The sequence below is a fragment of the Apium graveolens genome, chromosome 4 (genome assembly GCF_009905375.1).
Source record: "Apium graveolens cultivar Ventura chromosome 4, ASM990537v1, whole genome shotgun sequence".
NCBI classification, from domain to species: domain Eukaryota; kingdom Viridiplantae; phylum Streptophyta; class Magnoliopsida; order Apiales; family Apiaceae; genus Apium; species Apium graveolens.
In genome coordinates this window covers 72,285,014-72,357,102 of record NC_133650.1, presented here as the reverse complement: position 1 = coordinate 72,357,102, position 72,089 = coordinate 72,285,014, and positions in this window count along the sequence as shown.

The window sequence follows — 72,089 nt, the reverse complement described above, 5'->3', positions numbered from 1 at the left end:
TAACATGTCTTCAATTGTTTTGATCGTCCTTTCACTTTGTCCGTCTGTTTGTGGATGGTAAGCAGTACTTATATTTAATTTTGTACCAAGGCATTCCTAAAACTGTCTCTAAAATCTTGAATTGATACGTGGATCTTGATCAGATATAATAGATACAGGAACTCCATGTTGCATTACGATTTCTTTGAGATATAAGTGCACTAAGTTATCGAGCGAAAATCTTTCATTGATTGGAAGAAAATGTGTTGACTTGGTTAGTCTGTCGATGATCACCCAAATTGCGTCATGATTTGCTTTGGTTCTTGGAAGTCCCACCACAAAATCCATTGCTAAATGTTCCCATTTCCATTCTGGAATGTCTAGTGGTTGTAGTAATCCGCTTGGATGTTGATGTTCTGCTTTGACTCGTTGGCACATATAGCATTTCCTTACCCACTCTGCTATTTCTTTCTTCATGTTTGGCCACCAAAAGTTTTCTTTCAAATCTCGATACATTTTTGTACTTCCTGGATGTATGGAATATCTTGAATTGTGAACGTCTCGTAATATTTCTTCTTTCAATTCCGGCACATTATGTATCCAAATTCTTGACGAAAATTGTAGAATTCCTTTATCATCTTTTTGACTTGTGATTTCTTCTCCGGTTAAATTGTCGTCCTCTTGACTCATTACTTCTTCTTGACATCTTCGAATCTTTTCCAACAGTTTTGGATGAAAGGTCATTGCATAGATCACTTCAGTGGATTCTTCTGGAATACGAACATCAATTTCCAATTTCTCAAATTCTCTGACTAGCTCTTCTGAAGAAATCAACATATTCAATCTCTCTTTCCAGCTTAATGCATCTGCTACGATATTCACTTTTCCTGGATGATAGCTGATTGTAACATCGTAATCCTTGATTAATTCTAGCCATCGTCGATGTCTCATATTGAGTTCTTTTTGCGTAAAGATATACTTTAGACTTTTATGATCCGTGTAAATTTCACACTTCTCACCGTAAAGATAATATCTCCAAAGTTTCAGTGCGAACACGATTGCTGCTAGTTCAGATCATGCGTATGATATTTTTGTTCATGAGGTTTCAGTTGTCTAGAAGCATATACAATTACATTACCATGCTGTATCAATACGCATCCTAGTCCTCGATATGAAGCATCACTGTATATGATAAAATTTACTTGTTCATCTGGTAGCACAAGTACAGGTGTAGCCACCAATCGATTCTTCAATTCTTGAAAACTTTCTTCACAGTTGTCATTCCATACAAACTTTCCATTCTTTTGATTTAACTTAGTTAATGGAGTAGCTATCTTTGCAAAATTCTTGACAAATCTTCTGTAATAACCTGCCAATCCCAAGAAACTTCTGACTTATGTCGGTGTCTTTAGTCTCTCCCAATTCAATATGGCTTCAATCTTTGCTGGATCAACTTTAATTCCTTCAATGCTGATAACATGGCCCTGAAATTGTACTTCTCTTAACTAGAATTCGCATTTCAAGAACTTTGCGTAAATTAGTTCATTTCTTAAGATTTCCAAAGCAATCCTCAAATGCTCAATAAGTTCTTCTTCAGTCTTTAAATAAATCAAGATGTCATCAATAAATACAATTACAAATTTATCCAAGTACTTCTTGAATATCCTGTTCATCAAATCCATGAATGCAGCTGGTGCGTTAGTCAAACCAAATGCCATTACGAGAAATTCATAATGTCCATATCTGGTACGAAAAGCAGTCTTGAGAATATCTTCAGCCTTGATCTTCAATTGATGGTATCCCGACCTCAAGTCTATCTTAGAAAACCATGCGGCTCTTTTTAATTAATCAAACAAATCATCGATCCGGGATAAAGGATACTTATTCTTAATAGTCAACTTGTTCAATTCACGATAATCGATACATAGTCGCATACTGCCATCCTTCTTCTTAACAAATAATATCGGAGCACCCCATGGGAATATACTGGGTCTTATAATTCTTCTATCCAGAAGATTTTGCAATTGTGTTGCCAACTCCTTCATTTCAACTAGTGTCATTCGATACGAAGCTTTCGAAACTAGCTCTGTACCTGGTGCTAAATTAATGTTAAACTCGATTTCTCGATCCAGCGGTAATCTTGGAAGTTCATCTGGAAAAACATCAGGAAATTCACACACCACAGGAATATCTTCTATCCTTGGATTTTCTTTGTCAATATCTAACACATAAACTAAATAAACTTTGCATCCTTATCGTAACAATCGTTTAGTTTGCATCATCGTCGGGAACTTCTTTCACTGTTTCTCACCCCTAAATATTACCGTTGCATTATCTGCAATTCACAATTTCACTTTCTTGTTCACACAATCGATCTGATTATTACTACAAGCTAACTAATCCATCCCTAGAATAACATTAAACTCTCCTAACTTGAAAGGTATCAAGTCAACTGAGAAATGATGTCCAGCTATATCAATATCATATTCGGGATATACTCGATCTACAGGAACTTGGTCGTCATTCGTTAATGTTATAATTAACGTCTCGCACAACCGTTGAATTTCATAATATATCTCCAGAAATAAAAGATCTAGTAGCTCCCGAATCAATCAATACTTTTGCATCTACCGAATTCACAGAAACACTAGGACTCTACACAGCTTCCTTCATAGTCATATTAAAAGTTCTTGCTCTAGGTTGATTGTGCTGTGGTGGTGGAGGTAATGCTAATACTTTCGGAACACTAGCTGCCATTACTGGTCCTCTACAATCTCTGGCAACATGCCCATTCCTCCCGCAGTGGAAGCAGGTAACTTTTGTTCTCCTCGCTGGGCATTCATTAGAATAATGTCCTTTCTGTTTGCACTTGAAGCATGTCACATTCGCCTTGTTGTAGACGCTCATATGTTTTTGACCACATGTCCTGTAGTATGGCAATGGTGGCCTGATGATTCCCTGTTGGTTGGGAGCCTATAAACGATTACCCGCTCTCTGATTGCCTTGTCCTATCCTCTTAAAATTCATATTTGTTCGGGCTTGAAATCCCGGCTTTCTGTTGAAACGGTTCTGAAAATTTCCTTATCCCTTTTCCCTTTGGGACATCTCACTTTTCCCTCAATGATCATGGATTTCTGAACCACGGTGGTATAAGTCGTCAATTCAAATACTGGCACTCTGCTACGAATCCACGACTTCAACCCCTGTTAGAATCTCTTAGCCCGTTTCTCCTCAGTATCAATCTGCTCCGGAACAAACCTAGCCAATTCAGTAAACTTGGTTTCATAATTTGGTTTCATATTCACTCACTGACATATTCCCTTGCTTCAGCTCCAAGAACTTGATCTCCATCTGGTTCTTCATGTAGCGAGGAAAATACTTTTCCAGAAACAACTTTTTAAACCTATCCCAAGTTATGATATCTTCTCCTTCTAAAGCTTTCTTGGATTCCCACCAATAATTGCTTCTCCTTTCAGGAAATAGCTACCGAAATCAATCTTCTGATCCTCTTCAACTTTCACAAGCGCAAACGCTTTCTCCATTTCTTTCAACCAAGCCCTAGCCTTAGTAGGATATGCCGTGCTCTCAAACTCTGGAGACTTAACTGACTGAAACTACTTAAAGGTAACAACATGCACAACCGGTGGTATCTGAGGTTCAGGACGGGGTGGCTGTTGTAACATCTGATGCTGAAATTTTTGTTGTTGTTGCTGCATCATTACCATTTGTTGTTGCATTAAATGGAACATTTGGTTCATGGGGTTATTATTCTGTTCTTCAGAGTTGCTATTGGAGGTTTCAGTTCCGGTCTTTCATTTTGGTGCCATTTTTCTGATAATAAAACAAATAGTTCTTTTAATAATTTATTAAACAATTGATAGTAGATAAAGAAATAATTTGACTGATATTAAAACAAGAAATGTAACCAATTCAGAACTTAAGCAAATCATTTGATATAATTTTAAAATTTAAATAAATAAATTGAACAACATTATTTTGAGTAAAACAAAATTTAAGATATGGAAAAAGTGTAAAGCAGTAAAGTAAATATAAATACTGTAAAGACTGAAATTTAAAGAAAAGATTGAAAAAGGTTTATTTTATATAACAGACACCAACATCAGGTGTTAATGCTTGATACAAAAGGTCTAACATCAGGTCTATCATAACTACTGCCAATACATGTCAAAAATGAGTACACACATACATATCTGGTCTCACTATACTATAGCTGCCTCTATCTACATATGTCATATATAATACAACAATTGATCCATCTGTCGTGTCTCAAAACCTTGGCGGAATGCACCTCAACTCCTCACGAAGCATCTTAATAACTGACTGTGCGAGATGGGTGGCTCTATGAAACTTTACATAAGTATGCTGCCCATCATATATCAAGGCATCTAACTCAAGAGTAGCATTATACACTGTCTGCTGTAGTCTCTGCCTCATTATATAATCTGGCTAAAGTGCGGCTAACGGTCCTTTATCCCGCTGATCAAACAATCCCATGATCTCTCTGCACTGTGATCTCCAATACTGTACATCCTCTCTCACAATACTATACTCATAATACGGTACCATGTGTGGCTCTGCGACCTGTCCAACAAACTCCTAGGATGGAACCCTAGGTATCCCTGCAACACCCTGACGTAGCAACCCTAACTGTAATCCCATATCATGCTCATCCATCCCCTCGACCGCGGCCAACTGAAATACCTCTGGGACTGGAGCATATACTGGCATATGAGGTAACACTGCGGCTGGTGGGAACTCTGCCTCAACCTCTGGTATAAACTGATACTCTACAGGTAGTGGAGGTGGAAGCAATTGCTCAAAGAATTCTAGGAGATCAAACATCTCCATTGGATCTGGTAGCTGCTCAGGAGCTGGTAGTGCTGGCTCGTGTGGCTCAGGGGGTATCGGTGCTGGTATCTCAGCTGGCACTGGTGGTATCACTGGTGCAATTGGCCCGGTAACAGTCCTCTCAGACGATGCAGATGATGCCATCTAATAATCAAAGCAAGATAAAGGGTCACTCAGCATTTCCTAGAACTTATAAATTCCTAAGCTAAAACTATCTAACCCTAACATTCCTATTCATATCTTATGTGATCTTCCTATCTTATCTTAATCCTAATGTTCTTGTTTTAGGAACCAAAACCTACAGCTCTGATGCCAAACCTGTAACGCCCTCCAAACCTGGGTTATAGATCTGGGGGTTTGCTAATTACCAAACCTGTATTATGATCATGCAAAATATATCTAACCCGTTTACACAACTAACCAGGATATTTTAGCTTAAAGTATGAAAACAAGAACAACACTCTAGCTTTTATTACAAACCAAATTTAAAATCTCACAAAACTCTCTTTATTACAAACCATTATCTAAACAAATTTTAAACTAACTTCATTTTTCATTCAGACACACACCACATCTATATATACTACACCTGCTCAGGTAACTCAAAGCTTTCTTCCTGAATTGGGCTCAGCACTTTTGGTATTAGAGGGTCCCACTGCTTGACTCGTTACTTTACCACATGAATCTTGATATGTTTCATTTTCCTTCTTAACTGAAAATAATAAGGTGAATAACAACAAAAAGAGGGTGAGCCATAAGTTTCTCAACAAGTCCACAATATATAAATAGTGTTATAATAAGTTAAGTGAAACAGTAATTTGGTTACATCTGCAGAGATATAACCTCGCAAGAAATGAGCAAAGGCCACTATCGGCGAGTAACAATAAGCTAGACTGGACACAAGTTCGCACCTATATCCTGCTGATTAGCTAGGATATAGTATAGATCCATACCTCAATGTATAGATCCATTCGGGTACCCAGGCTCTACGGCCCAACACAAGAATCCGGTTAATTCCCGGTCCTTAGGATCATGTGTAAACCTGATCCTAATCGTCACCATCCAGTCCACATGTGAGCAACCGGAATGATCGGTATGCTTTGATGTATCCCAATATCGGAATATATCAAGATATATGTATATATATAAACTATTAGAATATGAATAGAGGATTTATTGAATTGGAAGAAATCATGAATTGAAACGAAATATGAATAAAGGGATAATACTTGTGTATCATGTTAGGTCATACAACACTATAGAAGGGGGTTGAATATAGTGTTTATAAAATCAAATCGATTTCAACACAAGTATGTAACAAAGATCAAGTATATTTAAATAAACTCTGTTACAATAGAACTGTTGTCCTCTCTCAGTGATGAATTATATCACTAAGAGCTGCTAGGTTACAATGAATAATGTTCTCGTTAATGATAACACTTATAGTGTAAACCTAAGCTGTGTTTATATAGTACACAGTTACAAGATATCTTCTAATTGATATGGAATATAATTCTATCTCCTAAAATATATCAATCAAATATCTTCTACAAGTCATCCAGTCCTCTAACTCTTCATACATATCTTCTTTTGTTTTAGTTCAGATCTTCTCCTATAAATCAGCCGCATTCCTTATCTGAAGTCTTCTCGCACTTAAGTCCTGATATATATCTTCTGACGCCTTAAGTTCTGATATTATGTTCTTACTTCAGTAAGTTCTGATTTCAGTAAGTACTGATAAGTCCTGTTGTCAAGTTCTGAAAACTAAACACAAATCAGATTAGACATGACATCTCAAATATACCTAACAATCTCCCCCAACTTGTAAATTATGCAAAATATACAAGTTAATAGATTTAATGATGTCAAAAATAGTTAAGTACAAATGTAATAAGAGTTTAATTAGACAATTAACTACAACTTACAGTCCTTATAGCTTTAACCAATCAACTGAGTCATTCTGAATCCAAAGTGATTCTTGACAAAGTTTGATATAAGCTTTTCTTCTTTATTCCGCAGGACTTTAGCTATTGTAGCTTTGACTTGCTTCATCTCTTCATCCTGACTTCCAATCTGATATATTGCAGTCCTAAGTGCTGAGATATGGTTTCTTTTTAAACCATCACCAAGTCTGATCACCCTTGAATGAGAAGAGTCTTCATTGTAACACAGACATTTCTCTTTCAGAACCACTTCAAGTTTATCCTTCTTCATTGGAATTTCACTTCCATCATCTTCAGCTATATTAGGAATGAATTATGTAACCCTTGAACCATAAATTCTTGCTTTATCCCTTATGGTCTTCATTATGAAATTTGACCATCTCCTGGTAATCTCAGACTTTATCTCTAAAAGATAATGAAAGAATTGAAGTTCTTTCAGATATTTGTTCAACACATCTTATTCTGACATTTGATATGTTCTTTCATCTTCAAGAAATAAAATCATATTTTCTTTTACATTATGCTTATAATGAGAATACAGTACCACTTGAACAGATATAACCTTATCCAGGTGTTTCTGTGTAACTTCTTCAAGAGGTTTGTCAGTCAATAAAAATGGATCTCTTGTAAGCACTTTAACTCCTGTCTTAATTTTGGCTTCTTCAGAACCTAATCCAGCTCTGTCTCTTGCTTCTCTGGCTTTCAATCCAACAGTCATGAAATCAGATAGCAGCTGGCTTTTCTTAGGATCTAATGGATTAACATTCTTCTATAGGATTTTTCTCTTATCAGTAAATGTCAATTTACTCAAATCAACTTGAGCACTGTTAGAGGTTGATATCTTGATGACTTGATCAGAATTTGTTGTTTCTTCTGTAGCTTGCTGTCCTTCATTCTGAACAACTTGAACTGTGTCAGAGGTTGTTTTAGATTCTTCAGTTATCTTCCTTCTCTTTAGAGTTTGAACAGTTTCATCTACTGCAGCAGCAACATCAAATACTTGAACCAGTTTGCATACAAGTTTCATCAGGATTTGAGGAATCTTTATCTCATGTGGCTTTGTTGGTTCATCAATCTATCCTTTCCCTTTATCTTTGAGATCATTTTCAACTTATGATCTTGTCTTGGGCTTAGGTGCCTCAGAAATTGACTTCTCCTTCATCACAATGCCTTTTGCCTTAGGCCTTGGAGGTTTCTTTGCATCAGAAGCTTTAGACTTAAGATTTGTCTTCTCAGCTGCAAATCTAGCTTCTTCCTTCTTTAAATTCTCTGAATCCATTCCGGGATTATGTTTGAGAAATAATTTTCTAGCAATTTCCTCATCAAGTGTCTGAATTTTAGGATCTTTGTAGTAGACAGTAGTCTACTTTCCCTTTAGCTTCAGAGTTTGTAAGAACTTCTGAGAGTCTTGAATTTCAGCTTGAACCAGAACATCAAAACTTGATATCAGATTTTGATTAGAAGAAATTGCTATCAGATTTTGAGTTTGAGCAGCTTCAGAACTTGTCTTCTTCTGTGTAGAAGATTTGCTAGCATCAGAAATTAGTTTCCTTGAAGAAACTTTGCTGCTTTGTCCTTGACCTTGACCCTTGCCCTTGCTAGGGTTTCCCTGGTCATCACCTTTATCATCTTTCTTCTTCAGTATTTGAGTAGGTGAGCATTTGGACTTAACTACCTTCTCCCCCTTTTTGGCATCATCTGGTAGTAGGAGAGAGAGAAAAAGTTCTACTGAAGATTGAATTTCACTCAGTTGAGCTTGTTGAGAGGCTTGATTCTGCAGGACCTCAGTAATTTGGGCCTATTGCTTTTCTTGAACCTTCTCAATAGCTTCAACTTTCTCATGTACAGGTCTGATAAACCTCTTTTTATCTAGCTTGATCTCCATATCCATCTTTTCAGCTTTTTCCAGAAGTTTGTCAACTTTTTCATGAGTTTGAGAGTGTAGACCTTGAAGAGATTTGGTACTTAGAGCAGTGACTTTGAGTTGGTGCTTGAAATTAGAATTTGTCATCAGCTCATCAGCTTTGGCAATGTGCTCTGTCAGAACTTTTGAGCTTGGAATGAAATCAGATTCATTCCACTTCTTGGTTCACTCAACCCCTCTGTGAGTTTCTTCCCAAGGAACAGGAGCAGCTTGTTCAACAAACTTTTCAATCAGTACCTCCTTTCCAAGAATGGGAGCTGGAGTATTAACTGGAGCTGACTCTCCAGAACTTGCAGAAAACTCATCATCTTCTGATAGTACTAAAGTGTGTGTCAGTGAAGGTGATTCTGGTACAACTTCAACTTTGTCCACATCCAGAATAGGTGTGGTAGGAATATCAGCATGTAATGGAGAAACTAGAGAAGTTGTCACTTGTACTGTAGCAATTTCCAGGTATAACACAGTTGGAATTATAAGCCTATGAAGGTCAATTTCAGGACTTAATCCTGAATCTTCAACTGTTGTTCCTTTAACTGGAGAGATAGGAGGTGTAATCACTATTTCTGGAATAGTGTCTTTAGCTTGAGGTGGGGATGGCAAAGCTTTAATTACAACAGGTTCTGATGAGATAAGAGATTCCTGATCCCCTTCCTCAACTTCTTGAGTATCCTCAGAATGAGGTTATGCCAAATGTCTTCCTGCTCTCTGTTTCTTTGATCTCCTGGATGGTGTAGGAGTTGTTTGAGTAGCATCAGAACTTATAGTTCTTTTCCTCTTCAAAATATCAGAACCCTCAACTTTAGTCTTTTTCTGATGGGTTGACCCTTCAGCTTCTACTGTTACAGGTTTTGATGCATGAACATGTGCTTCTTCTTCATCTGATTCATCCCTAAGGATCATCCTTCTTCTCCTTGGTGGAGATTTAGGAACATATTTTGTTCTTAAAGGTTTAGATCTTGATGTTGCAGCAGATTGTTGGAGTGCTGGCTGGAAATATGTTCAGATGGTAGGTTGAGTTGGTTGAGGTTGAGAAGTGGTAGGTTGTGTAGTGGTTGTAGGTGTTGATGGAGATTGGGATGGCTGTACATCAGGATATATGGCAGTATAGGTGTTTAGATCAGAGTTTACCAAGACCTGTTTGACTGATTGAGGAATTTGGAGGGGTCTTAGTACAGTGTTCTTATTATCAGTAGATAATAAGTCAGTGAAGGCCCTTTTAGCAAGTTTAAAGGGTTGGATCAACTCATTAGCTAGTTGGGGCTTATCAAAATTACAAAAACTGTAAATAAGTTGACAGAATCTAGCAAAATATACAGTATTTTTGTCCCCTTGCATCCTATCCCCAATAAATCCTAGCACAGCACTAGCATAATCAAAATGAGATTGAGTAATAAAAGCATACCCAATTTGCTGACTAAGGATTGGAATTGCATCAAAGTTAGAGCACTTATTTGCAAAGGCCTTGGTGATGCAGTCGAAAAAGAAACTCCACTCCCTCCTTATATGGGGCCTCTTCAATTTTCCCATCTTGGACAAAGATTTTTCATAACCAAGGTTTTCCATCATCTGTTGAAGAGCTGGCTCCTCAATTGTTCAACTATAAACACAGTTTTCTAGAAGATGTAAAGCTTGTCGAACATTTGATAATGGAACTAAGTGTTCATCTTCCCCTGTTGTAAATATGATGCTTGCGGGCCCATTTGCACCACCATCATCATAAACACCACTCCTCTAAAACTCCAGTACTTGAGTTCCTGAGAGTGCTTCTGGTTGGGTCAATGCATACCCAATCTCACTGTTACCAAGAAAGTCCTGAACGAACTGAAGATCTGATGGAGCTTCGTCCTTGCTCAGAATAGCCATGTAGTTGTTGGGAACAAATTTGGCTCCATTGCAAATGATGTCCTTTGGTGCCATTTATGTGAGAAATAAGTGAGAAAGTTGTGTGTATAGAAGGTGTTTGATAAAATGCCTGTAAGAAAATAGCTTCAGAGAATATTAGAGGGTGAGAGAAAATAAGAGAGATTAGTGAATGAGAAAAGTAGGTAAAAGATTAGAAAATCTTTTAACTCTCTTATTTATACACCCCATGTGACAACATCTATATTAGTGAAGCATGGAAGACAATTTAGACTTGGCAGCATGTGAACAGTCAAAAAATTGTTAGTGGGCACGTCAAACGTGCAGTAATTAATGCGCACATGCAGTTACCAAAACAAACACACAACCAAGTGATTATTACTGTTTTATCTCACCTAATTATTTTCTGATAATTAATACCATCAATGCACCGGGGTCTTCCCTTTCACATATATTACTCTAGATCTCAAAGGAGTACCTGACTTTAATTTTCTTTTCTTTTCTTTTCTTCAGATAAGTGAGGCTTATCCAGCATGTAGTTCATCCTTAAGATTTACTGACATCAGAATTTGACAGATAAGAAGCAAGAATCTAGTTTGTGACTTAGTAATAAGATACACAAAGTAAATTTGACTAAGCTCAAAATCAGAATTTGCGTGTGTTAATGAATTTCCACATAAACCATTAATTCAAACATGGGATTTCTAGTATGTTAAAGACTACTAGGTCAGCATCTAGCACAGTAATCCTCATTGGAATGAATAGTCACAGAACATTCAAAACACTATCAGGGTATATAGAATCACATCAGATAATAATTAGTATTTAATATATAACAATTTAAGCACAGATTACGTGGAGATAAGATAATCTGTAAACACTGATCATAAAGTCTGATGCATGAGAACAAAAACTAAGCAGGTTTTGAGAAAGAACCTGAAACCATTCCAAGTACATTTACCAGTCTTGTAAAAGTAGCTTCACATAGTGGTTTGGTGAAGATATCTGCTAGTTGTTGATCTGTTGGAACAAAATGCAATTCCACTGTACCTTCCATCACATGTTCCCTTATGAAATGGTACCTAATGCTGATGTGCTTTGTCATTGAGTGTTGAACTAGATTACCTGTCATAGCAATAGCACTTTGATTATCACAGTAAATGGGTATTTTAGAAAATTCTAACCCATAGTCCAGTAACTGATTCTTCATCCAAAGAATCTGTGCACAACAGCTTCCTGTAGGAATATATTATGCTTCTGCAGTTGATGTGGAAATTGATTTCTCTTTCTTGCTAAACCAAGAAACTAATCTGCCTCCAAAGAATTAGCAACTTCCACTAGTGCTTTCCCTGTCTATTTTGCATCCTGCAAAATCTGCATCTGGGTAACCTATTAGCTTAAAATCTAATTCTCTAGGATACCGCAATCCTAGATCAGCTGTATCCTTGAGGTACTTGAAAATTCTTTTCACAGCTATTAGATGAGGTTCTCTTGGATCAGTCTGAAATCTTGCACAAAGACAAGTAGCATACATGATATCAGGTCTACTTGCAATTAAATAGAGTAAAGAGCCAATCATACCTATGTAGTTAGTAATATCTATTGGTGCTCCAGTATCTTTATCTAACTTGGTTGCAGTGACCATGGGAGTGGATGTAGTTGAACAGTCTTGCATTCCAAATTTTTTGAGTAAATTTCTGGTGTACTTGGATTGATTTATGAAATTACCTTCTTCATTTTGTTTGACTTGAAGTCCCAGAAAATAGCTAAGTTCTCCCATCATACTCATTTAATACCTTGACTGCATTAGCTTTGCAAACTTTGCACAGAGTTTGGCATTTGTAGAACCAAAGATGATATCATCAACATATCTGTACCAAAAGTAAGTCCTTTCCACGGTTGAGGTAGAACATTGTTTTATCAATTGTGCCTCTTTTAAATCCACTTTCCAGAAGGAATTGAGCTAAAGTATCATACCATGCTCTTGGAGCTTGCTTAAGGCCATAAAGTTGTTTATCAAGTCTGTAGACATGATTAGGAAATTTTGGATCTACAAATCCTGGAGGTTGTTCAACATATACCTCTTCTTCCAATTCTCCATTGACAAAAGCACTTTTCACATCCATTTGAAAGACTTTAAACTTCTTGTGAGCAGCATAAGCCAAAAATATTCTTATGGCTTCCAATCTAGCAACTGGTGCAAATATTTCATCATAATCAATACCCTCCTATTGAGAGTAACCTTTAGCAACCAACCTTGCTTTGTTTCTTGTAATTATGCCATCACTGTCAGTTTTATTTCCGAACACCCATTTTGTGCCAACAATGGATCTATTCTTTGGTCTTGGCACTAGGGTCCAAACTCTATTTCTTTCATATTCATTTAACTCTTCCTGCATTGCTTGCACCCAATCTGTAATATCTGGGATATGCCGTATAATTATTTTTATTAATAAATAAATATAATGTGATTATTATATAAATTTTGGTGAATTATTTGTGAAGTGGTATCTGTGTTTGGATATGTAAATATGATATAATTTGAGTATTTTAATTTTTATAAGTCCAAAATAAAGTATAGATAATTGTGATATTTTTCTATCAATTTTTATATTGATTTATGATTTTATAAATGATTTATGGATTTAATAAATTATTTTTCCGAGAATTTATAAACTATTTTGTATAATCGGGAACCAACCGACTTCAACCGTTTTTATGTTTTTACAACCCGAAATTCTTCCGAAAACTCCTTCATATCCTAATTGCAATATTCCGAGCATTTTCCATGTTTTGACTTTTTCGATCCGGCGTACGGTTTTCCCCGTGCGGGTCCCGGCGCAATATTTTCGATACAAAATTTGTTTCGGTAAATCGATAAAACCCGTATTTTCGATAAACAGGATCTTTTATTAAACTATTATAATTATCACCTCGTAATACGTGTAACCAGGCGCTGAGACCAAGACCGTAGTACAAATTATACAGATTTGGATAATTTTCCCGAAAATTGGTACTGTTTGGATCTGTTTTTTAAAAAAAACGTAATATTTTATATCCGGTATGATCCAAACGGGTACCAATATTCCGTAATTATAAATAGCCCTTACCGTATTTTATTTTGTACAGAAAAATCATTGGCAGCCAATAATTATATAATTTTACAGAGAAAATCTATATATTCATATAAACTTTCTAGAATCAAACAAGCTTTTGGAGATGTTATCGAAATCCGTTTGGAAAGCTCGAGTACTCAAAACGAACCTCTTGAAACATGCTATCGGATTCCAGAACTGGTTTTTGTGCAGAATCAAAGGTTATTTTTCTATATTTTTATTTATTTTCGAATTAATTTGATTTAAGTTATGAATTTTTGTTCGAGAGATTGTTTATATGATTTGATGACTGCATGTTGTAGAGCTTTTCTTCCTGATGATTTTGATATATTATAGGCCTGATTTGGAGTTCAATAACATGCTCAAAATTGTGTTTGATTCTCGTATTACTGAAATTAGAGTTTTAATGTTCTTGATTGTTCTTGAATAAGATTTGGGCATATTTAACCCAGGGGTTATTAGTTTAATTAGTTGTTGTCGTTAAATAGATCATTGAAAGAGCAATTGAATGAGCTAAGTCTGGAGAACGGAGGATAACGGGAAGACGATGGTCGGTGTTTGAAGGTCCGCCGGCGGCGGAACTTCGATCGGTTTTTCCGGTTAAAAACCGTGTTGTTTGACAATTGTAACCTTACAGATGTGTTTGCGGATCGATAAGCATCCTTTCCTGTTATTTTGGTGTGGTTCTGGGTAGTTATCTGGTCCCCGAAAAAGCTTATGGCCAGCAACCATGGCTTCCTGGCGACAGGGGGGAGACTGTAAAAATTACAGCTTGGCCCCCGAGGTTTTGCAAAGATTACATTCCTGATATCCTAGTTTTAAAACTTTGCAAAAATCGTACTCCTGTTTAGATTATTTACAAAAATGATATTTTCTTTTTATAAATATTTTCAGAAAATGGTTTATATATTTCGAAATTCAAAATATCAAAATTTTTAATTTCTGAAACTTATTTTTAATTTTAAAATAAATCTTAATTGTTTAATTAATTAATTTTAGTTGATAATTAATTATTTAATTAGTCAGTTAATTTAAATATTAATTGATTAATTAATTTAATTAGTTATTAATTAATTTTAATTAATTAAATAATTAGATTTAATTATTTATTTTTGGATTAAAAATCCTGAAAAATAGTTTTGAGATTTAAAATATTATTTTAAATTATTTTCAAGGCTCAATAATTGTTATAAAATTATTTCAAAGTCAAATTCGGGTATTCGAACCCTATTATTTAATTATAAAATGATTCGGAGTCCCATTTTAACTCTGAAAAATGTTCAAAAATTCGTATTATATACTTGGAAAATCATTTTGACCCCGAATCTTCTTTGAAAAATTATTTAAATTGAATATATTGCGTGTTATGTGCTACATGCTATCTGATCGATGTGTTATATGCCAATGTGTTTATTGTTGGGCTCTTTTAGCCATAACTTACAAACCGTAAATTAGATTTGGGTGAAACGAAGGGTAGATAAAACCTTATGACGTCAATATGACGAGTAGAATAATGTGAGATGAATATTGATAGATTTTTATGATACCTAGCAGAGTAAGAGAGGCATAGAAAAGGGAAACAGGTGATCGTAAAATGGAATCGATGCGTAAAAAATACAACAAGTAATCAGTGAAAAGAAGCAAGACATAGAAAAGTAGACGAGTGGTTGTTGAATAAAATCATTAGACAAGTACAAGTAAAGTTGGAATCGATTGTGATAAGGCAAGTACTTCTAAACCTTTTTCGAGATATAATGCAAATATTTCTAAATTCTCTCGTGACATATTGTTAAGTATTCAAAATAGCTCTGTTTTATATTATAAGTACTTTGAATCCTTCAGCCTTGAACTTGAGCCACATCATTTGATCATTGAGCCGTAAGCCTTATTCTTTGTGAACCATTTCTTGTTGATTTACCAGATACTAAACCACAAAAATACGATACTACTCCACAAATATATACCCATCATATACCAAACACTAGAACAGAATTGTTTAAACATACAGAAACATTTATACTCCACCATACCTTGTGACATCAAAGAACTAAACCTTGTAAGATCATTGTTCATATAATACCCAATTCTCCTACAGGCTAAAGACCATTTCTTATATATACTTTGATACACCCTTGTGATACTCATGAAATGCATCATGCCTTTATACAAATGTTTCATTTTATGATCTTGTTTTATTAAGTTATATTGTTATTCATATTGAATTGCTTGAGAATTTGATAGTTTTCTTTATATGGACCAGATTCGTGGTCAGACCAGATTCGTGATCTAATTAGGCCAATGTGTTTCTTGGATCCAGTTTATAGAGCAGAGTCGTGTGCCTTGATCGGGGTTAGTGCGTGACTAATCAACAGCCTAACCTTGGTTTTAAAATTTAAAATGAATATCCAATTCTAGTGATTGTTTAACAAGAAACTTGATTCCTCTGAATCATCTCGTTTGATCATTGTTTAACCTCAGTTATTGTTATTGTGAGTTGCTGAGCTAGTTAGCTAACTCTTGCGAATCTTTTTATGTATTCTACAGGTAAGAAGGATACAGTTGATAGTAAAGGTTCCCAATTCAATATACGAGCTAGGATTCCATATTGAGTTGGATCGAGCTAGCAGGAGCTTACTACGGTAGTGAGATAGTAAGATTGTAAGAATAATTTCATTATCAGTTGTAAGTTAAATTAGTTGGTATTTGGTATGTTGTAATAAAAGTTAAGGTTGTGGCTTGTTTTCATACTTTAACCTGTTGCGATCCGTGTTTATGTAAAGCAGGGTCATTAGAAATAATATTTCATATACAGGTTTAAATTTTGTGTATGTGTTGTGGACCCCAAACTTCTTACCCGGGTTTGGAGGGCACCTCAGGTTGGTATCAGAGCTACATGTTATAAGTCACTGAAACAAGCCTAGATTGTCGGGATTGGGTAGAGGGTTAGGACTAGGAATAAGAAATAAAAAGATAAGACGTCGTGAGGTTGAGTGTAACTGTATAGTAGGTCTCCGACACGGTTCGTGTCGCGATTCAGGATTCTTAGCTTGTGACGTGATTTCCAGACAATGATAATAGAAGATCCTGATTTCCCTGTATTATCTGATCGTTTGGAGCCTTCCGTTCGAGGATCGTCATATTTTTCTCAGATTTGAATTGCACCTTGTTCTTTCATCAGTATTAATGGTATTACCTTCTGTTATAACAGTTGCACCTCTTCCAGCTATTCTACGCTATTTTACCACCTCTTGATATGAGACTACCTATTCAAGAACCTCCATCTGCTTATTCCTGTTCTACTGTACATTCAACTATGAATGTATCTTTTCAGTTTACTCTATACCATGTTCTATACCCTCAGTTTAAAACCTGTCTTATGGAACAACAGTATTTACGAGGATGGATTCAATAGCTATAGTAAATGGTAAGTACATGAGATATTAATAAATGTGAGAAGGAGTTTAGAAAGAAGATTCACGTGTTTCGGAGGATGGCTGCTACCAGATTAAATGGGGCCACTAGTGAATAGATCACCTGTGATTAGCTTGTAGGGTGGACTAGAGGAATTTTAAAAGAGTTAGAGAGAAAAGTATAGATCTGGAATTTTCGTAGAATTAGATGATGGTGCTATGATAAATGTGATATATAAAGTAGTGATGTGACGTGAGATAAGCAAACTTTATTCTATAAAATAGACTTGTTGGCTGTTGGATAGACCTGATCCACTTAATGACTGCAAAGATGATGATAGGAGTACTACCAGTATGGAACCTTTGAAATGAAGCTATGAATAAGATAATATGCAATGACACCAGAAGTTTTCGTTGATTAAGGAAAGTAATAGACCCAATGAAGGAGAGAAGATAAATGGAAGTGAATGGACCTTTGTGTGATCATTTCTTTAACTTGGTATCTTGTTATAAAAGGACAACAACCAACTCATATAGTAAGGACAACCAGATGTGTGATTTTCAAAATTTTTAAACAAGTTTTCGAAAAAAAAGATTTTGCCTTACAAAAACTTCTAAAAGCCTTTTTGGAATAAAATAAGTTTTAAACATTGGTTGTCAAGTTACTACTTGAGTTTCTTGTTTGTTAAAAGACCTGGATTACCTGGAAGGATGCTTGTTTCAGACTTAGTATTGCTAATTCAGAGAACAAAGTAACTTGTGATTATGAAGAAGTTGATTATTCCTAACAGTAAGGTGCAAATATTGTTTGATAAGATCAACAACAGAATCAGCGCACGGAGTAACTATTCATCCAATTACTAGGACTATCAGAGTTCAAAGAATTCATTGATTTAACATAAGCCTAAGCATAACCGAAGAAGATTGGGAAGATTTCCAGACTTTTCTAAAAGAAGAATATTATTAACAAAAGGATCGTTATGTTGAATGATTCATGGTTATTCTAAATTAAAAAGAGGAAACTTGATGGTATCTGATAAGAACGCCATTATGATCGAATTATTAAAGTATTATACATGTAGATATAATGTTATAGACGCAAGACTTAACAAGTAAGAATCTAACATAATGCTTAGTTTGTGAAGGCATTTCAGCATACTTTCTAAAGTTGTTATATGACACAATTGGGATATGATCGAACAAGCTAGAAAGATGAATACAAGTGAAATGTGGATGGTGACCAATGGTATCATTCTTGTCCTCAATATTACAGCGTATATTCCTTTTTAATTCCTAAAAATGTATGAACTTATTTTCTTAATATATTCTTTATGATGATATCAAAAAGGAGGATGTTGCATTCCTTTCAAATTAAATTGTTCCCCTCAAGTTTTGCTCTCTGATTGGGACAAACAGTGTTATGATGAGACGCTTGGTCGGAATGACGAAGAGTCAGGTGGGATGCCACCTAATCATATGTTGTATTCCATATGGTACGAAAGACTGGCCATCTTAAGTATCAATGTGATTGTCTCATTCATATTCAAATCATTACTTCTTCTTTCTTTTCCACTCCAAGTTTATTAAAAATTGTGAATCCTTCTAGTTTTCATCGTATTTTCCTTCTTTGCAAGCGTTTTTCAAACAAAAGTCAATGGATTATGAACCAAGCGGGCAAAGTTCCATTTACCTCTCATGCCTGAAAAAGAAACAAGGGGCGAGGATTACAAATCACTAGCCCTAGCCAGGAATGCACTAAGAGTCAATGGAATCTACTCCAATAAGGAATACGTCTCCGAGAACGAGAATTTGCGATTTTCCCAGTGAAATATGTTATTTAGAATACGGATGTGATGACGTGAATGATTATTGTGGATATCTTATGCGTTAAAGTATTGAAAGATGTGGGAGCAACTTGATCGTTTATCTCTCAAGGTTTTATTGATAAGATAAATTACCCTGTTGAATTGATAAGATTATGACTAAAGGACTAGCAAGTCAATAACGTTTAATTGTTAAATAAGTACGTTCCAATGGTGGAATTGAGATTTCTGGCAATAAGTTGTGAAGAATTGATATCATTTAAGATATGAGAATTTGACATTATTATAAGGAATGGACTAACTATTTAAGCGTGATGCCCGGATATATCGTCGTGATGAAAAGATAGTTCTGAAGACGCCAAATGAGAATGTGATGAGGTTTAGAAGATGAAGAAAGGTAAAGAATTGTTAACGATGATTTAAGTTAAGAAGTTACGGTAATCAAGATATAAGCACTATGGTGATTATGAATAGAAATCAGGAGTAAAACAGAATTTGAAGATTTTATAGTAATTAATGAGTTTCAAGATATGTATCTAGATGAGTTAGCAATATTTCCTTCAAATAGAGAAATTAAGTTCGCGATTGACTTAGCACCTGAAATGAAGCCAGTGTCCAAGGCCCCGCACAGCACAACGCCAGTTAAAATGAAGGAGTCAGCAAGGCAAATGCAAGACATGTTAGAAGAAGGAGCGATTAGATTTAGTGTACCCCATAAGGTGCACTGGTATTAATTGTTAATAAGAAAGATGGAAGTATGGGATTATGCGTCAACTAGCGAAAGTTCAACAAGTTTACTATCAAGAGCAAGTATCTGTTACCTCGAACCAATGATTTGTTTGATCAAATGAAAGAAGCTAAGTATTTTTATAAGATTTATTGAAGACTGGGTATATTACCAATTGAAGATTGAACCTATGGACATATCAAAGATAATTTTCAGAAATAAGTATTGTTGTTATAAGATTCTAGTAATGTTATTTGGATGAACTGATATACCAGTAATATTTAAATTTGATGAACAGAATCGTGAAGGAGGATCTGGATAAGTTGTATTTGTGTTATTTAAAGTCAAAGGAGAACCATGCAAATTATTTAATGATAGCTGGGAAGTCAAAGAAGAAAGAAGTTATATGAAAAGTTTGCAAGGTGAAAGCTTTAATGGCAGGGAGTATAATTATTAGCATAAATTGTCAGTGAGAAGGAGACCAAAGGGAATCTAGTAGAAATTAAAGTTATTTTGAATAAAGAAAGACCAAAAGCACCAACAAAAGTAAGAAGTTTTATTATTGGCCGGATATTATCGGAAATTTGTTCAAGGGTTCTTGAAGATTGCAAAACCTTTGATGAATTTTACTGGGAATATCGAGAAGTTTATATGAAATGGTAAAGTGTGAAGAAAGTTTTGCAGAGTTAAAGGAGAGAATGGTCACAGCACCAGTTTTATCACTTTGAGAGGATCAAGGAGATTTCATAGTCTATAGTGATACTTCTCTTAAGGGAATAGGATGTGTGTTTATGCAGTACAATAAAGTTATTGCATATGCATCTAGAAAACCGAAACCTTATGAGCAGAAGTACCCTACTTATAATTGGGAATTAGCAGTAATAATAATAATCGCTTTGAAAGATTGGGAAAAATTATATATATGGAGAAAAATGTGAGATACATACGGACCATAAGAGTTTGAAGTGTGTATTCACGAGGAAGAGCAAATGTAGTGGCAAGCGATAAGCAAAAAAGAGAGAACGAACATGGAGACTGCACCTGAAGGATTATATATGGAATTTCAGAAGTTGGAGTGGGAAGTCAGATATAATCCAAAGGAAGAAGGATGGGTAGTATGACCTTTCAGTCAGAATTGTTAAGAAAAGATAAAGAGACGTGAAGGGAAGATAATGGATTACAATATTAGCAGTTAGTAAGAGGAAATTTATGCACTCAGAAGAACAATCACGGTATTCTCAGATTTTCTTCTAGCACTTGGATGCTACAAGTAACAGAATTAGGGAATGAAATTCTAAAGGGAACTCACAATATTAAGTATTTGATCTATTCAAAAATACCAAATTATACAAAAGTTTAAAGAAGAATATTGATAGCCGAATACGAAAAGGAAATTTCATAACGGATCAGGAGGTTTTAGGCATATTAAATAAATAAGGCAAGTGTTAGAGGCCTAGTGGATTATGGCAACCATTAGAAATAAAGAATAGAAATAGGAGTATATTACTCTAGATTTTATAGTCAGATTACCAAGAACGAAAACAAACCACGATGTTAATTAAGTTATGGTGAACGAGTTGGCTAAATCAGCTCATTTCTTGCCCATTAATGAAAGATATTCACTGGATAAGTTGATTCGCATGTATTTGAAGGAAATAGTAATTTATCATGGGGTCCCTGCGTCTATTGTATAAAGTCAGGATTCACGATTCAATTCAGGATTTTGCAAAGGTTTTCCAGAATGTTTGGCACCAAGTCAAATATGAGTACAACTTATCGTCCGCAGACTGACGGCCAAGAGCGAGAAAATGATCCAACCAATTGAAGACATGTTACGTGTTTATGCAATTGATTTTAAAGGAAATTAAGGCGAGCATTTGCCCTTAGTAGAATTTGCTTACAACAACAGCCATCGTGCCAGTATTGGGATGCCGCCATACGAAGCTCTTTATGAACGTAAATGTCGATCACCAGTATATTGAGATGAAGTTGGCAAACGTGAAATATTTGGACTAGAGTTGCTACAACCGAAAAAGGAAACTGTCGAAATTATTTAGAAAAGGATAAGAGCCACGCAGGATTGTTAAAGGAAATGTGTAGATCAAGCTAAAAAGAGTACAGAATTTAAAGAAGAAGATTTAATATTGTTAGCAGTGTTACCATGAAAAGGGATCATCCAGGATCGAAAAAGAAAAAAAAGTTGAGTCCGAGATACGTTGGACCTTTTGAAATTTCGAAATGTATCGGTGAAATAGCATACGAATTAGCGTTACCCAGCATGGGTAGCATATTCATAAGGTTTCTATGTGACAAGGTTAGAAAAGTACGGTATAGAATTTTAGATATGCGATAGGATATGAGCCGATAGAACTTCAGGCAGAATTGTCCTATATTGAAAATCCAATAGAGACTGTAGAAAAGAAAGAGAAAGTGTTAAAAAAGAAAGTTATAAAGTTAGTAAGCTTATTGTGGAAACCCAAGGGTTGAAAGGATAACCCAAGGTTCAGAAAGTGATATGGGTGAAATAGTGCCTTGAGTTATTGCTTAAATGATTCTGATGACAGAATCCTTTTAAGGGGGGAGGATGTAATATTCGGGATATGACGTGTAATTATTTTTGTTAATAAATAAATATTTTGTGATTATTATATAAATTTTAGTGAATTATTTGTGAAGTGGTATATGTGTTTGGATATGTAAATATGATATAATTTGAGTACTTTAATTTTTATAAGTCCAAAATAAAGTATAGATAATTGTGATATTTTTCTATCAATTTTTATATTGATTTATGATTTTATAAATGATTTATGGATTTAATAAATTATTTTTCCGAGTATTTATAAACTATTTTGTATAAATCGGGAATCAACCGAATTCAACCGAATTTACGTTTTTACAACACAAAATTTTTCCGAAAACTCCTTCCTAACCTAATTGCAATATTCCGAGCATTTTCCATGTTTTGACTTTTTCGATCCGACGTACAGTTTTCCCCATGGGGGTCCCGGCGTAATATTTTCGATACAAAATTTGTTTCTGTAAATCGATAAAACCCGTATTTTCAATAAACGAGATCTTTTTATTAAACTATTATAATTATCACCTCGTAATACGTGTAACCAGGCGCTGAGACCAAGACCGCAGTACAAATTGTACAGATTTGGATAATTATCCCGAAAACCTGTATCCTTTGGAAATGTTTTTATAAATAAACGTTATATTTTATATCCGGTAAGATCCAACGGGGTACCAGTATTCCGTAATTATAAATAGCCCTTACCGTATTTTATTTCATACAGAAAAATGATTTGCAGCCAGTAATTATATAATTTTACAGAAAAAATCTATATATTCATATAAACTTTCAAGAATCAAACAAGCTTTTGGAGATGTTATCGGAATCCGTTTGGAAAGCTCGAGTACTCAAAACGAAGCTCTTGAAACATACTATCGGATTCCAGAACTGGTTTTTGTGCAGAATCAAAGGTTATTTTTCTATATTTTTATTTATTTTCGAATTAATTTGATTTAAATTATATATTTTTGTTTGCATGTTGTAGAGATTTTCTTCCTGGTGATTTTGATATATTATATGCTTGATTTGGAGTTCAATAACATGCTCAAAATTGTGTTTGATTCTCGGATTACTGAAATTAGGGTTTGAATGTTCTTGAATAAGATTTGGGCGTATTTAACTCAGGGGTTATTAGTTTAATTAGTTGTTGTCGTTAAATAGATCTTTGAAAGAGCAATTGAATGAGCTAAGTCTGGAGAACGGAGGATAACTGGAAGACGATGGTCGGAGTTTGAAGGTCCGCCAGCGGCGGAACTTCGATCGGTTTTTCCGGTTAAAAACCGTGTTGTTTGACAATTGTAACCTTACAGATGTGCTTGGGGATCGATAAACATCCTTTCCTGTTATTTTGGAGTGGTTCTGGGCAGTTATCAGGTCACCAGAAAAGCTTATGGCCAGCAAACATGGCTTCCCGACAAACATGGCTTTCCTGTTTAAAAATTACAGTTTGGCCCCCGAGGTTTTGCACAAATTACATTCCTGATATCCTAGTTTTAAAACTTTGCAAAAATCGTACTCCAGTTTAGATTATTTACAAAAATGATATTTTCTTTTTATAAATATTTTCAGAAAATATTTTATCTATTTTGAAATTCCAAATATCAAAATTTTTAATTTCTGAAAATTATTTTTAATTTAAAAGTAAATCTTAATTATTTAATTAATTAATTTTAGTTGATAATTTATTATTTAATTAGTCAATTAATTTGCATATTAATTGATTAATTAGTTATTAATTAATTCTAATTGATTTAATAATTAGATTTAATTATTTATTTTTGATTTAAAAATCCTGAAAAATAGTTTCGAGCTTTAAAATATTATTTTAAATTATTTTCAAGGCTCAATAATTATTATCAATTTATTTCAAAGTCAAATTTAGGTATTCAAACTCTATTATTTAATTATAAAATGATTCAGAGTCCCGTTTTAATTCTGAAAAATGTTCAAAAATTCGTATTAAATACCTGAAAAATCATTTTGACCCCGGATCTTCTTTGAAAAATTATTTAAATTGAATATCTTGCATGTTATATGATACATGCTATCTGATCGATGTGTTATATGCCTATGTGTTTATTGTTGGACTGTTTTAGCCATAACTTTCAAACCGTAAATCAGATTTGGGTGAAATGAAGGGTAGATAAAACCTTATGACCTCTACATGATGATTAGAATAATGTGAGATGAATATTGATAGATGTTTATGATACCTAGCAGAGTAAGCGAGGCGTAGAAAAGGGAAACAGGAGATCATAAAATGGAATTGATGCATATAAAATACTGCAAGTAATCAGTAAATAGAAGCAATGCATAGAAAAGTAGACGAGTGGTTGTTGAATAAAGTCATTAGACAAGTGCAAGTGAAGTTGGAATAGATTGTGATAAGGCAAGTACTTCTAAACCTTTTTCCAGATATAATGCAAATATTTCTAAATTCTCTCGTGACATATTGTTAAGTATTCAAAATAGCTCTATTTTATATTGTAAGTACTTTGAATCCTTCAGCCTTGAACCTGAGCCACATCATTTGATCTTTGAGCCGTAAGCCTTATTCTTTGTGAACCATTTTTTTGTTGGTTTACCAGATACTAAACCACACAAATACGATACTACTCCACAAATATATACCCATCATATACCAAACACTGGAACAGAATTGTTTAAACATATATAAACTTTTATACTCCACCATACCTTGTGACATCAAAGAACTAAACCTTGTAAGATCATTGTTCATCTAATACCCGATTCTCCTACAGGCTGAAGGCCATTTCTTATACTTACTTTGATACACCCTTGTAATACTCATGAAATGCATCATGCCTTTATACAAATATTTCATCACTTTTGATTATGATCTTGTTTTATTAAGTTATATTGTTATTCATATTGAATTGCTTTAGAATTGGATAGTTTTCTTTATGTGGACCAGATTCGTGGTCAGACCAAATTCGTGGTCGAATTAGGCCAATGTGTGCCTTGGATCCAGTTTATAGAGCAGATCCGTATGCCTTGCTCGGGGTTAGTGTGTTACTGATCAGCAGCCTAACCTTGGTTTTAAAATTTAAAATTAATATCCAATTCTAATGATTATTTAACAAGAAACTTGATTCCTCTGAATCATCTCATTTGATCATTGTTTAACCTCAGTTATTGTTATTGTGACTTGCTGAGCTAGTTAGCTCACTCTTGCGAATCTATTTATGTATTCTACAGTTAAGAAGGATACGGTTGATAGCAAGGGTTCCCAGTTCAATGTACGAGCTAGGATTCCAGATTGAGTTGGATCGAGCTAGCAGGAGCTTACTACGGTAGTGAGATAGTAAGATTGTAAGAATAATTTCATTATCAGTTGTAAGTTAAATGTAAGATTGTAAGAATAATTTCATTATCAGTTGTAAGTTAAATTAGTTGGGATTTGGTACGTTGTAATAAAAGTTAAGGTTGTGGCTTGTTTTATACTTTAACCTGTTACGATCCGTGGTTATGTAAAGCAGGGTCATTACAAATAATATTTCATATACAGGTTTATATTTTGTGTATGTGTTGTGGACCCCAAACTTTTGACCCGGGTTTGGAGGGCGCCACACAATCAGCATCTTGAAGAGCTTCTTCCATTTTCTTTGGTTCAGTCTGAGATAGAAAGGAATGATAGAGACATTCATTTGATATTGCAGTTCTATTTCTAACACCTTCTTCAGGATTTCCAATTATTAAGTCAGGTGTATGTGCTTTAGTCCACTTCCTTGCAGATGGAAGTTTTTCTCTAGAACTAGATCCCCCTCCATGATCCATCCTGTCTCCATCAGCATTTTCTGCTCATCAGAACTTGATGAATCAGAACTTGAAGAGCCAGTGACAGGTTCTAATGCTTCTTGAGAGTCTTGAGTTGTGGTAGGATCTTCAGCTTGCTCCCCCTGAACATGTGTATTTTCCCTTGGAGTAGTTACCACAGTTTCAATGACATCAGAATTTAACCCGTCAGAACTTACAGGATCATGATTTAAGCCATTAGAATTTACAGAATCAGAATTTAAATCTTCATTTTCAAATCTCAGTTGATCATGATCATTGAAATATTCAAGTCCGGTAATCTTTTTATCATTAAAAGATACATTGATAGATTCCATGACAACCCTTGTTCTTAAATTGTTGACTCTGAAGGCTTTTGTGGAAATTGGATATCCAACAAAAATTCCTTCATCAGCTTTTAGATCAAATTTTGACAGCTATTCAGGATGAGTCTTAAGAACAAAACACTTACATCCAAATACATGAAAGTATTTCAGATTTAGCTTCTTTTTCTTCACCATCTCATATGGTGTTTTTCCATGCTTGATTATGAGTGTAGCATTCTGTGTAAAACAAGCAGTCTGCAAAGTTTCAGCCCAAAAGTAGGTTGGCAGCTTTGCTTCATCAAGCATAGTTCGTGCAGCTTCAATGAGAGTCATGTTCTTTCTTTCTACAACTCCATCTTATTGCGGAGTTCCAGGTGCATAAAATTCCTGCTTAATTCCATGCTCTTTGCAGAACTCTTCCATGATTAAATTCTTGAACTCAGTTCCATTATCACTTCTTATTATTTTAACAGAATCTTTGACCAATTTATCCAGCTGTCTGATATGATCAGTTAGAGTAGATGCAGTTTCATTCTTCTTTTGCAAGAAATACACCCAAGTGTATCTTGTGAACTCATCCACTATAAACATAACATATTTCTTCTTTACAATAGACATGACATTGACTGGACCAAATAGATCAACATGCAGTAGGTGATAAGGCTTAATAATTGAGGATTTAGTTTTGCTCTTGAATGAAGATTTTCTCTATTTTTCCTTTTGACATGAATCACAAAGGCCATCATGAGCAAATACTGATTTTTGCAGTCCTCTCACAAGATCTTTCTTTACTAGCTCATTTATGTTGTTGAAATTTAAATGAGAGAGTCTCTTGTGCCAATTCCAGCTTTCTTCAATTGATGCTCTACTTAATAGCGAGATTGCAGAACCATCAGAGTTTGTTGAAAGTCTGGCTTCATATATATTACCATGCCTGTAACCTTTCAGAACCACTTTGCCTTTAGAATTACTTACAACTTCACAGTGTTCTTCAAAGAAATCCACATGATAACCTCTGTCACAAATTTGACTCACACTTAGCCAGATTGTGTTTAAGTCCTGAGACAAGAGCTACTGATTCAATGATGACATTCCCAAGATTGATATTGCCATATCCCAGAGTTTTTCCCATGTTGCCATCTCCATAAGAAACTCTTGGGCCAGCTTTCTCCACAAAGTCTGATAGCAGGGCTTTCTTTCCAGTCATATGTCCTGAACATCCACTTTCCAGAACTAGGATGTTTTTCCTGTTGCCCTGAAATCATAAAGACCACTATTGGTTAGTTTTAAGGACCCAGACTTGCTTGGATCCTTTGGCCTTTTTAAGTTTGTTAGCATTTGCAGCGGATTTAATTTCAGAGTTTATGCTAACATGCTGTTTATCAGACTTTATATCAGACTTTGCATCATAATTTACACTAGAAGGAATTATACTAACTTTCTTCAAAGAAGGTTTTATTTGATAATAATCATAGTACAAACTATGATATTCCTTACAAGTATAAATGGAATGCCATAAACTACCACAATGAAAACAAGGATTTTGTGGTTTAAACCTAAAAGACTGACTCTTAACTCCTAATTTAGGAGGTAAAGAGTTTATATCTTTATTTTTTCTTCAAAAAGAAGCAAGATGGTTAGAGTTTCCACAGTTATAACATTTCTTTCTAGGAGCATTAGGAACAGGCATATAATTATTGCTTTTATTCACACATTCCTTTCCATTCTTATTTTTCCTAGCTTCCTTTACCTTGTTCACATTTCTAATCTCTTTCAGCTTATACTTAAGCTACTTCTTGGTCATTAAGCCTATGATTACTTCAGTTGGTTTATCCTGTTTTAATTTATCAGAAGTTGACTTTTCTTTTGCTTATGTCTTAGAATCTTTCATCTTTTCAGAATCTGACATAACAGTTTTTGCAAATAATTTTACAGGATTTACCTTTGGCTTAGAAGTCTGTTTAACCATAATTGGCTCAATTTGCACAGTTCCTTTCTCAATGTTATCATCTCCATAACCTAAGCCCTCTTTCTAGTTTCCACTACTTAGTATATTCTGAGTTGTTCTGCCAGAGTTAGTCCAAGTTCTGATGATCTCTCTTTCATTTTCTAAATCAGTTTTTAGAGATTCATTCAATTTTAGCACTTCATCTCTAACATACAAAGCCTCATCTCTTTCTTTCTTAGTTTGATGAAGAAAAACCAGCTCCTTTTTTAAATAGTCAGTTCTGTTTTTAAGAGCAAGACTTTCAGATGTTAATCTTTCAGATGTTAATCTTTCCAGGATTCCGACAAGTCTAATTCGTTCCAAAAACAACACCGTTTGGTGTGATTTCAACTGGGTTTTCATTTCAAATCAACACAATAATCCAACCACGGCCATAACATCCCTGAATCATCTCTCGATCATCTTCTCCGATCAAACCGACTCAAACTCCGGCCAAACATCGAAATCATAGAATCGTACATAAAGGCTCGATGTTAATAGCTTAAAATAAAGCCCGAAACTCCTATAATCAAACCCCTAAACTCTTACTAACCTCAGTTTCTTCTAAAATCAAAAACGATTAAATCAAAATTAAGTATAAACCCTAGAAATCGAATTCACATATCCAGGAATCGTTTGTTAAATTAATTAGCATGAATCAATGGCTTACAACACAGAGAAGCTATATCAGTCATCAAAATCATTCAATAACCCCTAGAACTAAAAACCCCAATTTTCAGTTATGAATTCTAAAATCGAAATCAGAAATATACTAATCAAAACATGAAATTGATGATACAAACCGAAATAACAAATCAAGGGTTTCGTTTTGTGTACTTACATGTCTTTAATTGATGTCGTAAATCGATCAAATTCACTGCTTGAATTTCTGACCTGAATCACAAACCCTAACCCGACTGTAGAGAATTTCTTGATTTTTTTTCTGAATTTTAATAATTTAATTATAATTAATTAATAAAAATTAGGCTATTTAGAGTAAGTAAAATAATAATCCTAATTAAAATCAAGGCCCTTATTATACAACTAATAAAATTAATTGGCCCCTAATTTTATAATTTTTGTTTAATTTTTAAATGTTTAATATATAAAATATATATGCCAAAATTTCCCAAAAATTGTGAATAAGTCAAAAATACAAATAAATGATATATTTGAAAGTCCCATAATTTTATAAAAATAAAAATGTGATTTTTGTGGGGTTTTTAACGCCCGTAGGGGCCCGAAAAAGTCATTTTTCACAAAAACGAGAAAATTTATAAAATATCTAGATGTTCAGAATAACGCAATGGTACAAGCCATTCTAGGAAAAATAAGGCCAATTATTTTATTTGAAATATCAGCTATTAAAACATAGTTCAGGTCATATCACTTTTGATGCAAAAGCTTTTAACACGAAATAAAATATCTAATAATTACCCAGAAAATACACCGATGATACAAAACACACATAACACATAACAATTAGGGTTTTATGACTAATTACACATAATGACACAATAAAACATATAATTTATCTTTACTACAATATAATACAAGCGTAATTTCCCAGTTGTTACACTACTTTAAGAGATGTGGTGGAAGGCATTTTGGAAACTGTGATACCAATTTGCTATGTTTTAAGTGTGGTAAGAAAGGACATTTTTCCAATACATGTCAGAGTTTGACTCAGGGGCAGAAACCAAGAACTAAATGTTTCATGTGTGGAAAACCAGGGCATATCTCCAGGAATTATGGAACACCAAATGTGATCAATAACATACCCAGGATTGCAGGTGCTCCATCCCAAATTGTGCCAAGGAATGAAGGACCACCAGCTCAATCCAAAGCCAAAACATTTAATTATATGTCTATGAAGGATGCAGTTCCAAGTTCAGATGTGGTTGCATGTACGCTTCCAGTAAACTCCGTAGATGCTAAAGTTTTAATTGATTTTGGAGCTACAAGGTCATTTATTTCTAAGGATTTTATTGATAAACTGCATTGTGAAATAGAACCGTTAGACAAAGCGATAATGATATAACTAGCTAATAAGAATCAAGTTGTAGTAGATCAAGGGTGTCCGAAGTGTGACATTAAGATATGAGGACATCATTTTCAGGCCAGCTTGATACCTTTTAAGTTGGGAGAATTTGATGTTATTCTAAGGATGGATTGGTTGTCATAAAATAATGCTCATATTGATGGTAAGAATACAAAGGTGAGACTTCAAAGAATGGATCCAAAGAAGAAAGTGGTGTTCAGAGGGAATAAATAGGAAAATAAATTCATATCGATAACTTAATCGAAGAAGTTACTGCGCCAGAATTGTGAAGCATTTTTCGCCCATGTAATAGATAGTAAAAAGGAGATTCCAAACCTCGAAGCTATTCCAATAGTCAATGAATTTTGAGATGTATTTCCAGATGATCTACCAGAATTACCTCCCGACAGAGAAATTGAGTTTGCTATTGAATTGACACCATGGACATAACCACTTTCCAAAGCTCCATACCGGATGGCCCCAGTTGAGATGAAGGAATTGGTAGGTCAGCTGCATGATCTTTTGGATAAAGGATTTATAAGATCAAGTGTATCCTCATTGGGCGCACCAGTTTTGTTAGTTAAAAAGAAAGATGGGAGTATGCGACTGTGTATCAATTACCAAGAGATGAGTAAGTTAACCATTAAGAATAAGTACCAGTTGCCAAAGATTGATCATCTTGATAAGTGGCATTTTATACCACTTAGAATGTCTTGTAATGGCTTGAATTGGGTTCTTGAAATTAAGTATTTTGTGTATTTGATGTGTTTTTCTAATGTTTTTGCATTTCAGGGTATAACTTGCGTAATTAGGGGGATTTCATCATAATGACCCTAGGGAAGTACTTGGAACCAGTTGCGGGGAGTTATGAGAAGAAATCAACAAAATCAGAAGCAAGAAGTGGAATTTTCCAGAAGGTGTGCAGGCGCCCACCTGGAAACTGCAGGAGACCGTCTGGAGAGCAGGCGCCCGCGTGGGATTGGAGGCGGCCTCCTGGGTTCGGATTTTCAGATTCTGGATTTTCTAATTTGAGTTCTATTGGGCTTCTGCAACTGCTGTTTCTTGTGGACTCTTATATAAGTAATCTTGGGAGACATTTTCACAACAACAAGTAACAAGCAAGGAGCAAGTAACAAGGAGAGAAGATTAAGAAGACCGTTTAGCACGCAACAACGAAGAAGAGGAAGCATACATTTATTTTGTGATTCTTTTAATTCGTTGTAACAGTGGATGCTAGTTTTCTTTAGTCTTTAAACCTTAATACTCTTGTGACGTACTCTGTTTTTATTAAGTATTTTTATTAGTTTATATCGTTGTGTTATTATCATGTTTTCATATGAACCCATGGTGACGATGAGTTTTATCATGGGCTAATCGTGATCATGAGGTCATAGCGGATTTACTATGGATTTCTTTAGTTAATTGTTCAATAACTTGGTATGTGATGATTGTATGATATCTAGCATATGTTGTGCTTATTCGTCTTATGTGCGTCGCAAACATATAAGATAGCTTGTTAATCTCTTGTGAAGCGATAATGAATCTTGAGATTTAGAACTTGTCATGCTAGCATAGGTTCATGTATTGTATGCATGATTAGTGGGTAACTCTAACCGTTTTACTTGCCCTGTGTAATCATAATGAATAACTTGCGCTTAAATCGTTATGTTGTCAAATTTTGTAGACATATAGGGTCTCAACATAATTAATGCCTATTCATTTCTATCTTAATTATGAATGCTTGGTAGAATGGTACTTGTGTAACGAAAGTTGTCTTTTATCAGTTTCGTGTTGTTCGATTAATATCATCATTATTACATGCTAAGGGTAATAACAATGACTATTGAATGAATTATTAATGAAGTTAAGATCTAATGTGTGTTTAATATTGTTAATTCAAGTGATAATTTAAGTGTTTAATTCTCATAGTTAATAATTAGTTAAAACGCGTATACTTGCGTGAATTATTAGCGCATGCTTTGTGCCTAACACACCTGTTTGACCAACTAAAAGATGCTACATGGTTTTCCAAGATTGATTTAAGATCGGGATACCATCAACTGAAGATCAAATTAGAAGATATTCCAAAGACAACCTTTAGAACCAGATATGGACACTATGAGTTTTTGGTGATGGAATTTGGATTGACAAACACAACGGTAACTTTCATGGATCTGATGAATCGAGTATTCAAAAAGTATTTGGATAAATTTGTGATTGTATTCATAGATGATATTCCGGTTTACTCAAAAATAGAACTAGAGCATATGGATTATCTAAGGATGGTTTTGGAAATACTGCGACAGCAAAAATTGTACGCAAAGTTTTCACAGTGTGAGTTTTGGTTACGAGAAGTACAATTTCTTGGTCATGTTATGAGTAATGAAGGAGTGAAAGTAGATCTGTCAAAGATTGAAGCTGTAATCAATTGGGAGAGGCCAAAGACACCAACAGAGGTAAGAAGCTTTATGGGATTAGCAGGTTATTATAGAATATTTGTTAGGAATATATGTGCATTAGTTTGATGATATGTTTAACAAAACACTTAAGTAGAAGTTTAGTGTTTGTAGCCTCAACGGATAAGACCACCTTGGTTATCCGTTGATGGTGCAGCTTTACTTAGAAATAAGTCTAGTGTTGTAGCACATTTCAGTCTCTGTATTTAAGATATAATTCTTAGAAGTTGAGAGAAAATATAAGTCATGTTGACTAATAGAAGATATGCAAATAGGAAGGCCAATTGTAAATATTTCATGCCTTGTAATTTTGTATAAATGAAGTGGTATCAACGGATATTTTAAAGACCTTCAACGGATGAGAAACAAAGCTTCAACGAATGTCTCTAAAGCTTCAACGGATAGAGCTTCAACTGCTAACACATCAACGGATAAAGCCATCAACGGATGAAGGCTTCAACGGATGATCTGTTAAATAACAGTTGATAAATGGTAGTTGTAACAGCAGACAGAGGCACATGGGTTGTCAGAGATAACTGAAATGTGGAAGCCTAATTTCAGGAACATCAGAAAAAGCAGCCGTTCTACTCTAGTACAAAGAGGCAATAGTCAACAAAGTACTTGAGTGATATGGAGAAGAAACAAGTGGAGAACTTATTTTATTATTGTATTTTTATCTTTGTCTTCACTTGTACACTTGGTGATATATAAACCAAGTAGCAGCTAGTAATTAGATAAGAATTTTTCCAGTGCTGTTTAGAAAAATCTTGAGAGAAAAATTATCTAGTTTGTACTAGGATGCAGCTGTGATCAATATCTTGAATCACAGATTTTCTGAAATACCATCTCTGGTGGAACAACAATCCACCAGAAAAGTTTTTAAGGTCTGTTGTGTTCCTTACATTAGTGCTTGAATATATATCTGTCTGTATTAGCTTAAAGCAATTCACACACTTGTTTATCTTGAACACAAAGCCTTTAAAACTGCTCAAAACTTGAAAAAGTTTTGAGATTTACATTCAACCCCCCTTCTGTAAATCTCATTGTTAGTCCACTAGGAATAACAATTGGTATCAGAGCAAGCTCTTGACACACAAAGAGTTTAAAGATCTTGGTAACTAACAAAGATGAGTAAGAAGGATATTGGAGTAAAAATCCCAGTTCTTGACAAAGACAGTTATCACCATTGGAAGGTGAAAATGCACCTTCATCTACTCTCCCAAGATGAAGGTTATGTAAACTGCATTGAGAATGGTCCTCATATTCCCCACAAAGTAGCCACAGTTGCTACGGCCACAATTGCTATTGGTCAATCCATTCCAAAACCTAGAGCAGAATGGACAATGAAAGACACAGAAGAAGTCCACAACGATAAGAAGGCTATGAACATTTTGTTTAATGGTCTTGACAAGGATATGTTTGATAATGTGATAAATTGCACAACTTCCAAAGAGGTTTGGGACACAGTTCAGCTACTGTGTGAAGGTACAGAACAAGTAAAAGAAAACAAAATGCAGCTTCTCATTCAACAGTATGAGTATTTTCATTTTGAAGAAAATGAATCTTTAAATGACACATTCAATAGATTCCAAAAGCTGTTGAATGGACTGAAGCTGTATGGTAGAGTGTACCAGGTGAAGGATTCAAATCTTAAATTTTTAAGATCCTTGCCAAAGGAATGGAAACCCATGACTGTCTCCTTGAGAAACTCTCAAGATTATAAGGACTTCACTCTTGAAAGATTATATGGAATCTTGAAGACTTATGAACTAGAGCTGGAACAGGATGAGGTATTGGAGAAGGGAAGAAAGAAAGGAGGTTCAGTTGCCTTGGTAGCTGAAAATGAGAAAGAATGCAGACAAGAAACTGTGAGATCTACATCAAACTCCAAAGATGGCACAAGCAAATCAGAATCAAGCAAGGGTAAGGAGCAAGTTGCTGAGAATGAAGACAACTCCAGCCAAGATGACTCTGATGGTATTGATGAGCATCTTGCATTTCTGTCCAAGAGATTTGCAAAGATGAAATTTAGGAAAAACACTATAGCCACTAAACCTCATAAGAACATGGTGGACAAATCCAAGTTCAAGTGTTTCAATTGTGGTATAAGTGGAAACTTTGCAAGTGAGTGCAGAAAGCCAACTTCTGAAAAGAAGAAATTTGACCAAGTAGATTACAAAAAGAAATATTTTGATCTGCTCAAGCAAAAGGAGAGGGCTTTCATTACTCAAGAAAAAGACTGGGCAGCTGATGGAGAAGAAGAGGATGAAGATGTGGAATATGTCAACTTGGCTCTCATGGCTGATTCTGAAGAAAATGAAGTTAGTTCATCAAGCAACTAGGTAATCACTACTGATTTAACACAGCTTACTAAAGAAGAGTGCAATGATGCTTTTAATGACATGTCTACTGAATTGTATCATTTGCGTGTGTCTCTTAAATCTCTTGCTAAAGAAAATAGTAGGATTAAAGAGAACAATCTGTTTTTAAGTAATAGAAATGCTGTGTTAGAAGATAAGTTGATTGACCTAGAGCAAACTAAGCTACATTGTATATCTGTTGAAAATGAACTAGCTGAATCTGTCAAGAAAGTAGAAATACTTTCCAATCAATTAGAGAGAGAGCAAGAGGTGATTAAAGCCTGGAAGACATCTAGGGATGTTAGTGCTCAAATTTCCAAGGTCCAAGGAATTGAATCATTCTGTGAGACTGCCTGGGATAAAAACAAAAAGAAACTGGAATTAATTGATGGGCTATCAACGGATGTGGAATCAACGGATGATGAAAGTTATCCGTTGAAGGAAGAAAAGGAGCATCCCTTGAAGGTTCCTCAATTAAAACAGGCAGATGTTTCTAAAAGTGAAAATTTAAAGAAACTCAACAAAAAGTTTGGTTCACCTTCCAAGAACTTTGTCAAAGGAGAAGCAAGTACATCCAAAGATTTCAGTAAGGTGAATATAGGACACATGACCTTAGAACAGTTAAAGAATAGGCTCAAAGTGGTTGAGGATAAAAAAGGAAACTAAAAGGAAATCTAATAGAAATGGGAAGGTAGGGGTTAACAAACATAACAATTACACACCTGATAAGTATGCTCCTAGAAAAAGCTGTGTACATTGTAGTAGTGTTAATCATCTATCTGCTAATTGCAAATCTATTAAGAAAACTCCCATACATGTACCCTCTTCCATGCCTAATATGTCTGCATCACCTCTACATGCTATGCCTGTTATGTCTCAACAGAATCCTTATGCACATTTTGCAAACATGCCATATTTTAACAATCCTTATCTTGCTGCATTTAGTATGCCTCAAATGCCATACAATATGCCAATGTGGAATAACATGCTTGCACAATCCATGCCTTATCAAATTCCAAATATGCTAAATGATTCTGTGACTAACCCTACACCTCAACCAACTACATCTAAGATCAAGGTTGACTCAAAGTTACCTAAGTCTAAAGATGCAGGAGGAATGAAGTCTAGGAGAAAGGCTAACAGGAATGGACCCAAGGAAACTTGGGTACCAAAATCAACTTGATTGATTTTATGGTGTGCAGGGAAAAAGAAGAAATCTATGGTACTTGGACAGTGGCTGTTCAAGACACATGACAGGAGATTTCTCCCTGCTCACTGAGTTTAAGGAGAGAGCTGGCCCTAGCATAACCTTTGGAGATGACAGCAAAGGGTTTACTATGGGATATGGCTTGATTTCAACAAGGAATGTCATCATTGATGAAGTTGCATTAGTTGATGGTCTCAAGCATAATTTACTGAGTATCAGTCAACTATGTGATAGAGGGAATACAATTTCCTTCAATTCAGAAGCCTGTGTTGTCACCAACAAGAAAGATAACAAAGTGGTTCTAACTGGAGTTAGAAAAGGGAATGTGTACTTAGCTGACTTCAACTCTACAGATGTAGAATCTATTACTTGTCTCTTCAGCAAAGCAAGTTCAGTTGAGAGTTGGCTATGGCACAAGAAGCTATCCCATTTGAATTTCAAGACAATGAATGATCTAGTCAAAAAGGACTTAGTTAGAGGAATTCCTCTAGTTGAATTCTCAAGGGATGGTTTGTGTGATGCTTGTCAGAAAGGCAAACAAAGGAAAGCATCATTCAAAAAGAAGCTTGAAACAACAATTGATGAACCATTACAGCTGCTGCATATGGATTTGTTTGGACCAGTCAATGTATTGTCAATTGCAAGAAAAAGGTATTGCTTAGTGATTGTAGATGATTTCTCAAAGTTTTCATGGGTCTATTTTCTTGGATCAAAGGATGAAGCAAGTGAAATCATTATCAATCACATCAGGCAAGTCAATAATCATCCTGACTTGAAGGTTAGGAATATCAGGAGTGACAATGGAACTGAGTTCAAGAATTTGTCAATAAGGCTGTTCTGTGAAGAAAATGGAATCATGCATGAGTTCTCAGCTCCAAGAACACCTCAGCAAAATGGGGTAGTTGAAAGAAAGAACAGATCTTTGATTGAGGCTGCCAGAACAATGCTTGAAGAATCAAAGTTACCAACATATTTCTGGGCTGAAGCTATTAATTGTGCATGCTACACTCAGAATATTTCTTTGATCAATCAAGCTAAAGGCATGACTCCTTATCAGTTGTTCAAGAGAAGAAAACCAACTCTAAACTTTCTTCATGTCTTTGGATGTAAGTGCTTTATACTGAGAAATCAATCTGACCATAAAGGAAAGTTTGATGCAAAGGCTGATGAAGGGATATTTGTTGGTTACTCAGCTGGAAAATCTTACAGGGTCTACAATCTAAGAACCAACATTGTTATGGAATCTGTGCATGTTGTATTTGATGATAAAAAGATTGATGGACTAACAGATGAGGGACACCATGAGAGACTCAAATTTGACAACATTGAGATATATTGTGATGATAGTGAAGAGGAGATTGATGGAGATGACACTTCAAAAGGGATTCAAAATATGCCCTTGGATAATGCACAAAATTCTGCACCCGTTGATAGAGGCAATGCAGTATCCGTTGAAAGACATAGTGCATCATCCGTTGAAGTACAAAATGAAGCATCCGTTGATCATAGTTCATCAACGGATAATCGATTTACATCATCAGTTGATAGAACTCCAAATTCCCTGCAAAGAACCAACAACTCAGGGGGAGTTTCAACTAATCAACACTCTGTCTCACATCATGACAATACTGAGGCCACCTCATCTAGAGCACATCTTCCACCTCAAAGGAAATGGACCAAGAATCATCCCTTTGAACTGATCATTGGTGATGCATCATCTAAAGTGCAAACAAGAAAAGCTACTCAAGATGAATGTCTGTATAGTAGTTTTCTATCTCAGGAGGAACCTAAGAAAGTGGAGGAAGCTTTATTGGATCCAGATTGGATATTAGCTATGCAGGAAGAGTTGAACCAATTTGAGAGAAAAAAAGTTTGGAAGCTGGTACCCAAACCAAAGAACAAGAGTCCTATTGACACAAAATGGGTATTCAGAAACAAGATGGATGAAAATGGCATTGTCATAAGGAATAAAGCCAGATTGGTTGCTAAAGGCTATTCTTAGCAAGAGGGAATAGATTTTGATGAGACATATGCTCCTGTTGCAAGACTTGAAGCCATCAGAATTTTTCTAGCCTATGCAGCCCATGCCAATTTCAAAGTCTATCAAATGGATGTCAAGAGTGCATTTCTAAATGGGAAATTAGAGGAAGAAGTCTATGTAAGTCAACCTCCAGGATTTGAAGATCCAAATTTTCCAGACTATGTGTATTATCTGTTAAAGCACTCTATGGACTGAAGCAAGCACCTAGAGCCTGGTATGAAACCTAATCAAAATTCCTTTTGGAGAATCACTTCACTAGAGGTACTGTTGATAAAACTCTCTTCTTTAGGAATATTAATGGCTCTAGTATACTTGTTCAAATTTATGTAGATAACATAATATTTGGTTCTAAAGATAATAAACTTTGCAAAATGTTTGCTAAGCTAATGCAAAGTAAGTATGAAATGAGCCTGATGGGAGAACTAACCTATTTTCTTGGTTTACAAGTTAAACAAGTTAGTGATGGAATTTTCATTAGTCAAACTAAATATATTCATGATCTTTTAAAGAAGTTTGACTTAATGGAATGTTCATCTGCAAAAACTCCCATGGCCACTGTCACCAAACTTGAATTAAATAAGACTGAAAGGTCTGTGGACATTACAAGTTATAGAGGCATGGTTGGTTCACTTTTATATTTAACTGCTAGCAGACCAGATATAATGTTTGCTACATGTCTGTGTGCTAGATTTCAAGCTGATCCTAGGGAGACTCACTTAATTGCTATCAAGAGGATTTTCAGATATCTCAAGGGTACACCAAATTTAGGTATTTGGTATCCTAGAGAATCTGGCTTTGATCTAATTGGTTATTCAGATGCAGACTATGCAGGTTGCAAAATAGACAGGAAAAGTACAACAGGCTCCTGCCAATTCCTGGGAAACAAGCTTGTATCATGGTTTAGCAAAAAGCAAAATTCAGTCTCTACTTCTACAGCTGAGGCTGAATACATTGCTGCTGGAAGTTGCTGCTCTCAAGTGTTATGGATGAGGAATCAACTCCTTGATTATGGACTTCATGTTGATAGAATTCCTATCTTTTGTGACAACACAAGTGCCATAGCTATAACAGAGAATCCTGTGCAGCACTCAAGGACCAAGCACATTGATATCAAGTACCACTTCATCAGAGAGCATGTCATGAATGGTACAGTGGAACTACATTTTGTTCCAAGTGAACAACAAATTGCAGACATATTTACCAAGCCACTTGATGAATCAACATTCACAAGATTGGTAAGTGAGCTAGGTATGCTTAATTACTCATAAAATTTATGTCCTAATTGCAATTTGAATTGAAGCCTGAAATGTATTAGTTGCTAGAACAAATTTGACTTTTTAACACAGATTATTCTATCAACGGGTATTTCCTATCCGTTGAAAGTCAAAATTGTTCCATCAACGGATGTTCATTATCCGTTGAAAGACATATACATTTCTGGAATTTTTATCCGCCAACGGATAAAACTGTAGTACTTTTCAACGGATGACAATTTACTTTATCCGTTGAAATGTCACATCAGTCGATTCAGGTGTCTTACAGCCGTTGATTCTATTTTCTTAACCGTTGATACTCATACATACAACTGTATGTATTTGTTTTAAAGGTAATTTTTAGAATACTTACAGTTTATTCTTAAACGGCTGAAACTCACTTACATATATTTATTGTTTAATCTTTTATTTATGCTTTTTAATTTGAGAAAGTATAAAAGCCCTTCTGATTTTTCATTTTTACTTTACGCTTTCTTGAAATTTCAAAGCTTTTACCATTTTCTCTCTGCAAATCCTTCAAGTTATTCTCTGCAACTTCTACTTACAACAATGGCACCTGTAGTAAAAATTATGTCTCAATCTGGGTTCATCTATGAGAAGAACAATTTCATAGCTTTGGTAGCAAAGAATGAAGCCCACTCAGATTATCACAAAATGATGGACTTCATCAAAAACTGTAAACTTAGCTATGCAATGCTGGAAGCCCCAACGATTTACTGTGAAGTAGTCGAGGAGATTTGGACAACTGCTGAGTTCAACTCCATAGATATGACCATCTCTTTCACTCTCAAAGGTAGAAATCACTGTGTTAACTGTGATGATTTACTAGCATGTTTTAAATTGCCTGAGAACAATGCCATAACACCACACACTGATAATGATGTATCCAGCATGTTAGATTCTATAGGTTATTCTATTAACTCTGCTAGTGTTATGGATAAAAAACCAAGGTATTACTTGCTGTATTTAATACTAAGATTCGGGAGCTCAAGGCCTTTAATGGCTGCTCTCGTGTTTCGTGACTCAATCTGCCTTTACGAGATGCCTACGTATCTCTGTGAATTAGAGAATCAAACCAAAAAACGTAGTTCTGATTGGTGGGGGTGAGACCCCTTATATAAATGTTGGGAGTCCTTGAATTGGACTTGGTATAGGAGACTTGGTGGGCAAGTCTCATAATTAGAATGGACTTTGGAGTCCTAGATAGTAGGAAACTGATTCCTTATCCTTTTAGGTCCCCTTGAGGCTAATCTCCAAGGATTTATATCCTTATCGGGACTCTTTTCAACATCTGATTTGTCCCTTATTAATTAATTACGAAATTAATTAATAATCAGGGCTTTTGGGCCTTTTTTATTCCATCAGGCCTGATCTGGTCCATCAGGCTTAACCTTTCTGGTCTGAGTATCATATATCTTTTTATTGGGCCTGGCAGCCCACAGTTTGTACAATTAATGCAGTATTTAATTATACAAACATAATTTATTTATCCCTATCATTTGCCCCCCAACTTTTGGGAAACATTGATTAGGTTTCGCAGAAGTTAAGTCTATTGGTTCCCTTACAGGGTCTCGTTTTTCCGTAAAGTGTGGAGCGACCTACACATTTACAACGAATTTTTCCTTTTATTCAGGAATTATCTTAATTTCCAGGAATTTTTCCCTTATTTCCGGGATTTTTCCCTTATTTTCTGGAATTTTTCCCTAATTTTCTGGGATTTTCCCTGGAATTTTTCCCTAATTTTCTGGAATTTTCCCTAATTTTCTGGAATTTTCTGGGATTTTTCCTTATTTTCTGGAATTTTCCCTAATTTTCTGGAATTTTCTGGGATTTTTCCTTATTTTCTGGAATTTTCCCTAATTTTTCCTTATTTTCTGGAATTTTCAAATTTCCAGCCCTTTTTTCGACCAGGATCCAGGTCGAAATTTCGACCAGGATCCTAGTCGAAAAATGGGGCCAGCCTTGTCATCCTGGTCGAAGGAATTCGACTAGGATCCACGACCTGGAATTCGACCAGGATCCTAGTCGAAATTTCGACCTGGATCTAGGACCTGGAATTCGACCAGGATCCTAGTCGAAAATTCGAACTGGATCGAGGTCGAAAATTCAACCCCCCCTTTTTTTTTATGAGCCTATCGACTAGGATTTCGACTAGGATTCTAGTCGATATTTCGACCTGAATCCTGTTCGAAAATTCTTTGGTTTTCTTGCTTCCTGGTCGAAGGATTTCGACTAGGATCCACGACCTGGAATTCGACCAGGATCCTAGTCGAACTTCGACCTGGGTTTTTAATCCCTATTTTTTGAAAGATGCTTGGTTTTATTCGACCTCATTCCTGGTCGAAACTTCGACCTCAATTCAGTTCCTTTATTCCAGCTATTTTCGGGTGTCTGCTCGAAAGATTTCGGGCAGGATTCACGACCTGGAATTCGACCTGGATTCTGGTCTTTTTTGCCCGCTATTTTCGGGTGCCTGCTCGAAAGATTTCGGGCAGGATTCACGACCTGGATTTCGACCTGGATTCTGGTCTTTTTTACCCGCTATTTTCGGGTGTCTGCTCGAAAGATTTCGGGCAGGATTCACGACCTGGATTCTGGTCTTTTTTACCCGCTATTTTCGGGTGTCTGCTCGAAAGATTTCGGGCAGGATTCACGACCTGGATTTCGACCTGGTTCCTGGTCTTCCACTAGCCTTCTTTATTTAGCTTTAATTTAGGGTATTGTATTTTCCAAATCCTAATTGGATTTGGGCCTAGCCTTTTTTGTTGGGCCTTATTAAATTTTTCTGAGCCTCTATTATTTGGGCTTTTCCAAATCTTATTGGGCCTCTTTTATTGGGCCTTTTCAAATCTTACTGGGCCTCTTTTATTGATCTGGGCTTAATACACCCTGTTAAGAATGCTCTAGAATTCCTTGGAATATTCTGGAATATTCTTTTTCTGGGCTTTTTCTTATGGGCTTTTGTCCTCAATGGGCTTTTCGTCCCTTCAACTTCCTCTTCCTCTTATATAAAGGAATGAGGAAAGGCTATTACTCCTCACTTTCTCATTTCTTAGTTTTCTTCTTCATCTTCCTGCTAAGATTCTCAGAGGAATAACAGCAAGTCGGAGCTCAAAGCCTTTTTTCAGGAGTGCTTCTTCAGGTAAGATTCCTCCCTTTGCTTTTCATTATTTTTCCATTGTGTGCCATTTTAAGATAGCCTGTTTACGTGCCTCATACTTTTTTTCAGATGGCTGACAAAAGAATGACTCGTTTGGCCAAGATGAACGTGGCTAGAAAGTCCAATGATTTTCCTATTCGATCGAGGTATACTTCCTTAATCGACATGATCAACACTCGAGGGGACGAGTATCCGTCTGATGCGCATCTGGACGCGCACGATCATATTAGTGCTTTACGGGATCCCAAGGAGCTGGAAAAGTTGAGCAGCTGCTTCAAAATCAAGGAGCCTTTTAAGCTGGTTCTTGCGGGTCCGGCCGACAGGGCCTGTCAGTGGAAGAAGGACGCGCTATGCGTCTATAGGGATACTCTGAGGGCAGGTATTAGACTCCCTTTTCATCCATTCATTACTTTGCTACTGGCTGATGTGGGCATCAGCCCTTGCCAACTTCCCCCTAATTCCTGGAGGTTGATTCTGTGTTATCTGTCGCAATGCGCCAAGCACAACGTCCCCACATCTGTTGCTGTCTTCAGGAAGATTTTTCAATTTAAAAACAGCCCAGATAAAAGTCCGGGTTGGGTTTCTATCAACCAGCGCCCCACTATCCCCCATATCGTAAATGGGAAGTCCATCCCTGACAACAACTTGGGGTGGAAGAAAGATTTTTTGTTTGTTATTTGGGAAGGTGGAGATTGGGGCTCCCTGTTTCGATCATCCTTTGGGCTGGCCGTAGACGGGAGCCCGAATGACATAACTTTGTCTGAGGAGGAAGCTAGAGGTTTCAACCTCCTTACGCAAGACAACGGCACTTCCCATTGTTGGGACCTTATCCGGGAGACCGTCCTGGTAGAACGCGGCCTTTCGCCCGTTAATAAGAAAAGTAAGTTCCCTTTCTTATCTCCTTTATTTCCTGCACTTTTATTTCATTGATTTTCAACTGACTTTGTTTCTCGCAGTGGCTGAGAAGATTGAGGAGGCTACCAAGCCGAAGGACCTGGAGACAACCAGGATGAAGAGGGCCGGGAAGATCTTTAAGGACCCTCGACTGGGTGACCGCTTCCCGGAGTTCCTTCTTCAGGCGACGGAGCCAGATGAGGAAGGCCCCAGCCAAGTTCTGCGCACCAAGCAGAGGCCAGGTGCCTACTTTCAACCTGCTTGGGGGATCCGGGGCAAGGACTCAATTGTGGGCAGCACGGCCCTGTCCAAGGAATGGTCTAAGCATTCCATTTCCCCGGTGGATTATCAAGATTTTGTCCTCCAACAGGACTTGGAGGGGAATGAGCTGTTTGGAGCCCAAGCTATGGCGACGGTATGTACTTTACTTATGCTTTTTACAATTCTCTTTTCTTTCTTTTCTAAACCTTTGCTGTTTTCTCCTGCAGGCTAACGCCCATTTTCAAGGGGCTATTCACCAAGCCAAGGCTTGGAAGGTTGGCCTGGAAGATGCCAACAAGAAGTTGGAGGAGGCCAATCAAAAAATTGAGGCCCTTGAAGCTCAATTGGCCTCTTCCACTTCTGACCTGGAGACGGCCCGGGCTGAGAATGTCATCTTGAAGGCGCAGAAGGAAAAAGCCTTTGATGGCTGGATGGACACTCAAGAATTCAAAGACTTGATGGTGGAGCATGACGCCCTTCTTCATCCTGTTAGCTATAAGGAAGGCTGGGACGCTGCTGTGGAGGCCATCCAGGATGAGTTTCCCGAGGTCCTTGAGCAGTTGCCCTTTCCTTGCCCAGTACGGGTTCCAGAGCTTGGAGGTGTTACTGAAAAGCTTGCTGGTATGATCAAGGATGGAGAGGAGGAAGATTCCCCCGAGGAGGAATTCGAGCCTGTTGCTAAGAAGGCCAGGGTGGAAGAATCTCCCAAAGCAGCGCCTCAACAGCCATCATCTTCTGCCGAGGGAACTTCTACAGGGACTTCGGAGGGGACGACCGAGACGTCCGAAGAAACGACTGAAACTTCCGAAGAGACTTCGGATAGTGGTTCTGAGGAATATCATCCTTCCAAGGCCTAGCTTTTTGTATATCTTCTTTTTGAACTTTATTTGTATCAGAACTTGTTACCCTTCGGGGTTATGTTTTATACGTTGCTTTTCTTGCCTTTTTCTGTTTTATCTTTACCATCTTAATATGCATTTGAACCTTAAACATCCTTAGATAGAAATAATTTCAAACTCTTTAATATGAAGTCTGGTTTTCCAAAACCTTACATAGCATGGGTTCGACCCTAATCAACAATAACTAGACAATGTAAATTCTACTGGAATATAAAATCCTATGCAAGCAAAGCTTCAAGGTGCTTTTAAACCTACTTGTCAATGACAAGTGAGAATCATACTTCTCCAATCTTACACATAGTAAACCTTCAGGTTTTGTGCGTGCCAGGTCCTCGGGACTTCAAAACCTTCCATAGTTTCCAGCTTGTAGGTTCCTCTACCCTGAACGCTCTTGACTCTGTACGGCCCTTCCCAATTTGGGGCAAGCTTTCCTTTCTGTCCAACACCAGAAGCCTCTATTTTTCTCAAGACTAGATCTCCTTGTTTAAAAAATCTCTCTTTAACCCTTAGGTTGTAATAGAATGAAGCCTTTTTCTGATATTCTACTATCTTTGCATGTGCCTCATCTCGCACTTCATCAATTAGATCCAGGGCTAACCTCTGCCCTTCCTCATTTTCTACAGCATTGAAAGTCTGAATCCTTGGAGAGGAATGCGATATCTCCACGGGAACTACTGCTTCTGCCCCATATGCCAACATGAAAGGAGTTGCTCCTGTCGTGACTCTACAGGTGGTCCTATAGGCCCATAATATTGGAAGTATCTCATCCACCCAATTATTTCTTGACTTCTCGATCCTCTTTTTTAGTCCATCCAGGATTATCCGATTTGCTACCTCTGCTTGCCCATTGGCTTGCGGGTGAGCCACAGAGGTGAATCGTAACTCAATTTCATTTTCTTCACAATACTTCTTGAATTCCTCATTGTTGAATTGTGTTCCATTGTCAGTGACGAGGATACGGGGAATTCCATATCGGCACATAATGTTTTCCCACAGGAATTGTGCAACCTGCTTAGTTGTGATTTTGGCCAAGGGTTTGGCTTCGATCCACTTGGTGAAATAATCAATGGCTACAATCAGAAATTTCCTTTGTGCCGTGGCCATAGGAAAAGGCCCTAGAATATCCATCCCCCACATGGCAAAGGGAATAGGCGAGTTGATAGAGGTCAGCATCTCGGGGGGTTGTCTAACAACTGGTGCATGCTTCTGACAGCGATCACACTTCTTCACATATTCTTTGGCATCAGCCATCATTTCTGGCCAATAGAAGCCTAAACGAGTTATCTTATGAGCCAAGGCCCTGCCCCCCAAGTGTTGCCCACAAATACCTCCATGCACTTCTTCAAGAGCTAAGCGTGCCTCATCGGGCCTGAGACACCTCAGGTAAGGAACCACGAAAGATCTTTTATATAGAATCCCCTCTATCAAAGAGTACCTTAGTGCTCGAACGGTTAACTTCCGTGCCTCAATTGCATCGCTTGGCAACCAACCGGTTTGAATGTGAGCCTTGATGGGATCAATCCATGACGTCCCCAAGCCTACGGGAGCCACAAGCTTAACATCTATGCTTCGTGTTTTCAAAACACGGAAGTACACACTTCCTGAACTTTCTTCAATCTCAGATGAAGCAAACTTTGATAGCGCATCTGCTTTAGCATTTTCTTCCCTTGGAATGTGTTCAACATGGCATTCATTAAATTGGGTCATCACAGCCCTTACTAGGCGAACATACTTAGCCATCGTATCATCCCTTGCCTCAAATTCTCCCTTTACCTGGGATATGATCAGCTTCGAGTCTCCACGGACCTTTAAGTTTTTGACTCTAAGTGTCCCAGCTAGGCCAAGGCCAGCAATCAGGGCTTCATACTCTGCCTCATTGTTTGTTGTTGGGAAGTCTAGCTTCATGGCATACTCAATTAAGAATCCATCAGGGCTTTGCAAAACCAACCCTGCTCCACTGGAATTTGTTTTTGATGCTCCATCAAAATAGAGAACCCAGTATTCTTTCTCCTTGTCCCCATTGTCGACTCCCTTGTCTTGAGGTATGGTATCTTCCTGCCCCCCGACTTCTTGGTTGGGTATGGTACATTCCACCAGGAAGTCAGCTAGTGCCTGGGCTTTTATGGCCGTACGTGGCTTATACTTGAGATCGAACTCTCCCAACTCTATTGCCCACTTAATCAGTCTCCCACTTGCCTTGGGACTGTGAATGATATTTCTCAGTGGCTGATTTGTTAGCACTTCAATTTGGTGAGCTTGAAAATAAGGACGCAGCTTTCTTGAAGCCATTACCAAGGCTAAAGCGAATTTCTCAATGGCTGAATAATTCAACTCAGCACCATGCAAAATTTTGCTGACATAGTATACGAGTTTCTGGACTTTCAGTTCCTCCTTAACCAACACGGCGCTCAAGGCGCTCTCTGAAACAGCCAAGTACAAAAATAAAACTTCATTCAGAACTGGCTTGGCCAACAACGGGGCCTGGCCCATATACTTCTTTAACTCTTCAAATGCCTTCTGATTTTCCTCATTCCATACAAAGTCTTTGATGTTCTTCAGTGACTTGAAAAATGACAAGCACTTGTCTCCTGACTTGGAGATGAATCGTCCTAACGCAGCAACCCTTCCTGTGAGCTTCTGAACATCCTTGACAGTTTTGGGGGGTTCCATGTCCAGGATCGCCTTTATTTTATCGGGATTTGCCTCAATTCCCCTCTTCGAGACCATCAATCCCAAGAACTTTCCAGATCCTACGCCGAAAGCACACTTCGTCGGATTCAACATCATCTTGTGGTACCTCGGGACCTCAAAAGCTTCCCTTAAATGGGCTATATGATCAGTCTTTACTAGACTCTTGACTAACATGTCATCAACATAGACTTCCATAGTCTTACCAATAAGATCCTTAAAAATTCTATTCACCAACCTTTGATAGGTGGCTCCTGCATTCTTGAGACCAAACGCCATAACAAGATAACAATAAACACCAAAGTCAGTGATAAATGATACCTTTGGAATGTCATTCTTATGCATTTTGATCTGGTTGTATCCGCTAAACCCATCCATGAAACTCAACATCTCATGTCCAGCGGTAGCATTAATCAAAGTATCAATTCTGGGCAGCGAAAAACAGTCTTTGGGGCATGCATCATTCAGATCGGTGAAGTCTATACACATCCTCCACTTTCCATTAGCCTTCCTCACCATTACAGGGTTTGCTAACCACTCCGGAAATTGAATCTCCTCAATGAAACCAGCCTCTAAGAGCTTTTCCACTTCCTGCTTTATAGCCTCTTGTCTTTCCGGGGCAAAATTTCTTTTCTTTTGTTTCACTGTCTTCCGGCTTGGATCCACGTTTAACTTGTGAGTAATTAACTCCGGGTCTATGCCTGGCATATCAGCTGCTGACCATGCAAACACATCACTATTTTCTTGCAAAAATTTCACTAACTTCCCTCTAAGGGGCTCCTCTAATGTGGCTCCAATGAAAGTCATCCTCTCAGGATTCTTGGGATCTAAAGGAACCGAAACCAATTCTTCTGCTGGCCTTCCTCTATTCTCATCATTTTCTCGAACATCCATATCTTCAATAGGAAGAACCTGCCCCCCGACTCCATCTGCCCTCAAAGAGGCCACATAACAGTTTCTAGCCATTTTTTGATCTCCTCTCTCTTCTCCAATCCCGTTTCGGGTGGGAAACTTCATGACTGAATGGTAGGAAGAGGGGACTACCTTGAAGGCATGTATCCCTGTTCTCCCCATGATAGCATTATAAGTTGAACTAGCCTTTACCACCACGAAATCCAGCATCTGAGTCGCTTGCCTTGGCTCCGTACCTATGGTGGTTGGTAATTTAATTATCCCTTCCACATGACATTCTACTCCAGCAAATCCATATATCGGCATGTCGGTTGGTGTCAACTGGGAGTCGTTATACCCCATCCTTAGAAAGGTGTCGTGAAGCAAGATATCCACAGAAGCACCATTATCCACAAGGACCCTCTTAACCGGGCTATTTCCTATTATCGGCGTTATGACCAGCGGGTCGTCATGAGGAAACTTCACACCCTCTAGGTCGGAATCATCAAAAGCCAATGTTACTTCTGTCCTGGCCCTCTTTGGGGCTTCTCCGACAATATGCATAACCTCTCTAGTATATGCCTTTCTGGAATTTTTGGACAATCCAGCAGCAGTTGGACCTCCAAAGATCGTGTTTATCACAGGCCCTCGAGGTCTCGGCCCTCCATAAATGGTGTTTATAACTGGTCCTCTAGGTTGGGGATTCCGCCCCTGATCATCTTGGTCCCTCCTACGATCTTCAAAGTTCTTCCTTCCATTATTATTTCTGTCCCCTCCATCTCCAGTATACTTGTTCAATCTTCCTTTTCGAATCAAAAACTCAATTTCATCTTTCAACTGCCTACACTCATCGGTGTCATGGCCAACATCTTTGTGAAACCTGCAATACTTGCCCTTATCTAGCTTGGCGGGATCAGCCTTCAAGGGCTTAGGCCAGCGAATATCTCTATCTTTCTCAATCTCCATCAAAATCTGACTTCTGGGAGCATTCAGCTTAGCGTATTCAGTGAACTTTTGCCCAGGTCCTCCCTTCTTGGGGGTTGAATCAGGGTTTTGTTCGGTTCTAGGATATTTGTCCTTAGCGATATACTCCAAATCAGTTTTTCGTTTCTTGCCTCCAGTGGTCTCATTACTTACTACGGTCTTCCTCATACTTTCTTCAACCTTGATATACTTCCCTGCCCTCTCTTGGAGCTGCAACATGCTCTCAAGGGGTCGTTTGGCCAAAGACATCTTAAAAAACTCATCCCTAGTTCCTTGTTGCAGTGCTATCATGGCTACCTTATCATCAAGGTCTGGGACTTTTAAAGCCTCCTTTGTAAAACGATTCAGGTAATCTCTTAAGGATTCCTTAGCTCCCTGCACAAGACTCATAAGAGATGCTGAACTTTTCTCATGGACTCTTCCACTGATGAATTGCTTAATAAAAGCCTGACTTAATTCTCTGAATGATCCAATAGAATTCGGGGGTAGGCGACTGTACCATCTTTGAGCCATACCCGACAGGGTTTGAGGAAAGGCCCGACATTTTATAGCATCATTCACGGGTTGCAGCAGCAGTGCATTAGAGAATGTCCTAACATGATTAGCGGGGTCTCCCGTGCCATCATAGGCTTTGATAGTGGGCATCTTGAATTTCCTTGAGATATGGGCATTCATTATCTCTTCTGTGAAGGGTGGAGTTGGATCATCAGGATCTCCAAGGGGAAGGAGATTGCTTGGATCAGTTCTTGGGACAGCAGCCCTTCTTCTTACCGGACCATCCAGGTCTATGATAGGAGGAGGATTTCTCCCCCTAGGTGGTATGTGGGTTCTGGTGGCTTGGTGAGCCTCCAAGTCACGCCTCAGCCTTTGGATTTCAGCCTCATGAGCCCTGATCTTTTCCTGCACTTCTTGGGGATTCGCCCCTGGGGTGCTTTGGGGGCGTTGCCTTCCATCGGCCATTGGCTCTTTTCCAGGACGCCTCCTTCTCGGGGCCACTTCATCATCCGAAGATTCGGAGTCTCTCTCAGTGTATGGACCAGAAAATTCCCGATCCTCAGGGATAGGATCCAAACCTCGTATATAGGGGGGCGACCGCCCTCGTGCTTCACTTCGCCCAGCATATCCGCTTCCTCCAACCTCAGGGTGAAGGGGCATCCCATAAGGGGGGTTAGTAGTAACAACAGTTGAATATTCATACCCGACGGGTCGAGAATTCACAGGTATATGTACTTGTTGAACTTGAGGATTCGTACCTTGAATAGTCGGGGGAGTTGTCCCTTGTGGCTGAGGTTGAGTTGCCCCTGTCTGGGCTTCCCCCTGAGTAGATGCATAAGTTGAATGGGGAGGAACCTCCACGGTTGATGAAATCACCTGGGTTGTCCCTGATGGTGTTCCCTCCTCTAGAGTGCTGGTTGTTCTCCGTGTTCTCGCCATGGTTGTTGTTCCGTGTTGTCCCCACAGTCGGCGCCAAATGTTATGGATAAAAAACCAAGGTATTACTTGCTGTATTTAATACTAAGATTCGGGAGCTCAAGGCCTTTAATGGCTGCTCTCGTGTTTCGTGACTCAATCTGCCTTTACGAGATGCCTACGTATCTCTGTGAATTAGAGAATCAAGCCAAAAAACGTAGTTCTGATTGGTGGGGGTGAGACCCCTTATATAAATGTTGGGAGTCCTTGAATTGGACTTGGTATAGGAGACTTGGTGGGCAAGTCTCATAATTAGAATGGACTTTGGAGTCCTAGATAGTAGGAAACTGATTCCTTATCCTTTTAGGTCCCCTTGAGGCTAATCTCCAAGGATTTATATCCTTATCGGGACTCTTTTCAACATCTGATTTGTCCCTTATTAATTAATTACGAAATTAATTAATAATCAGGGCTTTTGGGCCTTTTTTATTCCATCAGGCCTGATCTGGTCCATCAGGCTTAACCTTTCTGGTCTGAGTATCATATATCTTTTTATTGGGCCTGGCAGCCCACAGTTTGTACAATTAATGCAGTATTTAATTATACAAACATAATTTATTTATCCCTATCAGCTAGTTTAGGGGGTATTAAAAGAAAAGGCCTTAGGAAAGAATGGAGTTTTCTTGGGGATGCCTTTATCAAGGTTTTCTCTGGGAAAATTAGTAATTTTGATGCCATAACTTCATCTCTTGTTAATATGCTCTATATGCTTGTTTCTGATAGGTATTTTAACTTTAGCAATTATGTTATGCTAGAATTGGGTACTAAATTAGGTAACAAAGCTAATAGACCTAATAACATCTATTATGCTAGATTCTTTATGTTATTGGCTAACCATGTTGCTGAAGGTTTGGTCATAACCAATGAGAATAATAAACTCAAGTGCTGGGCACAAGAGAAAAGAGTTCTTGCAGATTTATTGAGAATGGATCTCAACAGCAGTGTACCATTGGTATATTTACCAATCATGGATGCACCTCAGGTAAGTGAGGTAATTGTTTCTACAACTCCTACTTCTTCCAACCCCTCTATTTCTTTATCTTCTAGTGTGCCCATGGAATCTGTGACAATGCCCCAACAGATTCCTACCAAGGTCACCAAAACTAAAATTTCAAAATCAAAGACAAAGAAAACCACCTCTGTTGTTTCTCAAAAGACAACAGTTGTAACACCTACCCTTAACCCTGAGGGGAGTGAACAGGGTGTGAGTGGTGAGGGGAGGGGTGAACATCAAAGAAACCCCCAGGATAAGGAAGGAGAGATAAGTGTTTCCCAAGCTAGCCAAGCCACAGTTTCTCAAAAAGCTGTGGTGGTTGAAAAGGTTACTAGCACATCCCTAGCTGCATTCTCCCAAAAGGATGCAACTATTGAAAATAGTTCCCAACCAGGAACACAGAACAAACGAGGGAGGGACACAGAAGCCAAACACTCACCAACAAAAGCTTTTATTAGAAGAAAGAGGGCTAGAACCCAATCTTCTACACAGGGTGCACACACTGCACAAATACATCCATCTGTATCTATGCCTTCTCAAACTCAGTTTGATGTGGCTCCAACAAATGTGGAGTCACAGCCCCATTCTCTCACAATTAACACACATCAATCAACACACACTTCATCACCATCTCTGGATGTGGATATGTTATTCCCATCAATTCCTGATTCTCCCTCTTTACAACTCAGGGAGGAGCCCCACTCAAATACAGGTGATCATCATCTTTTAGATGATTTGTTGGATCACCCGCAAATTCTTTCAGATGTAATTGAAGGATCTGTGTCACCAAAACTCAAATCAATCCACACAGATTCAACAGTTATATCACTTTCAATTTCTACTTCTTTTCCTTCTTCAACGGATATCACTCATCCGTTGACAAGTGGTTGTTCTTCAACGGATAAGCTTAACAGCAATTATCCGTTGATACCATCAGTGTCACCTTCAACGGCTATTTCATATCCGTTGATAGTCTCTACACACACAACTGAAACAATTCCAAGTGTAGAAGACATGATTACTGTACAATCACTTTTAGGACTGAGGGAAGGGAGTGACAATTTGAGTGAGAGGCTGGGTTGCACCCAGGCAAAAGGAGAGATTGAGAGCTCAAATATGCATGCTATTTCTTCCAGCATGGCAAAAGTAAGTGAGAGGAGTACCACCTTAGTAGGTGAAGGTGAGGAAGTGAGGAGTGTGAGCCAAGGGGAGCCCCTGATGCAAGAATATAGAGAAAAAGATAGAAAGGCAGGTACAGCAGATATAAGGGTGGATCCAGCCATTGCTAGTGAGTTAATGATTGTGGATGATGCTGAAAAGGAAAGACAATTTCAGCAACATTACAAAGCTGTAATTGATAACATTTCCTTGGATGCTGACACTTTTACTCATCCTGTGTCAGCCTATCATTTGTTGGCTGCTCAGGGCAATGAGGAGGCAGAAAAGACACTACATCTAGTACATACAACGGAATCTCTTCAAAGGGATAAAGCTGCTATTAACAAGATGCCTTCTATAGCTGGTGAGTCATCTGAGGAATTTGGAGTAAATTCTGATGATGATGACTCTGTTTCTTTTGATGGAAGCATGAACTTAGGGGGAGATGAAAGCCCTAGTTCTATTCCAAATTTACCTGAATGGGCCTTGACAAAGGAGTCTACACCAGGGCAATTCAATGTCTCCTTAGTCAAACAAATCAGTACTATCCAACAGGCCATTCAGAAAACTTCACATGCTGGTACCAAGGCAATCCTTACAGCTCACCTGGACTCACTGCATCTCATGAAGTTGCAGCAAGTAAGCCAGAATCAGAGTGTGGATGAACTCAAGAAGGATATTGCTGACTTGAAATCCTACAATTCTGAAAAATTGGATTCAGTCATGCCCTATGGTACAATGAAGGACTTATTGTTGAGATTGAAAAAGGATTCAAATATTGAAAAGAGGCTGGCTAAGTTAGAAGACAGAGTCCAAGTTATTGAAAATTCTGTGGCCAGCATTCTTCACAACCAACAATCTCAAACAAGTCTACTTATGCAGCTGGCAAAGGCACAAGGCTTGACCCCTCTCCTTGATGATAACAAAAAGGGGGAGAGAAAAAGGGAAGGGGAAGGAGAGCCATCTACAAAAATCCAGATATCTAAAGTGCTAGTTCCTGCCATCACTACTTCTCCAATTATGCAAATCAAAGGAAAGCCTGATGGAATTGACCTAATCCAGCTAGCAGCAGCTGAAATTCAAGTGAAAGAGCAAAGGAGGAGAATTTATGAAAGGGTGCAACAAATGTTTGGCTCAACACAAGATAAATCAATATCTGTGAAACATAGCACAAAGGTTGAACCAATCATTATGGAGCACAAGCCAGAAAGGAGGAATAAGGTTGGAGAGACTTCTTTCAAGAATCTAAAACCTATGGTTCTCAAGCCCAACACTAGATCCAGCAAGGACTCCACAAAGAACCCCCTAGACTTTGCTCAGATAAAAGAAGTGGACTTTCCTCTTCCAAAGCCTGATGAAGACAAAGTTTTGGGTGCTAACATCATAAAGTACAAGGAGACCAAGGACATAGTTGAAAGAATGAAAATGGCCATTATCTTTAGAGAGGGAAAGAGTATCTGTGTGATGCAAGGACATCCCAAATTCCTAAAGGCCAAGAGGGAAGAAACCAAAAGGTTGAAGAAAGAAGCTGAAAAACTCAAGGCGGACAAAAGAGCACAAGCAAAGCTTGAACAACAGCTAAAGTCAAGTCAAGTTGAAGGAGAGAAAGGAATTGAAGTCAGGGGTGAAGACAAGATTGCAAACCTAGATGAGGTTTTTGGGAGTATATTTGGTGAGAGTATGGAGGAAAGAGAGGAATGGCAGAAGGGAAACAGAAGAAAGGCCAAGGCACATAGAAGGAGTGAAGATAACACTGAAGAAACTAAATCAATATCTAAACCACTACCTTCCATACCTGAACCTTGTATTGCTGATCCCACTATAAACATCCATGGTGAACTAATCATCCCAAAAGAGGAACCTATTGATTGGGACACCATCAAATTGCCTACCTTTTTAACCACTCTTCCACTACCAAAGAAACAGAAAAGAAAATCCAAATCTACACCTCCCCTAACCTCTAACAAATTCACTCAATAACAAAAACCTAAGCCTATGCCACCCATTTCTAGAGATGATTATGTTCACATCTGTGACATAAAAGAAATTTCAGACATTGAACTCTATCTGGATGAGCTGGAGGATGTAAGGGGAATAGCTGCCTATAGACAGCTACCAGAGAGATTGGTGTTCAGATACAAAGGAGCTGGGGAAAGAACATGGCCTCTCTACAGGATTCTGAATGAAGGCTACTCTACCTTGATCAGAGTCTTTTCAGCCATACAAAAGGATTCTGGCTTTACCAGGACTGCCAAGACTGAAATTCTCAACAAGATTGCCAACATAAGGAAAACTTGGAGGGAGCCCAATGCTTTGCCCAGAACTTTACTCATTCAAGAAAGGGGAATTACAATCCACAAATCACCTCATTGGTTGATGGAATTTAGAGATGATAAAGGAGTCAGAAGATTTTTCAGACTTGAAGACCAACTCAAGATTGCCAGCAATGAAACTCTCAAGGAAATGCAATCTAAGTTGGATATCAGTGATGAAGATGATGCTGAATTCTACAGACAACTCCAACTCCAAATTGAGGAAAATGACAAAGGGCTAGGAAAGAAAATAAGGGAACAAAGAAGAAAAAGATGATTTGCTCAGACTAGAGGAGCACCCTTGGAAATTCTGTAAATCTTCAATTACCTCCTAGTACATACACTTTTGCAGCACTTTTAAATTTCTACTTAGTTTCAATTCATATATCTGTTAAGTGTTTTGTTATCATCAAGTTAACCCTGAATTTATGTCTACAATTCTTATAGACATAAATAGGGGGAGATTGTTAGGAATATATGTGCATTAGTTTGATGATATGTTTAACAAAACACTTAAGTAGAAGTTTAGTGTTTGTAGCCTCAACGGATAAGACCACCTTCGCTATCCATTGATGGTGCAGCTTTACTTAGAAATAAGTCTAATGTTGTAGCACATTTCAGTCTCTGTATTTAAGATATAATTCTTAGAAGTTGAGAGAAAATATAAGTCATGTTGACTACTAGAAGATATGCAAATAGGAAGGCCAATTGTAAATATTTCATGCCTTGTAATTTTGTATAAATGAAGTGGTATCAACGGATATTTTAAAGACCTTCAACGGATGAGAAACAAAGCTTCAACGGATGTCTCTAAAGCTTCAACGGATAGAGCTTCAACTGCTAACACATTAACGGATAAAGCCATCAACGGATGAAGGCTTCAACGGATGATCTGTTAAATAGCAGTTGATAAGTGGTAGTTGTAACAGCAGACAGAGGCACATGGGTTGTCAGAGATAACTGAAATGTGGAAGCCTAATTTCAGGAACATCAGAAAAAGCAGCCGTTCTACTCTAGTACAAAGAGGCAATAGTCAACAAAGTACTTGAGTGATATGGAGAAGAAACAAGTGGAGAACTTATTTTATTATTGTATTTTTATCTTTGTCTTCACTTGTACACTTGGTGATATATAAACCAAGTAGCAGCTAGTAATTAGATAAGAATTTTTCCAGTGCTGTTTAGAAAAATCTTGAGAGAAAAATTATCTAGTTTGTACTAGGATGCAGCTGTGATCAATATCTTGAATCACAGATTTTCTGAAATACCATCTCTGGTGGAACAACAATCCACCAGAAAAGTTTTTAAGGTCTGTTGTGTTCTTTACATTAATGCTTGAATATATATCTGTCTGTATTAGCTTAAAGCAATTCACACACTTGTTTATCTTGAACACAAAGCCTTTAAAACTGCTCAAAACTTGAAAAAGTTTTGAGATTTACATTCAACCCCCATTCTGTAAATCTCATTGTTAGTCCACTAGGAATAACAATATTTGTGCAAAATTTTGCAAGGATAGCTACTCCACTGAAAAAACTTACCAGGAAGAGTGAGAAATTTGAATGGACAGAGAAGTGCGAAGAAAGTTTCCAAAAATTAAAGAAAAGATTAGTATCTACACCAGTACTACTCTTACCAGATGATCAAGGAAACTTCATAATCTACAGTGACGCTTCACACAAAGGTTTGGGATGTGTTTTGATGCAACATGATAAGGTAATAGCTTACGTGTCAAGGAAACTAAAACCATATGAACAGAAGTATCCAACCTATTATCTAGAGCTAGAGGTTATTGTCTTTGCATTAAAGATATGAAGGCATTACCTCTATGGAGAGAAGTGTGAAATCTACACGAACCACAAGAGTTTAAAGTATATCTTCACCTGGAAAGAACTGAACATGAGGCATAGAAGATGGTTAGAATTGATCAAGGACTACGATTGTGCAATCAACTACCATCCATGTGACAGGGGAAAATAAACCTTAATTACGTCATTAATGTTGCATTAATTATAAAGGCCCATTAAAGAAGGCCATATGTATGACATTGATCAGGCGTGACAGAACAAAGAAGGCCCAATAACCCTGAATATTTATTAATTTCATTATTAATAAATAGGGAGGATAAAAAACTCATTAAATGAGTCCAAACAGTAATGTAACTCTATGAAAGATAGCCTAGAGGGCACCCAAACCAACAAGGATTCTGATTCCTTTATTATAAGACTCAAAAGTTTATCCCAATTCTGAGACTTGTCCCCCAAGTCTCATAACCCTTGTCCAATTCAAGGACTCCCAACATATATATAAGGGGTCTTACCCCCATCCATCAGAACTACATTTTTGACTTGATCCTTAGCATACAGCAAGTTAAGGCAGATTGAGTCACGAAACAAAAGAGCAGTCAAATTGAGCCTCGAAGCTCACAAACCCTAGTAATAAATACAGCAGTTAATACACCCTAGTTTTCAATCCATAACATTTGACACCGTCTGTGGGAATGCATAACAACAACCATGGCAAGAACACAGAGTGGAAACATCACCCCAGAAGGAACACCAGTTGGAACAACTCAAACGATTTCGTCAACGGTGGAGATACCCCCACACTCGTCATATGCCTCTATCCGAGGAGGAACCCCGATAGGGGAAACTGAGCCTCAGCCACAAGAGATGAATCCCCCAGCTCCATAAGGGGCGAATCCCCCGTCTCCTCAAGGGACGAATTCCCAATTTCAGCAGCTACATGCACCTGTAAATCCTCGACCCATTGGGTATGAGTATTCTACAATTGTGACCACTAACCCCCATATGGGATTCCCCTAGACCCTGAGGTTGGAGGAAGTGGACATGCTAATCAGAGTGAAGCACGAGGGCAGACACCCCAATATATACGGTGTTTGGCTCCTATCCCGGAAGATCAAGAATTCTCTAGCCCTTACACTGAAAGTGACTCCGAATCTTCAGATGATGATGTTTCCCCAAGAAGGAGGTGTGCTGGTAAAGAGCCGATGCCGGATGGTAACCAGTGTCCTAGGAGCACCCGAGGGATGAATCCCCAAGAAGTGCAAGAAAGAATCAGGGCTCATAAGGTTGAAATTCAAAGGCTGAAGCGTGACTTAGAGGTGCACCTGACCCCCAGACCACCACTACCACCGAGAAGGAGAAATCATCTTCCAATCATACACCTGGATGGTCTACAACATAGAAGGGCTGTTGTCCCGAGGGCTAATCCAAGTGATCTTCTGCCCCTAGGAGATCCTGATGATCCCACTCCACCCTTCACTGAAGAGATAATGAATGCCCAAATCTCATGAAAATTTAAGATGCCCATTATCAAAGCTTATGATGGCACTGAAGATCCCGCTAGTCATGTCAGGACATTCTCTAATGTACTGTAGCTGCAGCCCATGAATGACGCTATTAAGTGTCAGACCTTTCCTCAAACCCTGTCGGGAATGGCTCAAAGATGGTATAGCCGTTTTCCTCTGAATTCTATTGGGTCCTTCAGAGAGCTAAGTCAAGCTTTTATTAAGCAATTCATCAGTGGGAGAGTGCATGAGAAAAGTTCATCATCCCTCATGAGCATTGTACAGGGAGCAAAAGAGTCCTTGAGAGACTATCAGAATCATTTTACCAAAGAACCTTTGAAGGTCCCAGACCTTGATGACAAGGTGGCTATGATAGCACTGCAATAGGGAACTAGCGACGAGTTTGCCAAGCGCCCCCTGAAAGCATGTTACAGCTCCAAGATAGGGTCGGGAAGTACATCAAAGTGGAGGAGAGCATGAGGAAGACAGCAGTGAATAACGAGCTCGCTGGTGGCAAGAAGCAAAAAACTGATCTGGACAAGTATCCTAGAACTGAGAAAAGCAATGATTCAACCCTGAATAAGGGAGGACCTGGACAAAAGTTCACTGAATATGCTAAGTTGAATGCTCCTAGAAGTCAGATCTTGATGGAAATTGAGAAGGATAGAGATGTTCATTGGCCTAAGCCTCTGGATAGAGATGTTCGGAGTTGGATCTGGAAATTTTTTGGGATTGATGGTCTCCAAGAGGGGAATCGAGGCAAACCCTGATAAAATAAAGACAATTTTGGACATGGAGCCTCCAAAGATTGTCAAAGATGTTCAAAAGCTCACAAGATGGGTTGCTGCATTAGGGCGGTTCATCTCCAAATCTGGGGACAAATGCTTGTCATTCTTCAAATCCTTGAAGAAGGTGAAAGATTTCATATGGACTGAGGAAAGTCAGGAAGCATTTGAGGGATTAAAGAAGTATATGGCTCAAGACTCGTTGTTGGCCAAATCAGCTCTGAATGAAACTTTATACTTTTACTTGGCCGTTTCAGAAAATGCCCTGAGCGCTGTATTGGTTGCGGAGGAACTTAAAGTCTAGAAACCCTTATACTATGTTAGTAAAATCTTGCATGAAGCTGAGTTGAATTATTCAACTATTGAAAAGTTTGCTCTAGCCCTAGTAATGACTTCGAGGAAGTTGTGTTCTTACTTTCAAGCTCATAAAATTGAAGTACTAACAAATCAGCCATTGAGAAACATCATTCACAGCCCCAGGGCTAGCAGGAGGCTGATTAAGTGGGCGATAGAATTGGGAGAGTTTGATATTAAGTATAAACCGCGAACGACAATAAAATCCCAGAAATTGGCTAACTTCGTGGTGGAATGTACCATACCCAACCAACAAGTCGGGGGGGGGGGGGGAAGGAAGATACTATACCTCAAGGCACGGAAGGTAGTAAATGAGATAAAAAAGAGGGCGAAGAGGGCGTTAAAGAGAAGGAATACTGGGTTCTCTATTTTGATGGAGCATTAAAAACAAATTCAAGTGGAGTAGGGCTTGTTTTATAAAGACCAGATGGGTTCTTGATTGTGCCATGAAATTAGACTTCCCAACCATAAATAATGAAGTTGATTATGAAGCTCTGATAGTTGGTCTCAGCCTGGCAGGAACATTGAGGGTCAAGAACTTGAAAGTCTGCGGGGATTCAAAGCTGATCATATCCCAGGTAAAGGGAGAGTTTGAGACAAGAGATGAAATAATGGCTAGGTATGTTTGCCTAGTAATGGCTGTGATGACCCAGTTCGATGAATGTCATATTGAACACATTCTAAGGGAGGAAAATGCTAAGGCAGATGCATTGTCTAAGTTCGCTTCATCAGAGATAGAGAAGAGCTCAGGAAGTGTGTACTTCCGTGTTCTGAAAACACGGAGCATTGATGGTAAGCTTGTAGACCCTATTGGGCTGGGGACATCATGGGTAGATCCCATTAGGGCCCATATTTAAACTGGTTGGCTGCCAAATAATGTGTCTGAAGCACGAAAATTGGCTGTTCGAGCACTGAGATATTCCTTGATCGATGAGATTCTGTACAAAAGATCTTATGTAGTTCCTTATTTAAGATGTCTCAGACCTGATGAGGCATGTTTGGCACTTGAAGAAGTAAAAGAAGATATCTGCGGGCAATATTTGTGGGGCAGAGCACTAGCACATAAGGTAACCTGTTTAGGCTTTTATTAGCCAAAGATGATGGCATCGCCAAAGACTATGTGAAGAAGTGTGAACGTTGTCAGAAGCATGCACCAGTTGTTCAACAACCTCCTGAGATGCTGACTTCCATCAATTCTCCCATCCCTTTTGCTATGTGGGGAATGTATATACTTGGGCCTTTTCCCATGGCCACTGCACAAAGGAAGTTCCTGATTGTAGCTATAGATTATTTTACTAAGTAGATCGAAGTTAAACCTTTAGCCAAGATCACAACTAAACACGTTACACAATTCTTGTGGGAAAATATCATGTGCATATATGGAATTCCTCGAATCCTGCTTACTGATAATGGATGATAATTCAATAATGAAGAGTTCAGAGAGTATTGTAAAGTGAATGAAATCGACTTGAGATTCACCTCTGTTGCTCACCCCCAAGCTAATGGGCACGCAGAGGTTGCAAATCGGATCATCCTTGATGGGTTAAAGAAGAGGATTGAAAAGTCCAGAAATAATTGGGTGGATGAATTACTGCCAATACTTTGGGCATACAGAACTATATATAGAGTTACAACTAGAGCAACGCCTTTCATGTTAGCATACGGGGTAGAGGCAGTCATACCAGTAGAAAAATCACATTCATATCCTAGGATCCAAGCTTTTAATGCTTAGGAAAATGAGGAGGGGCAAAGATTAGCCCTGGATTTAATAGATAAAGTATGAGATGTGGCACACCCAAAGATAATGGAATACAAAAAAGCCTCTTTCTATTACAACCTGAGGGTGAAAGAGAGATTCTTCAAGGAAGGAGATTTGGTCCTGGGAAAAGTGGAAGCTTCTGGAGTAGGGAAGAAAGGAAAGCTCACCCCAAATTGGGAAGGGACATATAAGGTTAAGAGCATTCAAGGAAGAGGAACTTACAAGTTGGAGACCATGGAACGAGAAGAAATTCCTCGGACTTAGCATGCTCAAAACTTGAAAGTTTGCTACCTATAGTTTATACATACTATAGTGGAAATAAGGTTGAAAAGCACCTTGAAGCTTTGCTTGCTTAGGATTTCATATGTTAGTTTTATAAGAATATTATTTCAAAATCTAGTTCTACGAGGAATTATGTAAGGGATGAATCCCAAAAGTTTAAAATTTATAAAGTTTCCATAGAACTTATCCTAGAACTGTTTGGTTCATCATATGCATGGTTTAGTTTGCTTATATATTTTTAGTACAAGTATGGAGAAATGTGAGAGAAAGCTATGGAAAGGCTAGTAAGCTATCTAACTCCCCTAAAATAGTACGTGTACTTGAAAAAATAGTAAAAGAGCAAACAAAGAGCTTAAGATAGCTTAAATAGAACCCCGGAGGTTAACAAAGTTAGACTTTTAAAAGTACTTTACAAAATAAATAAAATACAAAAGCTAAGCATTCGGCTTAGAAGGCTCGGACTCCTCAGAGCTACTCTCTGAAGTCTCATCAGACATTTCCTGAGTTGGCCCCTCGGAGGTTTCCTCGGAAGTCTCCGCGGAGGTCTCCTCAGAACTGTCCTCAAACGCTTTAGATGCCTTTGGAGATGCTGGCTTAGGAGGTTCTTCCACCCTGGCTTTCTTCGCAGTAGGCTCGGCCTCTTCCTCAGAGGAGGATCCCTTTTCTCCGGAGCTAGATTCAGGCTCTTTTCTTTTTTGAGCAACTAGAGCCTTAGATGAAGAAGCTCCGTGATCAGGAGAAGGAACCGGTCATTCCTCTTCACGGATAAGATCCACAACCCTATATGTTACTCCCCCTAGCCTTGGGATCTTGAGCTGACAAGGGAAGGAAAAATCCTCGATCATTTCCCGGTAGGGTTAAATATCAAGTAGGTCACTCATTGGGGCCAAATGTTTCAAGTAGGTCACTGACTACAAATCTGACTCGATGTAATCACCGATTAACTCTTATTGTGCATTCCGTCAGAGTCAACAGAAATTAGTAACGGTCAACTGTGTGACATGGATATGCAGCCACTGAGTGGATGACCTGGTGCTTACGTGGTTGTGCAACGGCTCTAATATTATGGGTCTATATATACAGACTAAAATCAGACCTTAGAGAACTAGGGTTCTTAACTAAAAATTATTGAATCTTTCCAATCCCATTTTATTCATCTAATTCGTTCTAGGACAAACTTCAATTCAACCTTAAGTTCAAAAGGCCTATGGCGTCAAGTTCCGCAAGGTCGTCCCAAGTTTCGACGAATGAACAACTTTGTTATTGCGGAAAAAGGGCCAAGATGTATACATCTTGGTCACTCAACAATCCCGGGAGAAGATTCTACACATGTTGTCAACCCCAAGTAAGCCTTTTTATTGAAATATTTCTGCAATTAAGTTAGGTTTTTGGAACTTTATAATTTTTTAAAAATTGCAGGGTAGATGCAATTATTTTCGATGGTACGATCCTCAAACTTTAGGCAGACACGGTGATATTATCACCCACTTGAATAACAGAAGAATTTTTCAAGATGAAAAAATGGCACTTCATGAAGAACAGATAGCAATGCTTGAGGAGAAACTTGCAAGTAGTGAAGAAAAGAAGAGAGCTTTGGAGAAGAAAAATGGTTATTATCGGAAGATTGTCAATGTAATGACAATGTAAGTACAAGGGAAGATTTTTACCTTCTGTTGATCACTGATGAATGTGAAGGCATGACCATTCCCTAGTGATAGATCATCTTTTAAGAGCTGAAGGAACCATCTCCAGTTGTTTGTGCTCTCAGTCTCCACCACAGCAATTGTAACTGGATACATGTTGTTGTTAGCATCCCTACCAACAGCACTGAGTAGCTGACCACCACACACATTTTTCAGAAAACATCCATCTATACCCAGTATTGGTCTGCATCCTAACTTCCAACCTTGTTTCAAAGCTTCATAGCAAATGTATATCCTCTTAAATGTGTTCACACTGTCATCTGTCACCATGTTAGTCATTATTTTACATGTGTTCTTTGGGTTATTTTTGATCAACTCAAAACCAAAATCCCAAACCCTTGAGTAGTGACCCTTCATACTTTCTAAAACTCCAGCAAGAGCAGCCTGTCTTACCCTAGAACACTTGATTCTAGGTACATCAATTTCCAACTCCTGCCTAATGGTTTCTTGCATCTCATTCACCTTCCAATGTGGGTTTTTTCTGATTTTTTCACCATACATCTCTGTTAAGTATTTCACAGATACAAGCCTATTGTGGTATGGTTTGGTGCATAGATGATCAGGCTGACATGTTTTAATTTGGACAGCCTCACACCCTTCCAATCTACTGCACCACAAATAAAATGTGCACCCTTTTTCACATCCAACCTGTGCTCTTTTAGCATCATTTGTGATGAAATGCAGGGCTCTCCTCTCAGATATTCCATAATCTCTAACAGCTTTTCTAAACTCAGCCATGGAGGAAAATTTAAGCCCAACTTCAAACTTAAGCCTACCCAACTTTTCAGGATTATAAACTGCTGGTTTCTTCTTCCTTTTATTACCAGGAGGAATTGCAACATACCCCTTCTTAATGTTTTCATCTTCACTGGAAGAATCCTCGAACCTCAACTCATCACTAGCATAGTCATTCTCATCATACTCACTCTCATCACTAGCATCGGGGTTTTGTTGTCTAAGTTGCCTAGAAGCTACAAGCTCTTCATCAGATTCTCCCTCTTTAGGGTCATAGTTAGGGTCACTATCATTACCATCACTAGACCAGTCATCACCAACATCAAGATCATTATTAAACACTTCATCAATATCAAACCCTACGTCAAGTCCACTGAACTCATCATATTTCTCTACCAAATCAGTACACTGCCCTGTTTTCTTATGATCCACAAATATATGTAACTTTTTAAACGGCAAGGACACCTCAATCAAATCCCTAAATGACTGATCATCATATAACACTCTAATACCATTCTTAAAGGTATGACCATCACATTGAAAATAAAGCATATCACTCTTACTATACTCAAATTTCAGTGGATAATCATCCATTTCAAGAATCGAAAATTTGTCCGTGTCAATATCTTTGATGATATATATCCTTCCCCCAACATAATCAGCATTACCTCTAAAAGATTCAGGACTAAATATCCCATGATGGTGTAAGTAAATAGAAACCCTCGTAGACATTTCTAAAAAATGAAGTAAATATAGAATGAATTAAAATAATTTCTTCAAGCAAACGAATCAAAGATAACAAGATCTATAAAAATTACATAATTTTTATAAAAATATGATCAAAAAACAAGAACTTATCATGCAAGACCTAAAACCCTAGGGATAAGTTCGAAACATACCTTAATAAGATTAAGATGATTCTCAGATGCTTGTTAGTGTGTAATCTTGAACAATATGGCCAAGAACGACTTCAATTGAACGATTCAAGGAGTGGGTAATTAGGGTTTGCAGTTTCCCCCTTTCATCTTCCCGCGCTGTCTTGTCGATTATGTCTATAGTTTCTTCTTTTTTTTGTTATATGAATCAAGGAGGAATACCTTGATCGAATAGGAAACTCATTTGACTTATTGGCCATGTTCATTTTGGCCAAACGAGTTATTCTCTTATCTTCCATCTAAGAAAGTACAAATGAAACAAATTCAGGCATAATTCGAGGCATATGTTCATGGCATATGAAGTATGGAAAACATATATATATATAGAAAATTTATGCAAAACACGAAATTAAAATACAAGTTTGGGAAAAAGAAGAAGAATACAAGAAATATACCCAGGAGTTTGGAGAGCCCGAAGAAAATTGAAGTAGGGCTTTGAAAGCTCTGAGAAAAAGACCTAGGGTTTTTTTAGAGAGAGAAGAGGAGAAGTCAAGGAAACAAGAAATGAGAAGTGAGGTGAAATGACTCACCTCACTTACTTATATAGGCAAAAGGAGAAGTTGAAGGGACAAAAAGCCCATAAACATAGAGGCCCAAAGAAAAAGCCCAAAGTCTGGAACATTCCAGAACCTTCTTGAGAATTCTGGAGGAATCCAAGAAATGTATATAATCTAAATAGGATTTGGAAAAATAAGAAGGCCCAATTCAAGGCCCAAACCAAAATAGGATTTGGAAAAATAAGAATGCCCAATTCAAGGCCCAAGTCCAAATAGGATTTGAAAAAATAAAAGGCCCATCAAGGCCCAAATCCAAATTGAATTTGGATAAAACCCAAGTCAAGGCCCAAACCAAAATGGGATTTCAAAAAATTAATCGACCAGGATCTAAGTCGAATTCTTGGTCGTGGATCCAGCTCATTTAACTTCGAACAGGAGCCAAAAAATGGCCAAAAAATCGATTAGAATCTAGGTCGTTAAATCGACTAGAATCCAAGTCGAATTTCTGGTCGTGGATCCTGCTCCTTTAACATCGAACATGAGCCAAAAAAATGGCAAAAAATCGATCAGAATCCAGGTCGTGAAATCGACTAGAATCTGAGTCGAATTCCTGGTCGGGGATCCTGCTCATTTGACTTCGAACATGAACCAACAAATGACCAAAAATTCGACTAGGATTGAGGTCGTTTATTCGACTAGGATCCAGGTCGAATCTCTGGTCGTGAATCCTGGTCATTTGTATTCGACCAGGAGCCAAAAATATGCCAAAATTTCGACCAGGATCGAGGTCGTTAAAATGACCAGGATCCAGGTCGTGGATCCTGGTCGTTTGTATTCGACCAGGCACCAGGAGCTGGCCAGAATTTCGACTAGGATCCAGGTCATCCAAACGACTAGGATCCTCGTCGAAAAAAGGCTAAAAATTTAAGAATAAATCCTAGAAATTAAACATAAATTCTGGAAAATTAAGGATAAATTCTGAAAATTAAGGATAAATCCCAGAAATTAAGGAAAAATTCCTAGAAGTAGGGAAGCAATAATAGGGGAGCCCCAATAAAAAACATAAAGCCACGAACCAGGCAAGTCATTGTAATTGTGTAGGTAGCTCCACACTTTACGCAAAAAATGTTAACCTGTAAGGGAACAAATGAACTTAACTTCTATGAAATCTTTTGCGATTTCCGAGAAGTTGGGGGCAAATGATAGGGAAAAATAAACCTTAATTACGTCAGTAATGTTTCATTAATTACAAAGGCCCATTAAAGAAGGCCATATGTATGACATTGATCAGGCCTGATGGAACAAAGAAGGCCCAATAACCCTGAATATTTATTAATTTCTTAATTAATAAATAGGGAGGATAAACAGCTCATTAAATGAGTCCAATCAGTAATGTAACTCTATGAAAGATAGCCCAGAGGGCATCCAAACCAACAAGGATTCTGATTTTTTTATTATAGGACTCCAAAGTCTATCCTAATTCTGAGGCTTGTCCCCCAAGTCTCATACCCTAGTCCAATTCAAGGACTCCCAACATCTATATAAGGGGTCTCACCCCCATCCATCAGAACTACATTTTTGACTTGATCCTTAGGACACAGCAAGGTACGTAGGCATCTTGTTAAGGCAGATTGAGTCGCGAAACACAAGAGCAGTCAAATCGAGCCTCGAAGTTCACGAACCCTAGTAATAAATACAGCAGTTAGTACACCCTAGTTTTCAATCTATAACACCAGGCAACGCAAATATGGTGGAAGATGCTTTAAGCAGAAATGAAAGGTTGAATATGATCACTTCATCTAAGGAACTGATCAAGGAATTTGAGAAGCTTGAAATAGAGGTCAGTATTCCAAGTATGTCTGTAAATATGATATGTGATATGTCTTTTCAACCGGAATTGCTAGAGAAGATAAGAATAAGTCAAGAGGAAACAATGATCCATGAACAAGAAGAATTAATAGAAGAAGAATTAGGAAGCCAAAAAGATGATAAATGGATTCTAAGATTTTCTTCCATGATAATGTGGCTGAGCTAAAGGATGAAATTCTTCGAGATGCTCAGAACTCCAGGTATTCAATTCATCCAGTAAGTAGGAAGATGTACATAGACTTGAGAGAAAACTTTTGGTGGCCAAGTATAAAGAAAGAGATTGCGAAGTGGGTAAGTAAGTGTTATACTTGATAAAGAGTTAAAGCGGAACATCAAAGGCCCAGTGGATTGATACAGCCATTAGAAATTCTAGAATGGAAGTGGAAACATCTTGCAATGGACTTTGTAGTTGGATTACCGAGGACCAAGGCAAATCATGATGCTATTCGGGTTATTATTGACAGATTAACTAAGTCATCATATTTTCTTCCTATCAACGAGAGATTTTCATTGGATACATTAGTTTAGTAATATCTGAAAGAAATTATGGTTCGACATGGAGTTCCAGTGTCTATAATTTCAGACAGAGATCATCGATTTAATTCAAGATTTTGGAAAAGTTTTCAAGATTGTCTAGGAACAAAATTGAATATGAGCACTGTATATCATCTGTAAACAGATGGTCAAAGCGAAAGGACAATTCAGACTATTGAGGACACGTTGAGAGTTTGTGCTTTGGATTTTGAAGGATATTGGGATGACATCTACCCTTGGTTGAATTCTCTTACCACAACAGCTACCATGCAATTATTGAAATGCCGCCATACGAAGCTTTATATGGTAGAAGATGTAGATCTCTAATTTGTTAAGATGAAGTTGGTGAAAGAAAGATTTTGGGTCCAAAGTTGATTCAGTAGATAAAAGAGACAGTGGAACTTATTCAGAAAAGGTTAAGGGCAGCTCAAGATCGACAACGTAAATATGCTGATCCTACCAGAAAAGATATGGAATTTAAAGTTGGAGAAGAAGTACTATTAAAGATTTCACGTTGGAAAGGCTTATCCAGATTTGGAAAGAAAGGAAAATTGAGTCCTCGCTATGTTGGACCTTTTGAAATTTTGAGGCGTGTGGGAAAAGTGGCATATGAGTTCGCTTTACCACCTTACATGCAGCATATTCACAATGTGTTCCATGTGTCCATGTTGAAGCATTATTTTCCTGATTCTAATCACGTGATAGAGTATGAACCAATTGAGATCTAACCAGACTTGTCTTTTATAGAGCGACCGGTACAGATTCTACACCGGTAAGAGAAAGTGGTTAGAAATAAGTATGTAGCTTTAGTACGAGTTTTATGGAGGAATCCCAAGGTTGAAGAGTTGACCTGGGAGTTAAAAAGTGAAATGTTATCTATGTATCCTCATCTATTTTCCTAAAATAGATTCTGAGGACAAAATCTTGTTAAGGTGGGAAGAATGTTATAACCTGGAAATTTCTGACAAAATTTTGTGATATATATGATAAATATTACCTGTTTAATTAAATTTAAAATGTGTTGCCATGATTTATTGTGTAGTAAGTATTAATTTAGTCTTGCTAGGACTAGGGTATTTTTCTAATAATTAATATATGTTTTAAATGTAATTATATGAATCGATCCGCAATCTGGACACGTGTCAGATTACGTTTCTTCCGTGTTACGTGTTAAAACTTGTTTTATGATTATCCGCGCTTATTATATGTGTTATCAGGGGTTATATTAAATTTAGAAATTATTTAGGTTTCCCAAAAGTCATCGGACCGGGACCCGATCGGGACGTAAAAGCCCACAAAATCCGTACATCTATTTTTATAAAATCAAGGACTCTTCTAATAGTCTGTGTTTTCGTATTTTTAAAATGTACATAATTTTCGGGGAATTTTGATATAAATATTGTATTTATCTATAAAGTATCTTTTTACGGCTTGTCCCCGTAAATTATTATTTTCCGGGCGTGTAATTTAAATTAAACGAGAAAAAAGTACCGCTTTGAGATTTACCAGGACCGTTTGTGCAAATATAAATAGGCATTATATTTATCTCGTTTCAGTCAGTAGTGATCCTGAGCAACATATATATATCAGTTTTCTTTGTTTTTATTTTAAATTTTTAGTTTTCGAAATACCAAAATCATAGAATCAATCGTTCTGATCAATCCAAGAAGTCGTTGATTGTGTTCTTGATACCGTCGCGAAGCTTTCATCAAGACGAACAATTTCATATATCAATCTTTGATTAAGGTTGATTCTTCAACTATTTCGATTTTTCAAATTATTTGTTTAAATTCGTTTTTGATTCTTGAGTGATTGTTTGCTATTTTTATTGATTAATTGTCATTTATGGGATTCTGAGGAATCATTTGGTATATTAATATGTTAGATTTGGTTCGGTTTTGATGAAACCCGAGTTTTTGCTTTTGCTTTTTCTTAATTTTTAATTTTTAATTTCTGAGTTATATGATGATTGGTTGTTTGATTTAAGATCATGGATAGATTGTAGGAGTGATTAGCTTCATTTTGATAGTTAATACGTTGAATTTGGTTAATAATTGTGATTTTCCGTGTTCTCCGGAAAATTTAGGTTCGGGGCTAGAGTTTGGAGGGATTTTGGGTTTGATAGAGATTCTGTTGTGGATTGGATCAGTTCTGAGTTGAGGGAGTTATAAGGAATGATTTTGGATAAGAAACGGATGTTGCATTTATTTTTCTCGTTACCGGTCACCTAGGTAACTACAGCCAGAGAGTAAAGTAAAATAGGTCAGAGTCTGAGGTCGGGTCGGATGACATGGAACGAGGTTGCCAGACTGACGAACGACGCTAGCCGTTTTATGGGAAACCCAAAATCTGACGGTCTGTTCTTCAGGTCCCGGCCACCCGCCACCACCCTGTGCCGCCCTTTGATCCAGTGGAGAAGGAGACAGCAATTCAGAAAGTGTTTATGTGTTTTTATTTTTTTAAAATCAAAATTCAGTTTTAAATTCTAAAATCATTTTAATATCCAAAATTAATTTGGTTAATTATATAATAATTAACTAATTATTATAAATTCCAAAAATTATTTTCTTTTATTATTTTCAAAAATCTATATTTGTTTTAATTATTTATAATATATTTTAATTAATTATTTATGATTTAATTAATTGATTAATTCATTTAATCAATTAATTTTATTTATCAATAGTTAAATAAAGTATAATTTTTCATAATTAAGCTAAATAATTTCTAAAAATATTTTGAGCTTCTAAAAATATATTTGAGTATTTAAAAATCAATTAATATTATTATTAATTGATTTATTCTTATTTTAATCATAATAAATAGACCGTTCATTCGTTTAATATAACAAACGCGTCTAGACTCAGAAAAATATTCCGCTTCCATTAAAAATTCGAGACCTAAATCATTTTTGTATTAAAAGGTCGCTTGTTTTGTGAATCGTTCTGAGTCAAATACTTATCGAAAAATCCCTATTTTGATATGATTTCAGTTTTAAAAACACCGAGACCTATCCTTTGACAATCTAACTGATATGTTATATGTATAATATGATTACGTGTTATGTAAGATGCATGCTATCTGTTTACAGCTTTTCATACCATGATTTGATAAACGATTGGGTAAACGCTGAGACGTATAGACGTCATTCAAATTTGTCTAGTTTATTAAGCAAGTTTGTTTGATTTATAGAATCAAGTCCAGGAGGGCAGACATGGTTATAAAAGGTTAAGTTCAGTCTTTGCAAATCAGGCAAGTACCCCTATCCTATACCAATTTCAGAATAGACAAATATTATATACTTGAGAATGATATTGTTGTTAGGTAAATCCTTTTGATACAATACTTTCGAATACTCTTAGATTATTTGAGACTGGTAATTCTAGTAATTGTTCTACTAGAATATTGATCTTATTCCTGATAGATAGTAAATAACTATGATATCTCATTTTACTCTATACATTGAAATGTGATATTATAATTTAGCGAATAACAAATCCTACTAGTTATCTCGTCATCAGTTGTTGAGATTACTCCGGAGCATGAAAAATGGGGAGTTGATTATGATAGGATATTGATTGATTCAATTCCTTTATTAAAATACTTTGATTGGATGAATTGCGTAAGTGATCGGGATGGACGGTCCAACGGAGGGCTGTGTATTATATGACCATATTTATAATACAATTGTTGCCACATGCAAATATATTGCCTTGTTATTGGAGTACTCATGTTACGAGACATGTTTTTACGAAACATGATCTAGTACTATTACAGTGGCTGATCATCATGTAATAGTACGTCCGTCAGTTAAAAGAATACAATCTCAAAAACTTATTTATTTTTTGTTCACTGCTTATGTAGCTTTGATTATTATACAAATATTATTATTTTATAAGT